This window comes from Brassica rapa, chromosome A07 (genome assembly GCF_000309985.2).
Source record: "Brassica rapa cultivar Chiifu-401-42 chromosome A07, CAAS_Brap_v3.01, whole genome shotgun sequence".
NCBI classification, from domain to species: Eukaryota; Viridiplantae; Streptophyta; class Magnoliopsida; order Brassicales; family Brassicaceae; genus Brassica; species Brassica rapa.
The window spans coordinates 3714535-3786623 of NC_024801.2; the positions used below are offsets into that span (position 1 = coordinate 3714535).

At 35.2% G+C, this 72089-nt stretch overlaps 6 protein-coding genes, 1 long non-coding RNA gene and 1 other non-coding gene across 25 annotated transcripts in view; 4 read left to right on the top strand and 4 right to left on the bottom strand.

The window, feature by feature from the left end:
- The first annotated feature begins 4383 nt into the window (after nt 1–4383).
- LOC103844327 lies at nt 4384–27599 on the top strand. Of its 17 annotated transcripts, none has more exons than XR_004449499.1 (7): nt 4384–4395; nt 22865–22872; nt 24751–25227; nt 25643–25813; nt 25890–26948; nt 27040–27222; nt 27303–27599. It is a non-coding gene; the product is annotated as an uncharacterized LOC103844327 (long non-coding RNA). The 17 variants fall into 17 exon arrangements; XR_004449513.1 differs by lacking the exons at nt 4384–4395; nt 22865–22872 and having other exon boundaries at nt 24885–25227; nt 25890–26131; nt 26288–26324; nt 26400–26948; XR_004449510.1 differs by lacking the exons at nt 4384–4395; nt 22865–22872 and having other exon boundaries at nt 24886–25227; nt 25890–25984; nt 26074–26131; nt 26288–26948; nt 27303–27553.
- LOC103846248 (WD repeat-containing protein 44) lies at nt 14134–17280 on the bottom strand. Its single transcript, XM_033275626.1, has 4 exons — nt 17078–17280; nt 16846–17003; nt 16723–16774; nt 14134–16627 (listed from the first exon to the last, which is right to left on the bottom strand). The coding sequence occupies exons 1-4, from the start codon at nt 17148–17150 to the stop codon at nt 16482–16484; spliced, it is 429 nt and encodes a 142-aa protein (XP_033131517.1). The 5' UTR covers nt 17151–17280; the 3' UTR covers nt 14134–16481.
- On the top strand, nt 19737–21355 carry LOC103846071 (pentatricopeptide repeat-containing protein At2g15980). Its single transcript, XM_009122990.3, has one exon. It carries the CDS (start codon nt 19795–19797, stop codon nt 21277–21279), a length of 1485 nt encoding a protein of 494 aa, XP_009121238.1. The 5' UTR covers nt 19737–19794; the 3' UTR covers nt 21280–21355.
- On the bottom strand, nt 21309–22472 carry LOC103846070 (cold-regulated 413 plasma membrane protein 1). The gene is made up of 4 exons (XM_009122989.3): nt 22202–22472; nt 21993–22100; nt 21851–21921; nt 21309–21759 (listed from the first exon to the last, which is right to left on the bottom strand). The coding sequence occupies exons 1-4, from the start codon at nt 22369–22371 to the stop codon at nt 21515–21517; spliced, it is 594 nt and encodes a 197-aa protein (XP_009121237.1). The 5' UTR covers nt 22372–22472; the 3' UTR covers nt 21309–21514.
- A 20508-nt stretch (nt 27600–48107) lies between the features above and the next one.
- LOC103844330 lies at nt 48108–48631 on the bottom strand. Of its 2 annotated transcripts, none has more exons than XM_033275628.1 (2): nt 48268–48631; nt 48108–48217 (listed from the first exon to the last, which is right to left on the bottom strand). In XM_033275628.1, exon 1 carries the CDS (start codon nt 48578–48580, stop codon nt 48347–48349), a length of 234 nt encoding a protein of 77 aa, XP_033131519.1. In that variant the 5' UTR covers nt 48581–48631; the 3' UTR covers nt 48108–48217; nt 48268–48346. The 2 variants fall into 2 exon arrangements, with proteins under 2 accessions (XP_033131519.1, XP_033131518.1); XM_033275627.1 differs by having other exon boundaries at nt 48108–48212; nt 48263–48629.
- LOC103844331 (serine/threonine-protein kinase SMG1) lies at nt 48148–63346 on the bottom strand. The gene is made up of 15 exons (XM_009121131.3): nt 62792–63346; nt 57810–62703; nt 57543–57731; nt 57119–57233; nt 55623–56664; nt 54862–55309; nt 54599–54652; nt 51651–54516; nt 51452–51565; nt 51166–51296; nt 50730–50822; nt 50309–50624; nt 50133–50208; nt 49729–50038; nt 48148–49616 (listed from the first exon to the last, which is right to left on the bottom strand). The coding sequence occupies exons 1-14, from the start codon at nt 63166–63168 to the stop codon at nt 49939–49941; spliced, it is 10815 nt and encodes a 3604-aa protein (XP_009119379.1). The 5' UTR covers nt 63169–63346; the 3' UTR covers nt 48148–49616; nt 49729–49938.
- On the top strand, nt 49033–49118 carry TRNAY-GUA. Its single transcript is given in 2 exon segments — nt 49033–49069; nt 49083–49118. It is a non-coding gene; the product is annotated as a tRNA-Tyr (tRNA).
- Nucleotides 63347–69377: 6031 nt separating the features above from the next.
- The window catches only part of LOC108870222, a 2838-nt gene continuing 126 nt past the window's right edge, over nt 69378–72089 (top strand). The window contains exons 1-2 of the mRNA XM_018655569.2: nt 69378–69971; nt 70259–72089. The exon at nt 70259–72089 is cut by the window's right edge and continues 126 nt beyond it. Coding sequence (XP_018511085.1) covers nt 69966–69971; nt 70259–71920 — 1668 coding nt within the window. The 5' untranslated portion in view covers nt 69378–69965 and the 3' untranslated portion in view covers nt 71921–72089. The remainder of the gene's footprint in view (nt 69972–70258) is intronic.

Consider the following 72089-nt stretch of genomic DNA (forward strand, 5'->3'; position numbering starts at 1 on the left):
AACAGTTTTAAGTGATGTAAATTAATGTATAATAAAATTGAATAGTTTTCAACATAGATGAGTGAAAGTAGTTAATCATGATATTCTTTGGTTTAGGGTTTGGCAACATATGTATTCTTAGGGTTAGATTTTGGAAAGTTTAAATGTTTTTTTGAAAAATTAAATTTTTACCTATAAGTGTTTGTTTATATGTATAGTAAACACTTTTTAAGTTTAGTTTGATTTTATGAAGTGTTTAGTTAGTTAATTTAGTTTAGAGGTTATGTTTAGGGTCTAGACGACTAACATTTAAGTCGTCTAGGAAGTCTTCAATTTTAGTTTTTCGCTAAAAATATTTTAATTTTCCGCTAAAAATATTTTAGTTTCCCGCTAAAAATATTTTAGTTTTCCGCTAAAAATATTGAGGTCATCTAGGCGACTTACAAGTAAGTCGTCCAGGAAGTCTTTTGAATCAAAAATATTTAAACTAATTAGATTTTTTGTCTCCCTATATAAAGAAAATTTTACACATTCTCTCTCTTCCTCTCAAATGGCTGCAACAAAAATGTAATGTTCCTCATTATAAAACTCTTCAACCTCTCTCTAATCTCTTTGAACTTATAAACATCAAACTTTATATCAATTTATTGTTTTTGTCTCATGTCTTTCTCACTAATTTATCCTGTTTTTGAAGGTTTTTCATCACATGGTTCTCAACATCCACTCATTTAAAAGTAGATCTATTAATTTTATATATGTGTTTTTGTGTGTTTATAAAGGTAGATCTATCTAATTTTCAACTCATTTTCTTTGTTTTTAAGCCATTTGAAAGTTTTTGGATATGCAGGTTTTTCATATTTGGATTTGGATATGAAGGTTTTTCAGATCTGGAAGACTTCTGGGCTAGAAGACTTTCAGACGACTTCCAGGAAGTCTTTTAACGGAGTCTTCTCCCATGTCTCCCTTTCATAACAGATCTGAGCGTCTTGGTAAGTTTTTTTTTTTTTTTTTTGACGTCAAACGGCCATTCTATTACTCAAACTTGAGGTGGACTGGGTAACCAGACCGGAACAGAACAACCAAGAAAATGTAACTTCCTATGGAAGGATCTAGCAGTCTTAGCTAAAAAATCTGAAAACTGATTGCGCGCTCGTGGAACATGAATGATGTCGAAGTCCGGAAAGCAAATCAGCAGCGTCTCTATCCTTTCCAATTCTGTCGCAAAGCTAGGCCAGGCATGAGGATCCTTTATCATTGCTATCAGCTCCTTGCAATCTGTCCCAAAATTCTGGCAAGTTGAGTGTTGAAGCATGTTCTCCATTGCCCACCGCAGTGCTTCAACTTCCGAATGCAGAGCTGATTCCCGTCGATCGAAATTTCTTGTCCCCAACAATTGAATGTTTCCTCCACTGTCGAACCAGACCCATCCACATCCACTATACTGAGTAGAGGCTGTCCAAGATCCATCTATCAAGCAAATATTACCCAAGCTTATGACTTGGGGCTCCTCAGGAAGGCCTTCTTGTACCACGGTTCGTGCCACTTCATTCGCATTAAACCAGGCTTGACATTCACTCTCTGCATGTCGAACCAGCTCCAAAGGATCTCTGTCTATTCCCCTGAAAAGTTTATCGTTCCTAGCCTTCTAAATGTACCAAATTATCCAGGGATAAGGATCCCTGTCCTGCTCCGGCTCGATAATGCTGTTTTTTCTCCAAAATAGGTAATCCATATTTGCGTAAATACTTGGTACTGGAAATAGACCTGGGCTAGACGGAGTTGATGATAAGGACCAGACTTGTAGAGCTGGCGGACACTCGAAAATAGCATGTGTTACAGATTCTTCTAGCATGCGTCTTGGTAAGTTTTTATGTCTGATATTTCTTCATTTGATAACCTCATGTTACATAAAGTTCATAACTTTTTTCCAAACTAAAACTCTCCAAACCCACTCTAATCTCTTTGACTTGAAAACATTAAACTTTATATGAATTTTTCACTTTTGTCTCATGTCTTTCTCACTAATCTATCTTTTTGTTGCAGGTTTTTTAATCAGATGGTTCTCATCTTCCACTTTGATATGTACTTTGTGTGTTCTATAAAAGTATATATATCTAATTTTCCACTCATTTTCTCTGTTTTAAAGTCATTTGAACGTTTTTTGATATGATATGCATGTTTTACAGATCTGGGTTTGATATACATGTTTTTCAGATCTGGATCAGACTTTGGAAGACTTATGGGAAGTTTTCTCGGAAGTCTTCTAAAATATAATGCGCTAGAAGACTTCTAGAAGACTTCTTCAAAGTCTTCCAGAAGACTTCCTCGAAATTTTTTGACGGAGTCTTCTTCCATATTAAATGGAGTCTAAGGTTATCTTTGTAGAAGAATGATCTATAATAGTTTTGTTTGTGGTTCGTTTTGTGATTTGCATGTGTACTTCTTTAGTTGTGATTTTTTTTGTAAATTTGAAGAGATATTAATGAAAAAATTTGGTAAATATGTTCATTTTCCACAATATTATCTTGCCAAAATTACTTAACATAGTTGAAGTTATTGATACAACTTCAATAGCAAAACACAATAAAACAAAAAATTAATCAAATTTATTACAATTAAGGGAGAAGAATTCTCAAGAAAACTTAGTCAAATTCAAAAAAGATAAAACATTACATAAGTTCAAAGATAAAACACTTTCATTAGATACATAAGTAAAAAGTATATATTATGATCTAAGAAGACACATTAAACCATGTTGCTTGATATTCTTGAAGTTATTTAACACTTTTAAAAATTAAATAAACATACTTTAAGGCTACTTAACATTTCAAAAACTAACGTAGAAGACTTCCTCGAAAGTCTTCTCAACTTGCTAGAAACTTTACTAAGAACGAATGTTGGTAACCTCATAAATATCACCAATTAAGTTATAAATTTTATTCAGAAGCTCCAATATTGACTAATATATATGAACTAACAAAAAAAAATTAAAAAATCTTTATAGTTTTAGAGAAAATGAAAGTTTATTATACATTGACGCATACGACTTCAACAGAGATCGTCTGGTAGACTTCTAGGAAGTCGTCCATTTAGGTTTGTTTTGCAATTTATTTTTAACCTAGACGACTTACATGGAATTTGTCCATCTTTGTTTGTTAAAAAAAAATTCGAGAAGACTTCCATGTAAGTCGTCTAGGGAAAACGGGTTAGTTTTGCATTTGACCAGATTGTGTCAGAAATTTGACTTTTCCTAGACAACTTACACATAAGTCGTCTAGTAGAAAATGAAAAAAATCAGTATTTTGTTACACCTAGACGATTTCCATGTAAGTCTTCTCAGGTTAGTTTTGCAACTGAAAAATAAAACAAAAAAAAATATTATTTTTTTCTAGACGACTTACACGGAAGTCGTCCGTCCGACGACTTACATGGAAGTCGTCCAAGATAAGTAAGGTTTGATAAGAATCTCGGAATAAAATCATGGGCGACTTTCATGTAAGTTGTCTGATGGACGACTCCCGTTTAAGTCGTCTAGACAAAAATAAATTTTTTGTTTTATTTTTCAATTGCAAAACTAACCTGAGATGACTTATATGGAAGTCGTCTAGGTATAATAAAATATTGATCTTTTAATTTTCTACTGGACGACTTACATGCAATTTTCTGACACAATCCGGTCAAATACAAAACTAACATGTTTACCTTATACGACTTACATGGATTTCGTCTCGAATTGTTTTTTAACAAACAAAGATGGACGGCTTCCATGTCAGTCGTCTAAAAAAGCACATTTAAAAGTCAATTGCATAACTAACCTCTGCGTTGACCAGAAGACTTCCATGTAAGTCGTCTACATGCATTGACCTGTAGACGACTTACCCGGAAGTCGTCTGGACGAACAGATTTGAAAGAAAAAAAAAACTAATTTCATAGTTTCAACCAGTGAGATAACTTGTTTAGCACACAAAAGTCTTTTCTAAGCACCCAGAATCTTGAACAAAAGTGACCCACCAAGAATCGTAAGCTTCAATGGCTCTATGAACCATAAAAATTTTAGAATCAAAATCTTGGGTTTTTTGGATGAATATGGAGAGAAAGTGAAACAGATGTTGTTTTTAGTTCATAAGAATTGAGAAATAAGGAGTGTAAATCGACTTGAGGTGCATTAAGAGCTTCAAATTGGTTGTTCATGGTGGTTGGTGTATTGATTGGGTTAACTTTTGACCAGCGGGTTAACTTTTATGTAAACATTGACCAGGTCCATTTTAAACCGTTCGAAGGGCGTTCTGACTCGAATTTTCCCCATGGTTTCAGATTTAGAGTCTAATTGAGCAGCTGGAGTTCATAGATACCACTCCTTCTTCCAGCTAAGGTGAGGGCTTCTCTGTTTAAATCCCGAACTAGTTTAGTACTACCGTTATGGAATGTCAAGTTTCGAAACATGATACGTCTCTGTGAATCGAGTCTGTTTAAGAGTCTTGCTTGTTTATTATTGTTATTGATTGTGAAACTGGAAATATGATAATAGAGGGTTTAACAGTTGATTGAAATACTTGATATTAAGAACTGTTATATCTTTATATATAAAATACACTTTCAATCTCTCCTGGGGGTGACAGCTCGGATTCCACGTCAGAAATAGGAAGTCTACAGCGTTGACACGTCGGATCCGCACCGTTTCACTAAAGCGTTGCTCTGTCCGAACGGGCTTCACGTGGGCTTCGTCATGGGCTTATCAAATTATTTTCGTAGCGAGGCCCGTCCGCATATGTCTTCTACGGGGAACCCTAAACAGAAGCTCCCTTTCTGTTATTCGTTCGTCGCCTATTGCCGCAGCGGCTGTCTGAAACCTGTAACGGTTTTGCTTTCAATCACCTTAAATTGTCTTTAATTCATATCCCACTACGAATCAACCTCTTGTGCCGTTCGTCTGCTAGATCGAGTATAAATATGCTGAGATTTCACAGGTGCACTCTCCACGCTCTCTTAATCTCACGCTTTGCTCATTCTCAGATCTTACTCATCATCTTACTCGATGGCTATGACGAAGGTTTTCTTTTCCGATCTCAAGTCTGGGCGTTGTTCATCCGTTGTTGAGCACGCTTTGTTTTTAATTTGTTATCAAGCTTTTCTGATTATTTTTTTGTTTGCCATATGAACAGGCGACCATGATGCCGGTGACGGTGAATGTAAACCGGTTTGCAACTCACATGCCTAATACATCTCCAGCTTTAACCTATGCAGCCTGCTACAACACGTCATGGATCCTCAGGTTACATGTATGGCAACGAGTAGATAGGGATTAACGAATGATCATAATATGTGACAACCCAGGTCATGTTTTTCTTTTTCAGGTCTCTCTGTTTGTTCTATTACTGTGAATCTGATATAAATTTTGCAATAATCACTCTTTGTTTGGATCTTCTGTTCATAGGTACATCCCTGTTCTACGGAAAACTGAATAAAGCCACAAATTACAAAAGAGGAATAAGAAAGTGATCCAAATCTCCAGAGAGGTGATTCTGGCCATGTAGATGTAACACCTCGAAACCCCCTCTTTTGTAAAGATTATGCGTCAATTTTGCTCAAGTTCATGTTTTCAGATGTTTGGTTTGTGAATCATACTACACCTATAAAATAGGTAAGCCTCATCTCTGAGAATCATCCTCACTAGAAAGTATGTTTTGGGACTTTACTCTTCTGTTTTCATTTATTAGAGATCTGATGGTGATTACTCTCACTCAGTTATGTGCACAAAAGAAATTTGATTTCAAAATTGTTATCTATTTTTAAGTCGCTCGCTTTTCTGAGAATGGATCTATTGATACCTAATTGTTTGTGTTCAAAGTGTAGGCCAAGCACCAAAAAAGTTGGAGACAAGCCACTTCTATCTGTTCCAATATTTGTCCAGGTACTTCTTCTTTGCATTAAAAAGAGTCAGATTAATTAAAGAGTTTGTACTAGAGTTTTCCTAGGGCATAATCTCAAATTTAAATTTAGATTCTTCACCTTTTGTTATCTGATCTCTTGGCGTATGTCATAACATTTTCTCATCTATGTGTCATCTTTTTACAGTTTATTGGGTTTTGTTAGATTTTGGAATGTTGATGTTACTAACCAGTAGGTATAATTTGAAACTTCTAAGTTCAATTGGTTGAGTTTTTTTAATGCAATGAGTCTATTTTGCAGGCAGCCTGGAACAATGTGCTTCTTGCTGTTCCAGCCCTGTTATATGCAATCGAAAACTATATCAGGTTCACGGTGCTATTACTGTAGCCAGTGTAGCTGCATCTGTTGCTGCTATTGCAGCCACCACCACCACGTCTTCTATCTCTAAAAGGGATGAGCAGATGGCTAAAAATTGCCATGGACGTTGCTTCCGCTGCGATCCTTGCGGTTGCTCAGTGTATGGAGGCTGCTGAAGTGAGTAGAGCTGAGAGAGCATTTGGTCTATGTTGTCAGCGCTGCCATCAATGTTCGTTCTGCCGGAGATATCTGACACTCACTGCCGGTGAGCCACAAGTTTAGTAGCTTCAAAAATCTGTATTTTGGTAGTCTTAGGTTTTTTAAAAGAATTATTTTGATCAAGAAATTCAATTCTTTTGATTTTATGTGAGACATGCTTAGTACTGGCAATTTAAATCATCTAACTTCAAACAAAGTTTTAAATCATAATGAATGATAACACTTTTATAGATCTTTAATTATTTTTACATTGGCTTCCCCGCCCGTAGGGCGGGCTTCCCCTAGTATATTATATAAACGAGTCCATGTGAGGAGATTTGCAGGGTGCAGAGATGTTTGTACTAGCAGTCATGTTTGAGGAGATTAGCGGGGTGCAGAGACGTTTGTACTGGCTACCATGTTTGTGGAGATTTACGGAGTGTAGTGTGGACTATTGTACTAGCGACGCATGTAGAGTTATATACGTATATCCTTATGAGGAGAATGCGGGGTGCAGAGAGCATCTATGTACTATCATCGCATTGGTTGTAGCATGTCTAGTGCACTAGACATGTTGATTGTTCTTTGTTGTGTAATAGACACCGTGATTGTCTCATGCTAGAACTAGGCCTACATAGTTGTAGTGGTATAAACTGATTCAGTGGTTTGCGGTTTAGCATCTCATACCTTGCTGGGCAACTCCTATATTGCTCACCCCTCCTTCTTTTCCCCCTTTAAATTGTTGGGCTTTCGGACCTTTGGAATTCAGATGTTTCCGTTTAGTTATACATTTCGGATTTTTTGACTTTGTGTTGTTATTAATATTTCAGAAGTTTATTTTATTTACTAAATTTTCAACGTGTAGGTTGACTTTCAAATATTTATAATTAAAGATTTCAGATATTATTATTTATCGTATTATTTTTGTTATTATCTTAAAGTGACGGATGTCACTTTTTTTTATACAATCACTATAGAAAGCAAGAAAAACTAGCAGAATTGTAAACTATCACTCGAGCCCCACGCACTGTGACGATGCGTCAATGAACGAGATTGTGCACGTTAACTTTCGTTTCTATAAAAACGTTACTATTTGTTGAATTTTTAAGAGAAATTTCCTTTTTTCTTAGTTTCTTTTTATTTATATTTGAGCATAACTCCTAAGAATGGCGAATAACACAACCAATGACGACCAGCACATAATTCACCTTATACTAGAAGATAATCTGCGCACATACATGTGCGGAGTAAATTTTTATAATAATACTTGTTCATTAAATGGTATTAACATTTTACAACCCAACAATATTTATCGATTTTAAAATGACGAATACAAATGTTGGTCTCTTAAATGTATCATCGTTGTAAAAGAGTTAACGTATTACAACTCATTTTAGTTATTTTTAAGATTTCATATGAACAAAAAGAAATTAAGTTTTGCGGCTGACACAAATCATTAAAACCAAATAGGCAACATCGATTGTATAATGACAAAAATAGATTAGGTTTTCTTCTCTCGATTTGTTTACTATTGACTCTCAATAAGTGATTTCATTTTCTACCTCTACAAAATTGTACTTTCATTCTCGTCTATGTTTCATTGATATGAGTTTAGTTTCTTTTTTTTTTAACTTTTTCTATGAATTCGGTAAATTACATAAGTGTCAATTTAAAAAGATAAACATTTGTAAAATTTAGTTCTACTCTGGATACATATCTAAGAATAAAAGTTTTGAAGAAAATCACTGGCAAACTCTGTTAATAGATTAGTGTTCAAATCTAATATATCAAGTTGTTATATAATATAAGTGCAGACTCGAAATATAAATGTCTATCTAGTATATATTCACCAGTTCGGTCTATAAATCATCTAATTCTATAACAACAAAACAAATTACTTATTTTATTAGCTTACACTTTCGAGGTTTAGTTACTTAAGAGTACACAGATAAAATATATATATATATATATATACTTTACCATTCTAGTATATGGAAACTCTGTATAAACTAATAAATGTTTGATTTATTAAATGATAAACCAAAAAAGACTTATAATAAATAGTTCAAATATCTTATTTTTACAATTATAATAGCTAGATAAGGTATTAGGGTGAAATAAATATTAGACGAATAATCAAATCTCTCATTATTCGAACAAACTCAAAAAGAGGTTATATGAATCTTGTCATAATATTTTATTAAAAGCTTTTTAAGAATAAAAATTAAGACTAAATTAGTTAATCTGAATGAAATAATATATATAGTGCTTCCAACATTAAAAATCAAATTTGAAGAATTGTGTTTCTAGGATTGTCAGGATCAAATAAGATATTAGAAACCACATATTTAAAAAATAATTTGTATACATACAAGTATATACATTAAAGTAAGCACATAAATCAAAACTAAAACATTTTGTTAATTTGCAATCACGTTTTTGGTAAATATATCAAAACAATCATTTTATGTTACTTTATATGGTATACATTAAAATTAGTGATATTGACATAGATATATACTATATTTTAATATAAGTATTTATTTTGACATTTCCTATTCATATGATTTTTTAAACATTTGTATATTTGCTGTAACAAATATTTAAACTGTTAATCACAATTTTTTTAATATGAGATATTTCAATACAAATTTCAAAATTAAAATATTAAGATCTCGATAATATTTCACTGAAAATTTTGAAATTAACATATTTATATATTTTTATATAGTATATAATTTATTTCAAATGATATTAATATATATATATATATATATATATATGAATATCTATTAATGAGACTTCATATTCATATGATTTATTAGGACTTGACATTTTATTGGATACCCAAACCTATATCTGAATCCAATCTAAAAATCCGAACCGAAGTAGCAAAATACCCGAACAGTTATTGAACTTGGAGAGATTGAATATCTGAACCCAAATCGATAATATCCGAACCCGAACAGGTAAAATCCAAACCACAACGGATAATATCCAATTAAACCGAATGGATATCTAAAGATAACCAAACATAAGTATACTTAACCCATAATTCTAGTTTACTTCTCTTATTTTATTCAAAATATTTATATTAATGATGCACATTGCTACAAATTAGATAATATACATATAATTAAAGACAAAATTATTTGCTACTCACTTAAAATACATATCAAGCTCTTGTTTCTTTCATTAACAAAAGTTCATCTAAATTTTCAAAACAACAACTAAATTAGTGTCTTTATATTTTTAAAGTTTTATCTCTAAACATATTAATAGTTTAATCTTTTAAAAATAAGAAAACCAGATAAGTTAAAAATATAATTTAAATACAAAAAAAACTTACACAATGAATAATTAATTTTTTCAAACTTTAAATATCTGAACCCGACCCAAAATATCTGAACCCGAATATAAAATACCCGAACCCTGTCCGAAGTGTAGAGGGTCTATACCTTTATACTGAAATACCCAAAATTCCTAAATACCCAATACAAACCCGAACGGGTATCTGAACGTCCACCCCTCTCTTATATGATTATTTGTATCTTATTTGAACAAAACAAATTCAACCATTAATCACAAAATTTTCAATGTGGGTGTTTTACCATTTTTAATAATTTCTAGTCATTTTTTTAATTCAAAATATTACATATAAGAAAAAAATCTAATTTCTTATTATATATTTTAATTTTGTTTTTTAATTTCTTTTAATAATGTAAAATTAAACAAAAAAGAGAGAGGATACAAAAATTGTAATCAAATATGTATCATTCATAATCATTAATTATCATATATACATTAATCATATTATGTAACTCCGTAGCTTTTATTTAATGAAAGAAAAATATTATTTTGTACACTACTAATTAATTTGATAGTTAGTTTTAATAAAAAAACACAGATATGTTTATCTGAACCAATTTATTTGTCAAACATATCTAATAATCATATTCGTGATGACATGTGGCTAAGAAAACATGTTGTAATGCTCCAGGATTAATATATAGGGGATAACTTAAATGTTACATGTGTCATGTGCAAACTTGTTTTAGCTATTTATGTTTTTAATGATAATAATGTGTTAAAAATAATATATTCTGGTTTAATTATAAAATGTAGAAATTTTGATTGTGTTAGGATATGGTCAAGAGGAACAAAAACACTATAAACATAACTAGAACTTGATATGCGTCCCGCGCAGGTGTTTGATTTAATTTGTGTTCAACATAAACTCATAAACCGCTTGTTTTATAAACAAATTCCATGTAATTTGTTTATGTTTTGTAATTTACATATAGAGTAGAATATATTATCTTATAATATAGATGTTTGATAATAATTTTCTTTTTATTTGTATATAATATTATATTAAAAAAATTATAACTTGATGCAATTTGATGCAATATAATAAAATGTTATCTCCTTTTAATACAGGCGATTTAGTTAATATTCGTACAATATTAATAATGGTCAATTTGATGACAAAAAAAAATTAATAATGGTCCATATATGAATATGGATTTGATTAGATAAGTTTTAGAGTTGTAACTTATTTACGTAAATTGATTCCTAATGCAGTGGCATAATCTGTAAATAAAAAAGTATTAAATTTATTGTAGATGCAATGGTTAAATGTGTAAATATTGGTTCATACATTTTAGATGTTTCATAATATAATTAATTGTATTCAAAAGATATGGACCGAATCAGATAATATGGTTATTTTTGGTACAAACATCTGAACCCGTTTCAGATACATTTGTTACTTAGATATTTTTAGGTTCTTATACATCAGAAAACTCATCCAGACCCAGAAAGACCCAACTCAAAATCTATACATAAATTTATATTATTCAAGCGGAGCCTAATTTTAAAACAAAAAAATGATACCCAAAAAGAATAACACGTACCTAAATGAATAGCCAATGTTCATGCCTAACTGATTTTATAAACTAATAAAAGAACTCTCTTTATTTGTTTGGCTAAATTAAGTGAAATATATTTTGTAAAATAATTATATGGAGTGAAAGTTTAGTGACAATTAATGTAATACATTTTTATTATTTTGATTAAGTTATTATTTTATTCACAAAAACATGTCTTTGAATTATGTTTTTGGCTACGTAATTTCCATCGATTGAAACTAAAATTAAAAAAGTTTTAATAAAACAAACTAAACCAAACGTTCAACCATATGCAAAACCCAGTTATTTTACATTTTGATTTTATAATTGGCACAAAATTAATGTTGATTAACTAATAAATAAAATTTTGCATTATTATTATTATGATAATATAGTTAATGATGTGATGTATTGTTAAGGTAATATAATTAATAAAATTATTAAACTAAGTAAAATATAGAAAGGTAATTAATGTAATTAAATGTTATTCATGTTTCCAAATAGTTTTTATTTATATTGTTATCCATGTTTCCAAACAGTATCAATATGTACTTCAGGTTTAATAATATAGATACAATAATAACAAACAAAATAATCTATATTGTATGCCAAGAGTTTTACATATAACAAATTAGATGTTGAAAAATAAGCCGACGAGAAGTAAGCTTTACCGAGATCTACTACTACCGAACATCGACACGTACCCACCATAAATCAACGACGAAACACCAACCCTTGACCACCTGTAGGGACAAACAAGCACAGACAAATTGTTGGAACTATTTTTACAAGCCTATTGGCCTGAGTAAAAATTAAGTATATATGAATAGAATTTTACAAGCCTATTGAGTTAAGTAAAAACAATCTAATCTAATGTGAAGTAATGTTGTACTTTATATGGAGAAAGTCCATCACATTTGCAAGCCCATGGGTTGAGTAAAATGATGGAAAAGCCTTTTACTAAGTTAATGACTAAGCTAAGTATATTTGTGATAAATGGCTTAAGCTAAGTAAACTTGGTGACTAATCTAACTTAATGACCAAGCTATGCAACTTAGTGACAAATGGAAAATGCTAAAGCTAACTTGGTGTCTAACCTTGATGACTTAGTAACAAATGTCAAAAGTTTAGGCAAATTTAATGACACATGTCAAGTTGCTTTATGACTAAACTTTGTGAATTTCTCCTATAAATAGACATCTTGCCTCTCCTTTAAAGACATACTCTCGTACACTTGAGAACACACAAATTCATACATAAGCTTCTACATACAAAAATTCCAGCAATATCTATAGTCTTTCAAAGTAAGTCTCGAGAGTATTGTGTGGTAGTTGGTTCGCAAATTCTGTTTTGGATGAAGCAAAACAGTCTCACGTGGTTTTATCCTGGTACTCAAAATCGTACAGTTACGGGTGATTTATTGAGTTAAGGAAAGTTATCAAATCACGACACCACGCATTCGTCTTTTTTCATATCGATTTCAAATGTTTTTTACCGCTTTATATTATCGTTATCATCACACTTTGTTTCGTAATTTTCAATCTGGATTCTCGTGTCCTAACACAGATCGCATCAGCTAAACCGTACTTTCTATTTGAATTAGATAAATTTATTTACATGTATTTTATTACGATGAAATTTTGATTTTTTCAAATAAGATGATATAAGCTGTATACACAGTAATACTACTAGATTTACAAAATATAAAATAATCAAATAATCCCAAACTACCTTCCTCATATTGTTTTGGTTTCACTTAATGCAAACCTATTTCATAATAAGATGAACTCCATGATGTAGTGGGGAAAAAAATCAAAACTCCATTTATACTAACAAATTGAGCACATTAATAATTAAAACATCAATTGAAACCGGTAAAAATGATTTCTTCCTAATTCAAAATCAAGTTAAATACAATGTTAATACAAAAATTAGATACAAATTAAAATATGATAAGTTTAGCAAATTTAAAATAAACAGTTTCTTCAAAGTATATCACATCAAAAAATACCAATATTTCCCCTCATAGCATGCACACGATATGCTAGTATTTCTGGACGAAATGTGGCGTCGTTCAAATCTTGGATTTCAATGCTTGGTAGTTGGTTTCCACTGTCCAATCAGCAAGGAAAGAACACTAACAACATGAGCCATATCTGGTCTCTGTTTAGGCTTACTGGCACATCATTGATTTGGTAGTTCATACACTTCATAGATGCTCTGTTGTATGGTTGACTTCAATAGTTTTGCAATAGCTTTTAATAAAGAGTCTTCTACACTAGGCATTTTCTTCGTCCAATATATAACGTGGATGTCATTTTTGGATCACATGTAGTCTATAACTTAATGGCCGGTTATGAGCTCCATGAGGGTGACATTGAAGCTGTAAACATCCACTTTTCTTGTATCCATTCTGTTCACTGCACTTATAGATATTTCAATTATTAGCTACAGCATCAATTATGTTCTTATATTCAATAGTAATTTACATATTTGTAATACTATTGTTATATATTCTTCTTTTAAATATTTTTTTGCATATTGATGTGATCTGGAAAATATTAATAAATATAAAAATATTCTTAGTAATAGCATTTATATATGATATTTTTAATTCATCCAAGATTTTAATGTAATAGACCATTATTAGAATTAAAGTAGGAGCGAGACACCTAAAAATCAACTTATCAAATAACATTATATATAAATATATATAATATGTATTGATTTAACATTCAAAACTTGGATGTAATTTATTTATTTACATACATTTTCTTTTTTTCTTATATTTTTCCTGTGCTTATTTTTATTATTTTATTATATAAAGGATTTTAACAAAACAAAAAAAAAATTATGTTCACAAGTTTCTTTCACGACAGAGGTTATATGCTATCGAGAGTGTAGAAAAGAATTTAAAACACCAAAATATGCAAGATCAGCATTGAAGTTTAATATTAATTTTAAATCAAAATTTAAAGATCAATTTAAAAAAATAAAATAAAAATAAAAATATAAAATAATGTAAGAAAACATAGGAAAACTCATTAAAATTAAATTGATATATTCTAACTGTTTTGAAAAACATCTCTCAAAAGTATGTTAAAACATACAAATATCGTATATCAAAAAAATATGTAATTATGAAAAAAAATCTAACCTAATGGAAATGGAAAGAAAATTAACACAAAATATGATGACAAAAAAGTTAACATAAAATATATTATAAATTTGTTTTTTATATCTAAAAGTATTAGTATTGACTATAAAAACCATTTAAATTTACAATAGTTTACAAAAAAAAATTGAAGATAAACTAAAAAGAACCAAGTAACCTGTGAGAGACACATACTGTTAAAAGGGATTATTTATGAATTTCAAACTGTTTTTATCAATCAAAATAAAATATTTACTCATCAAAATTTGAATGTTTAATCAATAGTATTATATTATGGTTTTGCAGAAAAGTATTTTAGTTTATTACAATCAAAACTTTCATAGAAATTAATCAAATATGTTATTACGAAGCAAGTATAATATTGGTGTCGTGTAGTCTACAAGACTTATTAATATTTTGAAATTTTGAAATTTATATTTCTATAAATAATAGAAGTACTTTTATCGAGACAGTTGTATTTATAAATACAAAAAATTATATATATATATATATATATAGATATTTATATATACAAAGTAAATGTTTTAATGCGTACAATTTTATAAAAAGATATAAGTACGATAAACAAAAAATCATATTTCAAATACATTTATACGAAAATAAATTGTATATTAACAATTATAATTTTATTTAAAAATTATTATAAAACTAAATTAAATTATTAATACAGATTTGGCTATTAAAACGAGTATAAAATATTAGTTATATAAACCTAGACTTGGGCATAAACCTGCAATTCGAGATCCAGACAAAAAATGTTCTTTCTTAAAGGAAGATGTAAAATATCTGAATAGATCTATTAGTATTGAAAAATATATTCAAACCCGAAGTGTTATTTATCGAATTCGGATGTATAACTAGAAAACACCAAATTTCAAGTTGTTTATTTTCTCTTTGTTTCATGATTTGATCATTGAAATAACAAGTCCACTTTATGTTGTTATCTATATTGTTATCTATAAAATAATGCATAGTGTCTACAAATGTTATTTGTTTTAATGCTTGATTTAACACTTTTGTTGTTACTATTTTAACGGAAGTAAGTTAAGTGGTCAAGATTTTTCCACATGCTAGTGTTGCACTTACAATGAACCAATTGACCAAATATCTATCTTTAAAGCTATTTTTTTTTGTATTTAAGTGTTTTAGATTTGAAATGTTGTTAATTTGTCAAATAATGTGTGTGATTAATCCCTAATTTCTTTTGAGTTTTGAGTATATATATTTGATTATTTTTGTTTTAATTTTTGGTATATTCAGTCAAACCAATACCTGATATAGCCCAAAGCTATTCATTTATAGATTTTATGATGTTTTAAAGTTATATCTGAACCTGAATTGTCATTACCTGATCATGACGCATACTTATAAAATAATTTGTAGTACTGGTTAATTATGAAAACATTGCATAAACGATATTGCAACCGAAAATTTTATATATTTTACAAGGATTCACGTCTGACAATAATGATACCCAGATTTCACAATATTAAAACATTAATGCCCATGTAAATCATATCTGATCGGATCAAATGACTCTTCGGAAAGACTCAACCCCGACCAACACTTGATTACATCCTTTGGCCATTGACAAAAAAAAAACATTTATGAACATTTGGTCAAACTAATGGAATAAAACAGATTTTACACATCAATAAAATTTTAAAATAGAATCTAGAACGAAAAATATTAAAGCTCAAAAATCTGAAATACATGAACCAAACCTGAATGAATACCCCCAAGCCATTCCTTACAAAGTTGAAACATAACTCAACTGACTTAAGAATGTCAAGTGCAACACTAAAACGGATCCTCCAACGGACCCTAAACCCCAAACCCGACTTGACCCATTTCTCTTCAGTCTCTCTCTTCACCACCGTCTCTTCTCCACTGTCCGATCCCTCAAACCCTACTTCATTTCTCAAAACACTCACTGTCTGGTTCATTCTTAACCTTTAAGCTTGCAGACAACATCATCTCCGAATCTGTGAATCAGCACAGGTGACCATTACTTTGTCCCAGTCACTGGGAAAATATTTAAGACCAGTGATCCTTTTACTTGGAACTTTCTTCTTCCCATGTGACAAGTTAATCTCTCTGTCCATTTGCAGCTGGTTATCTAAAAAAGCACAAAAACGAACAATCAGCTCCTAAATTATCCACATTACATATAACGTTGAATCTCAAATAAACTTTGCAAGGGAGTAAACGTGCCAAGTAGATGGTAAAAGGAACAGTTCCCTGTTATGGAACCTATTACAGCAGCCTGAAAACAATCACTAGTAAGAATTTTCAATCATACCTCGATATAAAACCAATGAAATATTTTTAAAGTACCTTTGCATCTGGACGATAGCACACAGCAGTCACAATGTCTCTTACATCAGTGTAGTCAACAACCCGACAATGGGACACATCCCATATTCGAACTTTCCCATCAATAGATCCGCTTATGAAGTAATTATCATCAACAGGGTTAAATGCCACACAAGTCACTGCGTAAGAAGGTGTAAGTGAGTACACATCATACAAAGAATGAAAATCATCATTGACAAAATAAATAACTCACCAAAATTGGTATGAGAGAAAGTTGCGAGACATTCATCATAATATACTCTCCATAAACGTACACTCTCGTCCATAGAAGATGACAGGAGATACTACAATAAAGTGGTAAAATGTTAAAGATCACAACAAAACAAAAAGCTATGAAGCATATGTAAGGTGTAGATAGCTGGCCTAATCCTCAGATGCCCAGCGCGTGGGGAGACATCAGCTGCTCCGACGTCTTCGTCCATGAAGCCGTCCTCCTCTGGCTCAAAATCAACCGCTTCAACTTCTAAGTTCGACATTACTTCCACCGATGCGATGCCGATCGAATGTAGGGAGATGGAGAGATAAGGGGACATTAACGGTCGACGAAGAATCATGAAGATGAATTAGGAAACCCTAAATCATTAAAGCCAAATGCGAAGCCCAACGAAACATAAATTGTTTACTTTAAAGCCCACTCATTTAAAAAAAATGTGGAGTTCACAATCTACCCACGTGGACAGATTCAAGAGTGAGCAAAGTAGTTTATTATAATATCTAATCTATTAAAAGGAGAGTACAAAATTAGATCATCTCTTAGAGTTTACCATTTATTTACAATGACATGTCATTGAGATACTTATTGAACCTATATTTAAATATGTTTGTCCTTTTCTAATTTAAATTATAGATTTCCTTAATTGAATTTTAACCAAATTGATTTTTCAACAGGTTTTTCTAATATAATTTGTATTCACATATTAAATGTGTTTCGATATCTATTATTAATAAATAATAAAGTAAAAATCACATATCATAATAAATTTATATAATATATAAATAAAATATAAAATGACCTATTCATAAATTATTGGTATAATGTTTATATATATATATATATATATATATGTTCAATTAACTAATATATATGAATTGGACTTATGTATATGAAAACATTATACCAATAATTTATGAAACACTGTGATATAATAAATGATTAAAATAACAAAAATATAATTATTCAAAGTAATAAATAAAATTTTATGTTTTAAAATGTTATACTAACAAATAGTTAATACATTTTAATTTACAAATATATATTATACCATTTAGTACAAAAAAAAATTAAAGTGAAAACAAATATTCAGATGGTCAAAGGTCAAACTCTATGAATAAATAATAACAGTGTGGGATAATATTTTTTAACAAAATTATTTTAATAGAAATTATAATTCCAAATTTTTAAATTTATTTTACTTATTTTAAGGGGTACTAAAATTTTAGAATTAAAAAGATTTATGACCCAACTCTATACTGTTTTATATGAATAACTGAAATTTATATCATATTTTTTATTAAAATTAAAATTTTACTTTTTGTTATAACTGGATAGTTTACTCTTCAATCTAAATTTATGAACATACTGTGCAACTTTATTTAGTGATATGCATTTTTGTTTATGAAAAAATAATTGAAAATATATATTGCAAAGCTTTATGGAGTAAGAACAAACAAATATATAAAAAAGTTTATGAAATTATCTGCAAAAATGATAAAAAAAAATAAAAGAAGAAAAAGACCATAAATATTGACTATAACATTATTATTTTCAAAAAACTATAAACGTTTAAGAATATGGTTAATGTTAAAAATACTTACTATTAACAATGTAAAAAAATTTAAGTATATAAAAACAAAAACAAAAACTCGATTATATGCAAGAGATGTTGGCTAGAGGAGGAAACAGAAGAACACATTTTCTTTACGTGTCCTTATGCAAAGAAAGTTTGTAGGGCTTCAGGTATAAATAATTTGGTTATAGACAGTACAATGTCTACATATGAAGAAAAATTAGAAGCTTGCTTACAAGTCTCAACGGCAATATCTCTGAGTCATTATCAAGATCTGCCTATTTGGATTCTTTGGAGGCTTTGGAAAAGCAGAAACGTGTTAGTATTTCAACAGCGAGATTTTCATTGGAAGAATATTCTGTCTGTTGCTAGGAGTGATGCAAGGGAATGGAGAAATATTGAAACACAAGATAATAATGCTTCAGATGGACATAGAATTTCTCCTACAATCAGAAGTTCACAAAGATGGAAAGCTCCACCAAACCAGTGGTTAAAATGCAATGTGGATGCATCATTTATCGATACAAGAGAACCAAGTTCAGCAGGATGGATTATTAGAGATGAGCACGGAATCTACAAAGGAGCTGTTCAAGTACAGGGCAATATGATATGTTCTCCATTGGAGAGTGAGCTTCAGGCTATTCTAATGGCTGTTCAGTTTTGTTGGACAAAAGGCTACAACAAGATTATCATAGAATCGGATTGCAGGAAAGCTATTGATATTTTAAATGATCTGGTACTTTACTTTGATTCTTTCAACTGGAAAAGAGAAATACGGTGGTGGGCAGAGAAGATTCAGAACATCTCATTTCAGTGGGTCAAAAGGGAAGCTAACAAAGTAGCAGATTCTTTGGCTAGAACTCCGTTACATGATATGTCTTCATATTGTTTTCATAATTATGTTCCTGTATTCTTAACAAATCTTCTACACGAAGATTATGTACAATCAAGGTTTAATTAATAAAATGAAGAAGTTAGAAAAAAAAAAAAACTCGATTGCACGGATGAAGGTCCGGTAGATTTTAAAGTGGAATCTAGAACAAAAAATCTGAAATACTTGAACCAAACTGTACCCCAAAGCCATTCCTTAAAAAGTTAGAAACATAACTCAAGTCACTTGAGAATGTCAAGCTCAACACTAAAACGGATCCTCCACCGGACCCTAAACCCCAAACCCGACTCGACCCATTCCTCTTCAATCTCTCTCTTCACCACCGTCTCTTCTCCACCGTCCGATCCCTCAAACCCTACTTCTCCACCAGATCCACTCGTCACCGACGCCGTCTCAATCCTCACTCACCACCGCTCCAAATCCCGATGGTCCACTCTCCGGTCACTCACCCCTTCCGGCTTCACTCCTTCTCAATTCTCCGACATCGCTCTCCGCCTCCGCAACAACGCTCACCTCTCTCTCCGCTTCTTCCTCTTCACCCGCCGCAACTCTCTCTGCTCTCACGACGTCGATTCCTGCTCAACTCTAATCCACATCCTCTCCCGATCTCGCCTCAAAAGCCACGCTCGCGACGTGCTCCGCCTCGCTCTCCGTATCCCCTCCTCCGAAGATCGCGTCCCGAAAGTGTTCCGCTCGTTGATCAAGAGTTACAATCGATGTGGCTCTGCGCCCTTCGTCTTCGATTTGCTGGTGAAATCGTGTCTCGACTCGAAAGCGATCGATGGTGCTGTGATGGTGATGAGGAAGTTGAAGTCTAGAGGAATCAATTTACAGATTACTACTTGCAATGCTTTGATCTCAGAGGTCTCGAGGCGTAGAGATGCTTCCACTGGGTATAAGCTGTACAGAGAAGTGTTTGGATTAGATGAAGCTAACAAGGTTAAGCCAAATGTTAACACTTTTAACTTGATGATGGTGAGTTTCTACAGAGAAGGTGAAACAGAGATGGTGGAGAGGATTTGGAGAGAAATGGAGGAAGAGGTTGGATGCTTTCCTAATGTTTATAGCTTTAGTGTTTTGATGGAAACGTATTGTTTTCGAGGTATGATGGTCGAAGCAGAGAGGGTGTGGGAAGAGATGAGGTTAAAAGGAGTGGTTCATGATGTTGTGGCTTACAACACTATGATTGGTGGGCTTTGTAGTAACTTAGAGGTTACTAAAGCCAAGAAGCTTTTTGAGGATATGGGGTCCAAGGGACTAGAGTGTACTTCTTTAACTTATGATCATCTCGTTAGAGGGTATTGTAAAGTTAAGGATGTTGATTCGGCTATGGTTGCTTATAGGGAGATGGAAAGTAAGAGTTTTGTAGCAGAGGGTTTAACTATTGAAGCGTTAGTGGAAGGATTGTGTGATGGTAACAAAGAAAGAGTTGTTGAAGCCGCGGAGATCGTGAAGGAAGCGGTGAGGGAATCAGAGTTCTGTCCTAGTCGGAAATGTTATGAGTTGCTGATAAAGAGGTTGTGTGAAGAAGGGAAGATGGATAGAGCGTTGAGCATTCAGGCAGAGATGGTTGGAAGAGGACTTAAACCTAGCCAAGAGACGTATAAAGCTTTTATCGACGGGTATGGAAGAGCAGGTGATGAAGAAACATCTTCATTGTTGGCTATAGAAATGGCTGAATCACTCAAGCTAAGAGATGAGGAAGAAGAAAGCTAGAATTTTGAGCTTTCTATGTATGTTGCAAGTGACAAATCTCAACTCAATTCATACTGAACAAACACATCATTGACCATTCTTATTTCTGAAAGTCTTGACTTGTGAATAGGTCAAGAGGGTAAAACTAAGACAAGATTGGTTGACAAGTTATGAGGAGAGACAGAATCATAAAAATCACTCTTACATAAACACAAATGGGGAAAATAAACAGAGAAGTTGTGAAATGATCTTTTGCTTAAAAGATGATAGCCCAAACGGGGAAGACGACGAGAGCAATAATCCCAAGGGTGTTGGAGATGCCATTAGCTTTAGTGAATGCGTTTTTGAATCCACCAGAAGCTCTAATGTGCTCTTGAAGCAAGTAACCTCCAATTCCTAAGCATATAATCAAGCCAACCAGGTTGCCTCGGAATGTGTAGGCTATTAGATTCGGAGCCACCACAATGAGTAGGATCGCAGCAGCCGGTAACTCAAACCATTCTTATAAACAACAACAACAACAACAACAGAGATAGTCAATCAGCAATGAGCTAGTGAAGAAGAATCAATTTTATTTAGAATGGTAACAAACCTCGGAAGTGTTTAGGAAAGAAGAGTTGTAGAACAACAGCTACAATCGCAATCCATTTACCAATTTCACCTCTATGAAATTTAAGACATTATAAAGTTAAAGACACATCTCAGAATAAATCGAAGTGTTGCATCTGGTTTACCTGAAAAGGCTAAAGATGACAGAAGGAAGGCTGAAGAAGATGTAAGGAATCAAAAGTGATGTGAGCATATTGGTCTTCCAGTTAGTTCGGTCCAAGACCAACAAGTATCTGCATTTCATTACATAACAAGATCAGCATAAAGAAACCAAGCAAGAGAGAGGATAAGTGAGTAAAAGACAGAGAGAGAGAGAGAGAGAGGGAGAGGTTACATGGCGGCGACTGAAGCAATCCATTCGAGGATGGAAGTACCAAAGCCTAAACCAGTGAGCATGAAGGTGTGATTAGCAAGGTTCTTCGCAGCGGTAGCGAGCTCGTTGAGATCTGTTCCAAGCATGTTTTGAAGGGTTCCATGGTCACTCCTCATCGGCGTGAAAGTCATTTACTTCGCCGAAGAATACAGAGGATTTCGAAAAAGTTGGCAACTTTGAAAATTCGAGAGCAGAGAGAGAGAGAAGATGGTTTGTGAAGGACTCGTGATTGGTGTAACAACATAATATAGAAGTGAATAGCTGGATACTTCCTCGCCACGTGGCACGTGAGATCTTTTTAGGAAATATTTTTAACTTATATAAATGTAGTATCGATCTTTTATAGTATTTTTTGGTTCACAGTATTTTATACGTTTATAGTATACTTTACTAACCCAATCGATGACTGAGGACGACAGTTGACACGTGTCGAGTTGTGAATTCTCCCACGTTACGATGGACCTTCTACGAGTGTGTAATTTTGGTGGACGTAAGCAACGCTGGTTCGAGCCAGCTGTAATTTAATTATAGTGGAATATCTTAGCATGGATAAGATTAGGATGGTGAAACATAAGTCTGAGATATTTAATCTAATTTAATTGTAAAATTATATGTTTCGACCAGTTTTAAATGTAGTCAATAGTGAAACAAGAAAAGCGTATTTGCACTTGTGTGGTTTCGATTTCTATTATAATTTCGATTCATAAAAACTGTAACCAGAAAAATTAAAAATATACTTAAATATGCATTAATAAATATATAATAAGATACTAATCCGTAGCCCCGGGAAAAAATAGAACCTCAATTATGAACGGTTGAGGGAAAATCGAAACATAGCGTAGTATAGACTTTCCAGATGGATTAAATTATTTATTTTATATTTATTTATTTAGTATTTGATGTCGGCAGAAGATATTTTTGGTTTTGAACATTATTATTGCCTTGTGCACACTCACCAACTAAAATATGAATCGTTTCTTAGCATTGTGTGTTTGTTGGGATGTATTTAATCCACACATTTTTAGGCCATTCAGACATTGTCGAATAAAATTTATTTTTGCTTTAGTCACAAAGTCAAACTATACACATATCATATGTATGACATATATATTTTTTATTGATAAATTTATTTTTTGTTAGTTCACTAATATACTAATATGTTTAAAGCTACGCGTTCGGTTTCGATTCGGTTCTTTTTAGGGTTTTAGTTCGGTTTTGATTTGATTTTTTTATTTATGATTTTTTTTATTCAAGAAATATATGAACTATTTAGTTTGAGTTTGATTTCAGTTTAGTTGTTTTGTTTTTTAATTTGTTTTAGATACCAATTTTAAAAACCTGTTAAAATCTTGAGTTCAATTCGGTTCTGGTTTGGTTCTCGCTTTAAGGATAATTTTAAATAATTCAGGTAAAAGTCATATTTTATTTTTGGATGAAATATCGGATAATTCAGATAAATTTAAATATCTCTTATAAGAATATTTGAGTGATTCGGTTTTTCCAGTATTAATAATTTATATTTTATTCACATTTTTAAGTGATTCACATTTTTCAGTATTAAGAATATCTATACTGTTGAACAGATGAAAACATTTTTGTTATAGCAGTTTTGCACCTTGCGTGGATATGAAGTATTAACGAACCTATATTGGTTGAACCATTTTATTAAGGGGAATTAGTTGAACCATTTTGTAAATATATTAAGGTAGACAAAATTTCATTGACCATATATTTTATACACCAGTATATGTATTTATTATTTTCAGGATTTAGAGTTTAGGATTATCCTTCCACATATATACACATTTAGGGACACTACTTTAAGGTTGATAAATATATAATTGTAAATCATTTTAATATAAACTCCATGGACTATATACAAATATAAAAATCAATATTGTTAAATTTATGTATTCAGTAGGTCTGATATGTGTATTTTTAGCTTTACTAGTCAAAACTATGTGAAGTCGTGAACCATAAATTATTAAAACCGTAAGTAAATATTTTCTGATTGCAGAGTCTATATGTTATGTGTTTAAATAATGATAATCCACTCGCGAATCTCACAATGTTTTGTTTACATCAAAGAAATGAGTATTATTTATTATTAATTAATATAGCTAATTATCTTTTAGGCTATATTGTAGTTATGATCGGCAAATATATAAGTATCACAGATAGCTTTGATTCATGTCACAAAAATTTAAAATATTTTATTTAAGGTAATCTAGTTATATCACCTATTAAAATTAAATCACTGTTAAAGTAATATATTGTTATTATAAATTTAAGATAATATCAAAATATTAATAATCTAGTTAAAAGGTCTAACAATCTTTTATAAGTAGATTTTTTAAGACTGGTTCACTTTTAATAGTATAGATAAGAATGTTCATGTGGATGTTATGGAACATTTGGACGAACATAATTAAGTTAATCTTTAAAAAAATTTCAATCCGGGAAAATGATATCGGACATGAGCTTCATGAAGTTACATCGTTGGTTCCTAGCTCAATCTTTATATATAAAGTAGTGTTTCTTTCTCTCCTAGAGTGTCCACATAGGATGCCACATAGATAATTCGTTTTATGTTGTAGCGACACGTGTCCGAAGAGAAAAACTCATCGTTTCAATTATGTGTTTTCACGTGATTCAGGCCGAAGATAGAGAGACAGCCGCAAGATTTTCTAGGGTTTGCTGTTCTTCCGCAATTAAAACAATCTTCTCTTTCGATCTCTGATACAGCTATGAGTTTCGATATCTTCAATCCACATGAGAATTGCTTTGTGAATCTTCGACCTGAGGTTATGTCTTCTTCCTTTCTTTCCTTCCCCTTCTGACCTTCGCCTTCTTCATGACTGTCCACGTTTGTTTCTAGGGTTCATCGTCCTCGACAGCAAGCTCTGATACGGTCAACCAACAATGGAGGGGAAAAGGTTGTGTGAGATGAGTGTTAGTGAGGAATCTCTGCATCGATCTCGGTTAATGTCAGATTCATTGCTCAACATGGTCACTCTCTATTCTCTGATTCTGCTTCTGCTTCTGCTTCATATACCTTTAAAAAATCGTTGATTCAAATCGGATTGGTGCATAATCTTTCATATTAAATAGAAATACTTAGTATCTGATTGCCTGGTTTGGATATTGAGTTCTGAATTTTGGAAACCTTATGTAATTGGAATTGCAGCTCCTTCTTCATGTTCTGTATGTTGCTTGCATTCTCAGTACTTTTGTTATTTTTAACCACCAGCACACCATTGTTGTGTTTGAGAGAGTTAGTAAGTGTAATACGTGTCCTAGATTTAATTGCCGCTGCATATGCTATTACTAGCTCTTTCTTCATATTCTTTCTCTTGCTAGAATTCTCTTTACATCCTAACTATTGTTTATGTTATAACATAGAAAGTTCAGATCTTGGATTGTTCGGGACCAACAACCAGCGTAACTGTTCTGTATCTATGGCAGAGAGATTTTAATGTTCAACCTCTAAACATGTTCTTGACTCCTTTAGCCATCTCTACCTCAATGTGTGCGTTGTCTTCTGAGAGGCGGTGTATCTGCGGATATAAAAAGGTATATTTTCATCCTCTCAAAACCATCTTCTATATCTCTCTTAGTATACTTATAGTATTTTTTCTCCGATTTGAAGGCTGGCAGTTGTTTGTGCGGCTGCTCAGATTTGTGAAACGAGTGAAACTGAAGCAGATTGATCTCTTAGTTCCAGTGACATAAGAAACTTTCTCCGTGTAAGAAAACTCCAAAACTATTTGTTACAGAAGCCTTATGTTAATATCTTGAAAACATGTGTAACAAGTCATCATCTTTACTGCAAGAGGGTGGCGCATATCATAGATTCAATCACTATGCTTACCTTGACATGTCGTGGTCTCCGTAAGTCACTAATCTGTATCTTTTGAAATGTTTTTAAGTTTTGAAAGTCGAGCTGTTGTATAACTCCCACAAGCTCATCATCTTCCACCAAATGTTTCTCAACTGTCAACTACTGTATTAACTCTAATGATCTTTTCTAATCATATTCTCTTCCAGTTTCTTCAATTTATGGGATGCAGATCATTGTTTACACGTTAGTATAAACTTTGAAACGTTCTTTATGCGCTTTCATAAGTAAGAACTATCTGAATCTTTTCCTCTTCAGCAGCCATGTGATTTGTGGATGAATTTTGGTGACTGTTACATTCATCTTGAGCGGAACACTCCTTCTGTTACAAAATTATGTCTCATGACAGTTCATTAGCTTCTTCTTTCATTGAAAAAATTTAATGTGCTTCTTTGAGCATTAGTGCAACTACAGACACATATGTAGCCCGGAGTGTATCAGTAGAGAAAACCGCAAGCAACACGGCTCTAGACGAGATCTTGCCTTGCATATACAATTCTACAGCTCAAGCAATTTTGATACGTAGCAAAGAGTTGACGGATCAGCTCGTGGAGCTCATTAGTTGTACCATTGTTCATGAGATGGTTAATTAGGTTGGCTAACAAGAACTGTTACGCCGTTGATTTGATGTTGATCTGTATATAACGATCATGTATCACAGTTTCCCTAAAACGTTGGTTGACTAAGGATGGTGATTATTTATAATGTACCAAGGTCCAACATACCAGGAGTTTGTTAATATTTGCTTAGGAGATGGTCTATGAGAAGTGGCCAGGTCATGGGGTTGATGGGGAGAAATCAGCTGTCCAGGTTGATGATTCTTACTTAAGTTTATGACTGGTGTAGAGTTACAGGTATTGTTGCTACTAATGTTAATGTTAATCCTAAAAATTGGTTGCAGGTATATAGTCATGTCCAAGAATTGGTAAATCTGCTCCTGTCTATCATCATTGGTGATGGAGAAAAATTGAAGCATCAACACCACTACAAAGGAAGCAGAGTCAGCAGAAGCCGAAGCAAAAGCAGCTCAAGCTTATGCTGAGAAGCTTCAAAGACACTGAGAGGACGAAACCTCTGCAAAATGGTAAACACATTCTCCTTATATCACATAACACAATAAAGGAAATACCTTTTCATAGTCGTATTGAAACTCTGATATAACAGATGGTTTGTATGAGAGGTGACGTAGGAGGAAGAAGAATGTGTTGCAGGTGAAGAAGATGAATGTGTTGGAGGTGAACAGAGAGAGAAGCGTAGAAGTAGTGTCTGTTGTTGATTCTCTACTTGGAAACTCTTTTTAATTGTAAACAGTAATCTCAAATGCTAACACTCTTTCTATCTGTAACAAATAATTCTTTAGCTGGAGAATTTTTACAGATTAAAAATGTGTTATATATTGTGAAATTGGAAAGATACGTGGGCAAGTTTTAATGTTATAGCATGTATAAAAAATTTGTTTTATAGTCTGAGAAAGAAATTGATGGAGCCATTAACAAATCACTCTTCGTTATTGTTTTCTAATGTTCTGTTATTTAATTCATGCCTGAAACATTTTTGCACCAAAAGCTATTTTCACTATTATGTAACCTAAAGCGGGTTAAGTCGTGACCAAATATTTTTTTCACATCAAATATTTTTTCTTACAAAAATATTCAAAACAAAAAGATATTTTTCTCTTTATATCAAAAATGAATATTGATACATTATTTTGTAGTAAACTATATCTCAAAGTTTTTAACCAATAGCATCTCGAAAAGACAATTTTTTTTTTTAAAGTTTACATTTTACCAATAAACAATGTATTGAAAATGAAAAAATATATTTTTTTTTGAAATAATGTATATTTTTTTGTTTGCAACGGAAAATTATATATCTATAACATTAAACCAAAAAATAAAAATAAAAATGTCTAAAATTAAAAAAATATGTCAAGAATTCGACAGTCTTTAAACTAAAATCAAAAACTAATATAAAAAAAATTACATAATATAATGTAATTTGACAAAAATAATAAAAACAAAATAAAATAAACATATAAAAAGACTTACACCATTAAGATGAACCTTATAAAAGCATCTTAACAATCCTATTATTAAATTTGGTTTTTGCAATAAAATTTGGGGCTCAATATGATAATATCAAATAATTTCAACCAAAAGGATGTAAAAACGAAGAAATGATATAACTGTTTACACATAATATATAATCATATTCTTAAAAATATAAAAATATAAAATTAAAACTGTTGTTAGATTGCAATATATTTTTTTATGTTTATATTTTAAAAAATGATATAGTAAATAGTAATATTTGCATAGAAGTTTTAGTGTATTTTACTCATACAACAGTTAGAAAAGTTGTTTTATTTACTTTTTTTTATGAAATTTGTTATATGAATAAGATATACTCCATCCGTATCACTTCAAGTGGTGTTTAAAGGAAAAAAAATTGTTTTAAAATAATTGATGTTCTCATTATTCTAGATAAAATTTAATATCATTTAAACTTTGTGACTAATTGCAAAATACTGATTTTTTTTATTGGTTGAATTAATTTTATTTAATGATATTTTATGTAACCAAGATAAATTGTATAGAAGTTTGTATTTTTTTAATCCAAGTGCAAAAATCTTAAAAATTACTTAAAGTGATACAGAGGGAGTATAATTTGGGTTTACTTAAAATAGTGAGTATCTATATTAGCTTTACCTATTACAATTGCAATAAAATATATTATAAACATTAAATAACAATAAGAAAATTAATAAACAAAACAATTTGACATAAATAGTATATATAACAAACTAGAATATATATATAAGCATAAATAAATTTTGATGTATCGATTTTTATAGAAGATATAATTCGTGTAAATTTTATTTTATGTTAAGTTGGGTGTGAGTATGATTATGTTGTCTACACCAAATTCTAATTATATAAATAAAAATGATCGATTCTTAATATTTTTGCTGTTTTGGTTTAGAGTTGTAAAATTTTGTAGTGTTTTACGTATTATAATATGTAAATACATAAAGCAATCGAAATTATTCAAAAGAGAGTGAGTTTTAGTTTTCAAATACCATTGTATCTATTTTTTGTCAGCGTTTATAAAATAGTGGAGAAAGAGGTTTTAATTTAGAGGAACTCTTTGTCGAAGTTATTATAGTTGTTTTGGATAATGTTAGTAATTGCTATTATTAACAACCGTTGTTGTTTTTTTGGCATTTTAAAAAACTATTGACTAAATCACTTTCATTGCAGGAACATCAGCCAATCTGATATCCAACCCTTATGAGATTATACGAAGACATCATTTTCAGAAATACAAATACTAATAGTTTGAGACTCTTGACTCTGTTTTTATTTTAAATTCCATCAACAGACGGCTCTGGCTTATCTTACAATTCTACATTTCCCGTTCTCATGGAAAACATCCTATTAAAACTGACATATTATTCTAATAATTGGTTTCAAATACAGAGTCCCTAATATGTATTTAATGTGTTCCAATGGTTCATTATAGCCATGGAATATATCATATTACCTTATTTACAAAGCAAATAAAATAAATATATTTCAAATAAATCAACACAACTGGTGCGTGACATAACCTCATAAAATATAATCCATACAACATAAACTAATCAAACATACTTATAAACGGAAGAATTTAAACTAATATTAAAAAAAAACAAAAAATAGATTGTACATCCGTAATATTGTTAAGTGGAAATAGTCATTCGTATATTCCGATGGAAAGAAATATATATATTAATAAAAATTAAAAAGGTGCCCAACATGTCGAGATACGATACTTTAGTAATATTATGTTTGGTTTACATGAATAATAATTAACAGACCTAATAATAAATTTTACTCATATATTTACTTAATCTATAATTACAAGTTAGTTTCTTCGCTCACGAGATTCTTTAGATTCATCCAACTCCAAAAAATTACCAAAAATGATGTGATTGCACCATGAAAAAATAAATAAATCAAAACTACTTATCAATATAGCATGGTATATTTAGTCTTCAAATACAATAATACGTACATAATTTAACTAATATGTATATTTTTAAATATAACAATTTATATTAAAATATTTAATCTAACTATTTACATTATTTTTAAATTATCATCCCGCCCGTAGGGCGGGCCGACCCTAGTGAGTATATACAACTAAGTGGAAAGTGAGGGAAATAAACGGAAACCTCCAATAGAAGCTTGGGTTAAATGCAATATTGGGTGGGGTCTGGTTATAAAGTAAAAAAAAATTGAATTGAAAGAGACTATTTAGGTAGTAAGAGACAAAGACTGAGTGGTTGTTCTCCACTGTCGATATTCTCAGTATAGAGAAATGCTTTTGAAGCTCACTTAAAATCATTGTTCAGAAATATGGAGTGTCGGTTAAAGCTCCATGTAAACCGAACGATTGTGCGGAACAGTTCAAAAACTTGGATTTTATTTTTATATTTCGAAGTTCAAAATCAATTAATATAGGATCGATATATAAGTTTAAGGTGTAAACAATAATTAAAAAGCAATAGTTTGAAGGATTCTATGAAAATTTTAATGGTGGCTGCGAAAAAACTGCAAAAACAGTAAACCCTTAAATTGTTCCGAGGAAGACGAAGAGAATATTACCTTGTTGCAACTCGTAAATAAAAGGAGCAAAATGAAATCCCTTTTAGTTTCGAAATTTGAACACAGGACGTGTTGTTGTTTGACCATGTCAGCTTCTACCAGACCACACGCATTCTTTTAAAAAAATTATATAAATAATTAAAATTTTAAAAATGTAACCCAAAAATATGAATAATAGTTTCAATTACAAGACTGGCTCGAACAAAATAGCCCATTTCAAAAAATTTTTATCTAGTTTCGCTCCAGATTTTAAATCTTTGAGAATCGGTTGCCGTTCGAACCTTCAACAAGAACCGTGAGGAGGAGAAGTGCACTTCGTTTCCTCGGTTGTTGGGATCTACTCACATCGTCTCTAAATGTATCTAGTTCCGATAGATTTACTAGTGTTACTATCTAAACTATCACTAAAGCACAAGTGAACACGGAAGACAGAACAACGCTTACCAAGAAGACCTCGATTGCCTCTTTGTAAAATTTCCGCTACATCGCTAAGGCCACACACAAAGAAAGACCACGAGGGCACCTCTGCCAATGCCGTAATGCATAAACACGGACACGAGATGGCATACACTTTTGATCCAGAGATAGCTCCATACCCGCATAAAAAGGATATCTATCAACACTACCATGAGATTCAAGGTGAATCCACGGAACTGGGATGTCATGCTTTGCCTTGAGGTGTCACCGAGGAGACGTAGAGAAAAATGACAAACTGAAACAACTGCAATCCTCGCCACATGCCGACTTCGAGAACCAAAATCATATATCAATATGACGTTTAAAAGTTGAAACCGGTGACATCGATAACCAAGAAAATCAAGAGCTAGAAATACATTGGAAAGAGAGAAAAATAACCTCGCCGGTGAAAGCTGAAACCAAAAGCCGAAAAGTGAAAAATGCAAATGAGAGGAGGAGTCGACAACACCTCAGAGGAGCCATAGACAACTCCAACCGACACTGTATTATCCCTTCACTCCATGTGCCACCACCGATGACACCAACACACGCCAGCGTTGCAAACTAAGCACAATCACGAGCTAAACTGAGCCTCCGAAGCTCCCATGGAAAAAGATGAGGAGACCCACAACCACCGCCACTCATATACATACTGGGAGAAGCAGAGACAACAACTGAGAACCGGATCTGGAGATAAAGTCGAACAAACACCTCCACACAACACCAACCCTCCAACCGGCTTAAGGGACCGATTTCAAAACCCTGAAAAGATGACTTCGCCACGAGAAACCTTACCACACACCACCTTCTAACTATTATATGCAGAAAAAAATTGATGTGATATTGATGGACTCACTCTTGATATCCTCGCGCATGTCAATAATTTTAGGTATCAAAAAGGTTGTATTTTTAAATTAATTTGTTTGGTTGTAATTTTTCAAAATTGTATATGAAATTTGTATTTTAATAATTTTATAATTTTACTTGATGATATTATTTTATTTAAACATACATGACAATTTTATAATACATTTATGATTAAAAACGTTTGTAGGCCAGCGCTCTACTTTATTTACTACTTTTAACATATAATAATAAGTTATTATCAAATAGAAAGAATAATAACAAAAAGTACATTTTTTTTTCAATTTGAATTGGAGTATGCTATCTTACAATATTCCATATGAGTTATCACACATAACATTTTGTAGTTCATGCAATTGATTGTTTTATTAGTTTTGGTTTTACAGTTTTAGATTTAGATTTTTGGTTTGGCTGTGGTTTTTTAGTTTTTCAAAAAATAACTAATAACTTATTTTAAAAGAATACAACAAAAAATAGAAATAAAATATTTAGAAGCTATCACTTAATTTATAAAAATATTCTAGTCATATCAAAATAAAAAATACATTAACATATGTTTACTTATTATATTTTAAAGTATATTATACTAAAATATAATCATAAAATTTCTATAAATAATTTTGAAACAGTTTGTAAAATTTTCTTATTATAAATTATTTTAATTTAAAAAATTCGAATTGGATTTTTTTTTTCTTTTTCAAAATTAATACATAAACGTGTTAATAAAATTATTTTTCAATAATTTTATTTATTTTTATGTGTCTAAGGGCATCTCAAACCTACTCCATTTTCTATTTCAAACATCATTTTAGAGTAAAATCTTCTTCAAACTCACTCTATTTTCAACTTCAAAATGGAGTAAGGGCTAGGTTTACTCCATTTGTGGAGTAATCTTACTCGTTACTCCATTTTGGAGCTGAACGTTTTTTTATTTATCAAATAGTCTTTTAAATCTTTAATGTTTTTACTTAAATAATATTTAAAGATGATACAATAACATGAAAGGAAATAGAATATTCCAGAAATGATTATTTAATAATTTTACATAAAGATGCATAAAATAATTAAAGAAAAAAAAAATAATCATAAATAATATAAAATAAAAATAACATAATATAAATGATTAAATAATCCCGCAAATCGCTTCTGGATCCGTTAAGATCGGTGAAGTATTATCCAAACGGAGAAAAAATGAGAAGGAGCTTGTTGATCTTGTGATTCAGCATTTCACTCTAATATTATTTGTACTTGTTGAGCTTGAATATACACAAGGACATTAAGAATATCAAAGATAAAGAAGCTCATTTTTCATTATGAAATTCATTTGTTGATCATTTGTGGGGAAAATATTCTAATGCTCGTTATTGAACCAAAATATATATATTCATTTTTATGATTTATTTTTCTTTTTAACAATAAATATTTAATTTAAAAAAAAATGTAGTTGAAGGAATTTTCGTAAAAGTAAAATAGTTGGAGTTAATTGGTAAATTTTTATAAGTATAAGATATTATTAACAATTATTAATAAAATAAAAATAGAATCATTTTGAAATATTATGTTTGGACTAACAAAGTTGAGTAATACATAGGAGTAAAACCTAACTTCATTTTGGTGTTGCACTATTTTAGAGTAGAAAATAGAGTAAAACATTGAAGATGTTATAATAATTATTAAAATTATTAAATAAATTTAGTTGTAGAAATTAATAACCAATAGTTTATAATGAATTAATATAATATATAATATCTAAATTTATTTTACAGATAAGAAACAAAAGTTAATTATTTTACATTATTGTTAAATGTTATTTTACTCAAAGAAACTTGTATGGAGATTTTATATTTATAAAAATATTATTTATTTAATTATTAATTTATTAAAATGTAGCACTCTATGAAAAGAAAAGAAAAGAAAATTCTTTGTTTATAAAAAATATCACAAAAGTTGGTAAGTCTCCATGACTCCATGTATGAGTTTCTTCGTTTGGTAACATTTTGTTGTTTAAATTTTATAGATCCATTTAGAATTTTATAGATCCATTTAGACCCATTCAGATCATATTCCTCATTTTATAGATGGCAGTATATTGTATTAGATAGATCTTTGATTAATACAAGACTAATCAAAAGGGTTGGAATAAAATCGTCTATCTCAATTTGGGATGACCCTCGTTCTTAACCCCTCGTCTGAAACCAAGCCAATTATTAATTTACAGTAGTTAATAGTGTCGGATAAGCTTCAAGTTTACTTGTTCGACAAGCTATTGAAGATAAGGATGAATAGCTTAATGTGTTTAGGATAAAGATAAGAATTCCTAGATATACTTGTAATAGGAGAAGTCAAGAAAGTCCTATATATATAGAGGTCTAATGTAAGGTGATCTCTACAACAATTGAAAGAAAGTTAAGAAAGAAATAAAACAGAAGAACTTGTTTTATAATTCCTGTGTCTTTGATCACTTTATTTGGTATCAGAGCCTGAGGTTCAAATCAATCGAAGAACTTAGATACAGAGATTTATGGAGGATTCAAAAGCTTTGGTGAAAGTAAAAGATGGTGTGCCTACCACCGTGGTTTGTCCGATGTTAACAACATCAAACTATACGGTATGGGCGATGAAGATGAGGGTTTTAATGCGCGTTCATAAGGCATGGGAAGCGATCGAACCTGGAGTTGAGGATGAAGAAAAGAACGACATAGCTACGTCGCTCTTGTTTCAATCAATATCTGAAGGATTAGTCTTGCAAGTTGGTGACCTAGGTTCTCCTAAACTTATTTGGGAAGCTATACGATCAAGGAACTTAGGTGCAGAACGAGTCAAATCAGCTCGACTATTAACTCTAATGAATGAGTTTGATCGATTTAAGATGGATGACACAGACTCTATTGACACATTCTCAGGAAAGATATCTGAACTCGCCTCTAGAGATGTCAATTGGGCGGGCCGGGCGGGTTTGGGCGGGCCGGGCGGGTTTGGGCGTGTCCGAATGGGTTTTATTTTTTTGCTGGACATTTTTGGTCGAAGCCCAAATAGAACCATGTCCAAATTGGACCATAACCAAATAAGACCATAATTTGTTGGGCTATCCGTGGACGGCCCATACGCCCACTTAATGTAAATAATAAAATTTCGAATTTTGAAGATGTAAAACACACAAGTTTTCACACAAGTTCATGTTTTAAGCTTAAAGATGTCATAGACCTAACATTCATGTTTTAGACTTCAAGTTTTAAAGATGAAAAGTTAAAAACACTTAAACACAACACAAACGTGAAACTTCAAACAACACAAACGTCAAACAAGTTCACACAACACAAACACTCAGTCAGCTCACCGCTCACTTCTTCTTCTTCTTCTTCTTCTTCTTCTTTCTTCCACCTTCTTCTTCTCCTTCTTCTCCTCCTTCTTCTTCTGGACCTTCTCCTTCTTCTTCATTTTCAGTGTCACCTTCTTTCTCTTCCTCTTCATCTTCGGAATCACCTAACACATCAACAAATAAGAGCTTGAACATCAACAAAGCTACCGCTAACAGATCAATCATCACAAAGCTACCATCACAAAGATACCATCACAAAGCTACCGCTAACAGATCAATCATCAAAAAGCTACCATCACAAAGCTACCGCTAACAGATCAATCATCACAAAGCATTTCACATAACCGAAACAAGTAAAAGATGAGATGAGATGACTTACTCATCGGTTCAAACCCACGGATCCAGTTCCTTGTACAGATGAGAGCTTGTACATTGGATGGTAGTAGTCGGCTTCTGTACTTGGTAAGGACCCGACTTCCAGCACTAAAAGATGACTCTGAAGAAACAGTTGTAATGGGAATGCAAAGGACATCAAACGCCATACGAGACAACTCCTTAAACCGGGCTTTATTGTTTTTCCAGTATTTTAAGACATCTAGTTTCGGAAAGGTAGCCATGTCCATGGGCGGTTCAGCCAAGTAGACTTCTAAAGCTGTTTTCCCTTCTTCTGCATTTTGAGTAATGAATGCGTAAAACCCCTGCATTATAAACATGAAAAAAGTGGTTAAGAGCTATCCAAAGTAGCAAACCCGTAACTAATGAATCATTACAAACATGACTACTTACACCATAACCAGCTGGTAAGCTATTCTCCAATGTGGTTTCTGAAGTTGTTGCTGTAGTGGTCTTAGTAGTCTTCTTATACACTCGAAACAGCTTCTCTATCTTCTTACGGATACGATCTACTTTAGACTTGCTTGTTGATGGGTTTAGAGTGCTATAACAGTATTCTAAGCACTTGAACTTCAACCTTGGATCCAAGACAGCAGCAATTGCAAGTATGTCACTGTAATCCTCCCAATACTTGTCGAATTTTAGCTTCATGATCTTCACCATTTCACGTATTGCCTCATCCTCTGAAGTCGCATGATATATCAACCAAGTTTCTATTTTCCACACATGCATGAAGTACAGGTTGGCAGTAGGGTATGAAGAGCCTGAAACCAGCTTTGTCATCTCAGCAAATGGAGACAAAAACTCATTGATGAGTGCTGCTCTTGACCATTCCAATTCTGAAGGAAAAAACTTGTAGCTTGGCTCAACTTCAGAGAGATTACGCAACGCGTCTTTAAAATTAATAGCTCTAGACAACATCGAGTAGGTCGAGTTCCACCTCGTGGCCACATCCAAAATAAGACCAGCATTGTTCTTATTCAGAATCCCAACAGTTTCCACACAAGCTTCAAACATCTTCTCCCTAGACTCTGAACCTTTTACAAACTTCACACTGTCCCTAATCTTCTCCAGAGCTTCACCAATCATTGACAATCCATCTTGAACAATCAAGTTCAAGATGTGTGCCGCGCATCTTACATGCATAAATTCACCATCACACACCAAATTTCTGCGAAGCTGTCTCTTTATAAATCCTTGCATGTTATCATTTGAAGTAGCGTTGTCCACCGTTATAGTAAACACCTTCTTATCCAAGCCCCATTCCTTCAATATCTCCATTAACTTCATTGCAATGCTTGAACCAGTGTGAGGTGGAGGAAACGCACAAAATGACACTATCTTCGCTTGTAGCTTCCCGTTTGTGTCAAGATAGTGAGCAGTCAAACATAAGTAACCCTCTACTGTGATTGCTCTCCAAAGATCAGTAGTGAAGCTGATCCTACCAGGAACTTCACTCAACACCTTCCTAAGATGGGCTTTCTCCTTCTCAAAAATCCTAAACACATCAGATACAGCCGTGTTTCTACTCCAAAATTCAATACTTGAATTCGCATAAGCAAGAGCATCTCTCACCCTTCTATACTCAACAACTGCGTACGGGAGATTATGCTCTATTATAGCAAGAGCCATCATTTCACGGAAGACAACCATATCTAGCTTCCTATTACTTCCAGGTGTAGATCCAGGAGTCTTTGAGCACCGTCTCGAATGACGCAACATGGTATTAGTTCCATTCCTACTTAGATCTAAGTTATATGGTTGATTGCAATGATTGCACTTAACATTATAAGTTCCATCCGACAACTTATCTCCTACAATACTAAAATTCTTCCAACATATCGAGTGTCTGCGTTTACCTCTCTGAGCAGTGGTTTGAGCAACACTTGTTATAGAATCAGCTTGTGCATTCTGATCATCTTCATTCTCAGCCATTACGTCTTCAACACTCAAATAGTCATCATCGTACAGGTTCAAAGTATCTGCATTCATCTACAAAAAAGAAAACAAATGATTCATCAATCATCAGTTCATCACTATATCAGTAGCAAAGAGTTCACACATACAAGTTCACAAAACGATTCACAAGTCAAAATGATACCCATAAATCGAAATATACATACCACGACTTTAGCTAATCAGTAAATGTACATCCCACACAAACAATCACTATATCAGTAGCAAAGAGTTCACACATACAAGTTCACAAAACGATTCATCAATCATCACTATATCAGCAGCAAAGAGTTACTATCACAAAGAGTTCACACATCACAAAGCTACCATCACAAAACGATTCACACATCACAAAGCTACCATCACAAAACGATTCACACATCACAAAGCTACCATCACAAAACGATTCACACATCACAAAGCTACCTATAGTTCACACATACAATCGAAATGATACCCATAGAACGAAATGTACATACCCTTTTGCAACGGACTTTAGCGAAGCGGAGGAGAGCGAGCTCAACCTTGAGAATTGAGATCCTAAAGCTTCACCGATCCATCTGAATATTTAACACATAACATGAATCAGTAGCTAAAACGTTTTTGACAAAACCCATAACACAAACCCATAACATAACACGAAATCTAACCTTATGCTTCAGAGATGATGAAAGGGAAGATGAATCGAAGAAAGAGAATCAAAGAAGAATCGAAGAAGGGAAGGAGAATCGAAGAAGAATCGAAGAAGGAGAAGGAGAATCAAAGAAGGATCGAAGAAGAATCGAAGGAGAAGGAGAATCGAAGAAATCGCCAAAGGAGAAGGAGAAGTCGATGAAACCGAAGATTTTGCGTTTTTCCCCAAAATTCTAAACCCTAGAAATTTAACTCTATTGGGCCTCTGTTGTCCAAGTGGTAAAGCCCAGCTTAGACCATGGATTGAATTGGGCTAGCCCGTTTGGACAACATTTAATTCTGGTCCAATATGGATCTGACCATTTCGGGCCATATTGATTTGGACACGGGCTGCCCATTAATAGTCGGCCCATTTGACATCTCTACTCGCCTCTAAAGCAAGTTCGTTAGGTCAGAGCATTGAGGGACCAAAGATTGTGAAGAAGTTTCTCAATAGCTTGCCACCTAAATTTATTCATATGACGGCCTCGTTGGAACAGCTATTGGATTTGGAAACTACAAGCTTTGAAGACATAATTGGAAGACTTAAAGCTTATGAAGAGTGAATCAAAGGCTTTGAATCGTATGAACAACAAGGAGCTCTTCTGTATTCAAATTCAGAAAAGTCATATGACAATGGAGGAAGAGGCAGAGGACAGAACAGAGGACGTGGTCGCGGTACCAGAGGAAGAGGACGTGGTAGAGTTAACGATGGCAAGAGGAGTAAAGAGAAAAGAGACTACTCTCAGATCATATGCTACAATTGTAAGAAGAAGGGTCACTTTGCTTCGGTCTGTACCGAGAAGAAAGATAACGAGGAGCTAAACAAAACCGAAACAGAGGTAGCAGAAGCAGCCTTATATATGCATGAAGTAGTATTCCTCAACGAAGAGAAAGTTATACCAAAGAAGCTGGAACTTCCCGAGAAAGAAGAAGGTCTGTGGTATCTTGACAATGGCGCCTCAAATCACATGACAGGAGAGAGGACCTACTTCTCCAAACTAAACGAAAACGTCAAAGGAAAGGTAAAGTTTGGGGACGGATCATTCGTCGAGATAAATGGTAAAGGGTCGATCTTGTTTGAAGCTAAGACAGGGGAGCAGAAGCTGTTACAAGACATCTACTATATCCCAGAGCTAAAGAGTAACATCTTGAGTCTGGGACAAGCAACTGAGCAAGGTTGTGATGTTCGAATGAAAAACAACTTCCTGACGTTAAGAGACCCTGAAGGGAGGTTACTAGTAAAGGTATTGAGAACTGCAAATCGACTATACAAGTTGAAATTGAAAGTAGGAAAAGCGACTTGTTTGCACGCAAAACTCGAGGAAGATTCATGGAGATGGCACGCCAGACTTGGTCATGTAAGCTTCAAGACTGTAAAAGCCATGGCAACTCACAATATGGTGATTGGATTGCCAGAGATAAGAGAAGAAAAACAACTCTGCGATTCATGCTTGGTGGGCAAGCAAGCGAGACAGTCTTTTCCCAAAGCAACGGCGTTTAGATCATCTCAACCACTTGAGCTATTGCACGCAGACCTTTGCGGTCCTATCTCACCAGCGACACTGTCTCTAAACCGCTACATCTTTGTCATAATTGACGACAGCACAAGATTCATGTGGTCGATCTTATTGAAAGAAAAGAGTGATGCGTTCGACAGGTTTAAAGCATTTAAGAAACTTGTCGAGAAAGACTTAAAGAAGGAGATCATGACGCTACGCACAGACAGAGGAGGTGAGTTTACCTCTCATGAGTTCAATACGTTCTGCAATGACAACGGCATAAGGAGGCATCTAACTGCACCTTACACCCCGCAACAGAATGGCGTGGTGGAGCGTAGAAACCGGACCCTCATGGAGATGACTCGCAGCATACTCAAGGCAATGGGTGTGCCTAATTACTTATGGGGAGAGGCAGTGCGTCACGCAACGTACCTGATTAACAGAGTACCTACAAGAGCACTGTCTAATCAAACTCCCTGTGAGTGCTTAAAGGGAAGAAAGCCGAGTGTATCACATATTCGGGTATTTGGCTGCACAGCGTATGCTAAAAAGGATGGAGGACAGTTAAAGAAACTCGATGATAGATCAGAAGCTGCAGTTCATCTTGGCATTGAGCCAGGATCGAAAGCATACAGACTCTACAATCCCACTTCAAAGAAAATTATAGTAAGTAGGGATGTAATTTTTGATGAGAAGGCTCGTTGGAATTGGAAGGGAGATGCTAAGCAAGTCCAAAGTGAGCCTGGTATGTTCCATATGGCATGGGGAGCTATAGAAGACAATGGAAGTGGTCCGTTTGTAGTTGGAGTTACAACTGAAGCAACTGCTACGAATGATGCCGAAGAAGTAGTCGACTCTGAAGCAGAAACAGAGATGATACACTCACCTGAGACTGCAGAGGATCAAAGCCCCGTTCAAGAGTTAAGGCGCTGAACAAGACAAGTAAGCAAACCTGAGTATCTTAAAGACTATGTTCTGTTAGCTGACGTCGAGTGCGAAGTACTACTATTGGCACTGAATGACGAGCCAATGACGATACAAGAAGCACTTAAGGACAAGAGATGGAGAGTTGCATGTAAAGATGAGATTAACTCTATTGATAAGAATGAGACGTGGGTGCTTGTAGAGAAACCACAAGGAGTGAAGCTGATAGGACTCAAGTGGGTCTTCAAGATCAAGCGTAATGCAGACGGTAGCATTAATAAGTTTAAATCAAGGTTGGTCGCAAAAGGATACGTGCAAGAACAAGGTATAGACTTCGATGAAGTCTTTGCTCCCGTGGCTCGTCTTGAAACAATAAGACTCCTGATAGCTCTTGCCGCAGCAGAAAAGTGGGAAATACATCACATGGATGTAAAGACAGCTTTCTTGCATGGCGAGTTGATTGAAGAAGTTTATGTAACGCAGCCGGAGGGATTTGTGAAGAAAAGCGAGGAACACAAAGTCTATAAACTAAAGAAAGCCTTGTACGGTCTGCGACAAGCTCCTAGAGCGTGGAACACGAAGCTGAATCAGATACTGAAGGAGTTAAAATTCGTGAAATGCACTAAGGAGAGCTCAGTCTATCGCAAAGAAGAAAGAAGCGATCTTCTCATCGTGGCTATCTATGTAGATGATCTATTCATCACGGGAAACTCAATGAAAGCAATTAAGAAGTTCAAAGCATCGATGTCTGAGAAGTTCGAGATGTCAGATTTAGGTTTGTTAACTTATTATCTCGGCATAGAGGTGAAACAGAGCAAGGAAGGCATTGTGATCAAGCAAGAAGCATATGCTCGACGCATATTAGAGGAAGCAAATATGAGTGACTGCAACTCGGTATGCATACCAATGGAGTTTGGTGTGCAGCTCTCAAAAGCATTGAATGAACCTGAGATTGACGCAAGCGACTATAGAAGAAAGATAGGTTGCTTAAGATACTTGATGCATACGAGACCTGACATGGCGTTTAGTGTTGGGATATTAAGCAGGTTTATGCATTCACCGAGAGAGTCACATGGAAAGGCGTTGAAGCAAGTTCTGAGATACTTAAAGGGTTCTTGCGGTTACGGTTTAAGGTACAAGCATGGAGGATCACAAGATCTTGTGGGATACAGCGACAGCAGTCACAACACCGATCCAGATGACGGACGAAGCACGACTGGATATCTATTTTGTCTCAACGATACACCAATATCATGGTGCTCGCAGAAACAAGAATTGGTCGCGTTATCTTCTTGTGAGGCCGAATACATGGCTGCAACTGAAGCTACTAAGCAAGCTATATGGCTTCAAGAGTTATTAAGCGAGATCGTAGGAGGAGAAGTCAAAAGAACCTTGATTCGTGTTGATAACAAGTCAGCCATTGCACTTGCCAAGAACCCGGTATTTCATCGACGCAGCAAACACATCCACAAGCGTTTTCACTTCATCAGAGAATGCGTGGAGAAGGAGTTAGTCGACGTGGATCACATTGCAGGAACAGAGCAACGCGCAGACGTGTTAACAAAAGCACTAGCAAGGATCAAGTTCAAAGAGATGGTGGAACTGATCAAAGTACAAGACCTAAGTGAGAGTGGACTGAAACTTAGAAGGGAGAATGTTGGATAAGCTTCAAGTTTACTTGTTCGACAAGCTATTGAAGATAAGGATGAATAGCTTAATGTGTTTAGGATAAAGATAAGAATTCCTAGATATACTTGTAATAGGAGAAGTCAAGAAAGTCCTATATATATAGAGGTCTAATGTAAAGTGATCTCTACAACAATTGAAAGAAAGTTAAGAAAGAAATAAAACAGAAGAACTTGTTTTATAATTCCTGTGTCTTTGATCACTTTAAATAGCTTTTTTTTTTTGAGCAACAGTAGTTAATAGCTACACTGACAAAAATGTGAGATATGCACTCGATACAACACGTTGGATCCTGAGGATATACCCATCATTGCAAGCATTCATGTTAGTCGATTATTTCATCGGATTCTATGGCATGGTCTTTCACGAATACAAGAAAATATACTGTGAAATCAGACTATTATATTGAATGTCAATATCCAGATAAAATCACAAAGGTGACTAGCATGGGGCCAGATATTAATGGATTATGTACAAATATAATTCCTTATATAGGAAATATATTCCATTAGTTTTTATTAAAAATATTAAAATTATTTTTTTTAGTTGATGAATACCTAATTTTCATTGAAAAATAATTGATAAATCATAATATATGTTTTCTATAATTTCTACAACTAGTTACAATAAATCAGTATGTGCAATATTGTTTAAATTATTTAGCAATTATTAGTTAGGATTTAGTGTTTAGGATTTAGAGTTTAGTGTTTTAATTATTTTTAATAAAAACTAATGGAATATATTTCCTATATAAGGAATTATATTTGTACATAATCCATTAATATCTGGCCCCATGCTAGTCACCTTTGTGATTTTATCTGGATATTGACATTCAATATAATAGTCTGATTTCACAGTATATTTTCTTGTATTCGTGAAAGACCATGCCATAGAATCCGATGAAATAATCGACTAACATGAATGCTTGCAATGATGGGTATATCCTCAGGATCCAACGTGTTGTATCGAGTGCATATCTCACATTTTTGTCAGTGTAGCTATTAACTACTGTTGCTCAAAAAAAAAAAGCTATTTAAAGTGATCAAAGACACAGGAATTATAAAACAAGTTCTTCTGTTTTATTTCTTTCTTAACTTTCTTTCAATTGTTGTAGAGATCACTTTACATTAGACCTCTATATATATAGGACTTTCTTGACTTCTCCTATTACAAGTATATCTAGGAATTCTTATCTTTATCCTAAACACATTAAGCTATTCATCCTTATCTTCAATAGCTTGTCGAACAAGTAAACTTGAAGCTTATCCAACATTCTCCCTTCTAAGTTTCAGTCCACTCTCACTTAGGTCTTGTACTTTGATCAGTTCCACCATCTCTTTGAACTTGATCCTTGCTAGTGCTTTTGTTAACACGTCTGCGCGTTGCTCTGTTCCTGCAATGTGATCCACGTCGACTAACTCCTTCTCCACGCATTCTCTGATGAAGTGAAAACGCTTGTGGATGTGTTTGCTGCGTCGATGAAATACCGGGTTCTTGGCAAGTGCAATGGCTGACTTGTTATCAACACGAATCAAGGTTCTTTTGACTTCTCCTCCTACGATCTCGCTTAATAACTCTTGAAGCCATATAGCTTGCTTAGTAGCTTCAGTTGCAGCCATGTATTCGGCCTCACAAGAAGATAACGCGACCAATTCTTGTTTCTGCGAGCACCATGATATTGGTGTATCGTTGAGACAAAATAGATATCCAGTCGTGCTTCGTCCGTCATCTGGATCGGTGTTGTGACTGCTGTCGCTGTATCCCACAAGATCTTGTGATCCTCCATGCTTGTACCTTAAACCGTAACCGCAAGAACCCTTTAAGTATCTCAGAACTTGCTTCAACGCCTTTCCATGTGCCTCTCTCGGTGAATGCATAAACCTGCTTAATATCCCAACACTAAACGCCATGTCAGGTCTCGTATGCATCAAGTATCTCAAGCAACCTATCTTTCTTCTATAGTCGCTTGCGTCAATCTCAGGTTCATTCAATGCTTTTGAGAGCTGCACACCAAACTCCATTGGTATGCATACCGAGTTGCAGTCACTCATATTTGCTTCCTCTAATATGCGTCGAGCATATGCTTCTTGCTTGATCACAATGCCTTCCTTGCTCTGTTTCACCTCTATGCCGAGATAATAAGTTAACAAACCTAAATCTGACATCTCGAACTTCTCAGACATCGATGCTTTGAACTTCTTAATTGCTTTCATTGAGTTTCCCGTGATGAATAGATCATCTACATAGATAGCCACGATGAGAAGATCGCTTCTTTCTTCTTTGCGATAGACTGAGCTCTCCTTAGTGCATTTCACGAATTTTAACTCCTTTAGTATCTGATTCAGCTTCGTGTTCCACGCTCTAGGAGCTTGTCGCAGACCGTACAAGGCTTTCTTTAGTTTATAGACTTTGTGTTCCTCGCTTTTCTTCACAAATCCCTCCGGCTGCGTTACATAAACTTCTTCAATCAACTCGCCATGCAAGAAAGCTGTCTTTACATCCATGTGATGTATTTCCCACTTTTCTGCTGCGGCAAGAGCTATCAGGAGTCTTATTGTTTCAAGACGAGCCACGGGAGCAAAGACTTCATCGAAGTCTATACCTTGTTCTTGCACGTATCCTTTTGCGACCAACCTTGATTTAAACTTATTAATGCTACCGTCTGCATTACGCTTGATCTTGAAGACCCACTTGAGTCCTATCAGCTTCACTCCTTGTGGTTTCTCTACAAGCACCCACGTCTCATTCTTATCAATAGAGTTAATCTCATCTTTACATGCAACTCTCCATCTCTTGTCCTTAAGTGCTTCTTGTATCGTCATTGGCTCGTCATTCAGTGCCAATAGTAGTACTTCGCACTCGACGTCAGCTAACAGAACATAGTCTTTAAGATACTCAGGTTTGCTTACTTGTCTTGTTGAGCGCCTTAACTCTTGAACGGGGCTTTGATCCTCTGCAGTCTCAGGTGAGTGTATCATCTCTGTTTCTGCTTCAGAGTCGACTACTTCTTCGGCATCATTCGTAGCAGTTGCTTCAGTTGTAACTCCAACTACAAACGGACCACTTCCATTGTCTTCTATAGCTCCCCATGCCATATGGAACATACCAGGCTCGCTTTGGACTTGCTTAGCATCTCCCTTCCAATTCCAACGAGCCTTCTCATCAAAAATTACATCCCTACTTACTATAATTTTCTTTGAAGTGGGATTGTAGAGTCTGTATGCTTTCGATCCTGGCTCAATGCCAAGATGAACTGCAGCTTCTGATCTATCATCGAGTTTCTTTAACTGTCCTCCATCCTTTTTAGCATACGCTGTGCAGCCAAATACCCGAATATGTGATACACTCGGCTTTCTTCCCTTTAAGCACTCACAGGGAGTTTGATTAGACAGTGCTCTTGTAGGTACTCTGTTAATCAGGTACGTTGCGTGACGCACTGCCTCTCCCCATAAGTAATTAGGCACACCCATTGCCTTGAGTATGCTGCGAGTCATCTCCATGAGGGTCCGGTTTCTACGCTCCACCACGCCATTCTGTTGCGGGGTGTAAGGTGCAGTTAGATGCCTCCTTATGCCGTTGTCATTGCAGAACGTATTGAACTCATGAGAGGTAAACTCACCTCCTCTGTCTGTGCGTAGCGTCATGATCTCCTTCTTTAAGTCTTTCTCGACAAGTTTCTTAAATGCTTTAAACCTGTCGAACGCATCACTCTTTTCTTTCAATAAGATCGACCACATGAATCTTGTGCTGTCGTCAATTATGACAAAGATGTAGCGGTTTAGAGACAGTGTCGCTGGTGAGATAGGACCGCAAAGGTCTGCGTGCAATAGCTCAAGTGGTTGAGATGATCTAAACGCCGTTGCTTTGGGAAAAGACTGTCTCGCTTGCTTGCCCACCAAGCATGAATCGCAGAGTTGTTTTTCTTCTCTTATCTCTGGCAATCCAATCACCATATTGTGAGTTGCCATGGCTTTTACAGTCTTGAAGCTTACATGACCAAGTCTGGCGTGCCATCTCCATGAATCTTCCTCGAGTTTTGCGTGCAAACAAGTCGCTTTTCCTACTTTCAATTTCAACTTGTATAGTCGATTTGCAGTTCTCAATACCTTTACTAGTAACCTCCCTTCAGGGTCTCTTAACGTCAGGAAGTTGTTTTTCATTCGAACATCACAACCTTGCTCAGTTGCTTGTCCCAGACTCAAGATGTTACTCTTTAGCTCTGGGATATAGTAGATGTCTTGTAACAGCTTCTGCTCCCCTGTCTTAGCTTCAAACAAGATCGACCCTTTACCATTTATCTCGACGAATGATCCGTCCCCAAACTTTACCTTTCCTTTGACGTTTTCGTTTAGTTTGGAGAAGTAGGTCCTCTCTCCTGTCATGTGATTTGAGGCGCCATTGTCAAGATACCACAGACCTTCTTCTTTCTCGGGAAGTTCCAGCTTCTTTGGTATAACTTTCTCTTCGTTGAGGAATACTACTTCATGCATATATAAGGCTGCTTCTGCTACCTCTGTTTCGGTTTTGTTTAGCTCCTCGTTATCTTTCTTCTCGGTACAGACCGAAGCAAAGTGACCCTTCTTCTTACAATTGTAGCATATGATCTGAGAGTAGTCTCTTTTCTCTTTACTCCTCTTGCCATCGTTAACTCTACCACGTCCTCTTCCTCTGGTACCGCGACCACGTCCTCTGTTCTGTCCTCTGCCTCTTCCTCCATTGTCATATGACTTTTCTGAATTTGAATACAGAAGAGCTCCTTGTTGTTCATACGATTCAAAGCCTTTGATTCACTCTTCATAAGCTTTAAGTCTTCCAATTATGTCTTCAAAGCTTGTAGTTTCCAAATCCAATAGCTGTTCCAACGAGGCCGTCATATGAATAAATTTAGGTGGCAAGCTATTGAGAAACTTCCAAAGCTTGTAGTTTGAATGTTTCGGGTTCTATCGGATATCCATTTAGATTCGGGTTCGGTTCGGATAATACCCATAACCCGAAATACCATAAAACAAGATCCATTCGGTATTTACGTCGGGTTCGGATCGGTTCGGATTCGGTTCGGGTTTTCGGGTTCGGTTTATTTGCCCAGCCCTAGTTTTAATGAGAGCTTTAACAAAGTTAAATTTTGTTTTTTTGGAGCTATTAGTATTTTCTTATTTATATCACCTTGATCTCGAACTCTGCTAATTCAACTCGTAATATGTAGAGATGGGCTGCCTGAAGTGACAGGCTTCATTAAGATGGGCCTTGGAGGTGATTTCTCTTCGACGTTTAATGAACAAATGATCACTTTAGACTTCTAGTTTGTTTAGGTATTCATACGGTTTTTTTTTTTTTAATTGGAAATATCGTTTGAATCTGATTGATAATTATGTAATTTGTATATGTTCGACAACAAAATGATCAAATATGATAGGCAAATAATTATGTAGTGTTTTGTGTAAAAAGAACTCTATAATTGTCATCATTTCTTGTTATCTTTTAGAATGATGTGTGTGTCCTATGACTGTTCATATTTTCAGAGTGAATGGAAAGTTCCATCTTCAGATGATTCCTGGTCTAATAATTGAACATTCTTGATTGAACAGATATACAAAATAGATGATTGCTCTTGAACACACATCGCTTTCATAAATTTACAAGGAAATGTAAGAACATGACTGTTGGGATTGTGAAATCCCGTGTCCAACTCTATATTATCCAACAATGACAACTTCTATAGACAAAGATATACATGTAAATCTCGATATGTATAATACACATCATCACCATCTCAAAATAATTGGAGTATCACCATGGAACAAAACGGTCCATGAGAAGACACACAGTGATCTCAGACATGGTTGCAGCTTCATCTTTCTCTCTTACCTTTTGTGTAAGCCTTCTTTCTTCTACTCCTTGCTGTTGTTCAGACACAACAGAAGATGTACTCTTCTTCTTTTGCATCAATGGGTTTCTACTACGGTTTATCTTCTCACCCATCTTTTTCATCTCTCCCACCCAGAACTCCATAGCTTTTGCCATTCTTTTTTTTTTTTTGTTGATACTAATTTGAAAATATGAATGAGAGAGAGAACCCATGTGAGCTTTATGTAGAGAATGAAAGGAGAGGGTTGTTTAGTCATTTTGAGTTAGAAAACCATGGTAAGTTCGATGGGTTTTGATATACTTTGTGTCATTGATGGAGAAAGGAGAAAAGTGGGTACCTTCGTGGTGTGGGGTTTACACTTGGGGACCATCCAATAATACAAGTCAAGAAGAAATGTCTTATTGAGATATTTACAAAGTTTTTCTTCTAATAGCCGGTCAAACCATAAAAAAAAATCTTGCCCGTTGTGCCTTCTTGAATTTTACAAGTTGAACAAATATATGACACGCTTGACGATCAGAAAAGAAAAACAAAACAAAACAAAACCAACGGCTGGTTTAAACAAGGATTTAATACAAATTAGCTATGTGCTTAGAAGCTTCAACAACCGACCTTAGCTCAGTTGGTAGAGCGGAAGACTGTAGTCTGTGACAGCAAATCTTTAGGTCGCTGGTTCGATTCCGGCAGGTCGGATTTCTACTACTTTTTTCTTTCTCAACATTAAATAAGAGTGAGTTGTGACATGTCATATAGTCTGTGCGGATTCCACACTTCTTATCTTATTCAATTGTTAATTATTTTCAAACCCCACTTGGCACTATTTTGCTGAATAGCTTCATCTTTGAATGATTGTAATCCGAGTTGGATTGATATTATCCATTTTTAAGCGATTCCTTCCGTGTTTTAGTTGTTCAAGTTAAGCGTTTGTTTCATCCAAAAGTAGTTTTGAGTGTTCATACGTTATTTTCTCATATGGATTGTGAAAACATACACAAACTTATTTGAATAGTGTACACACACCAGAGGGGATTGGAGTTTAACATCGTGCTGCTGCATCTGGAAGGTTAGGAGCAACAGTACATCTGAGCTCTGTTCAAACAAGCTCCGAAAGTTTAACACGCAGTCTCCTATGAGATGTCTTTCACACTGTTCTGCTGATGATTCCAAGACCTTTAAGCCGCATTTAGTGCGCTGAAAGTGGTAGCAACAGATGAAGATGAGTGAGAAATTCACACCCCAAAATGGAGCTGAGGTAAATTACAAAATGGAATGGATCTGTTTCTTCAGTTTTCAAATAGCTTACCTCGATAACACAGCCACAACGTTCAAGCATAACACCCGTTTGTAGACATGCCTGTTCCAATCACAAAGATAGATCCGCTTTCTAATACCAATGACCGGTTGAGTGCAACATCATGAGATACTAAATGCGTCAGCAATAACATGATGTGGCATCTCTCCGAGACTTGAGGCGACATGTTGGTCAAACTTATGTCTGATTCAAAACACTTGTCTAAATCCACGGAGTCCAACCTTCATACATGTTGCAGAGGTTATCAACACTTGTGGCTTGCTTGATTAGATAATCCACTTGCTCTGGAACACTAACCTCCCTATACAAATCGTTAACAACACTTGCTGATGTGAGTTTTATTTACAGTCTTAATAATAAAGAGTTTATTGGCAAGTTGGATACTTGAAACGTACCTGTTATCAGCAATATTTCGACCATCTATCTTAATCTCCATGGACTTGAGAACCGACAGTGCATAAGCATTTTTACCTGTATTTATCATTGCAAGAAGCCGCCTTAGGTTCTCAATTTTCTTGGGGGAATTTCGGCACATAATTAATTGGAAGCACTTTTGGATTGATAGACTAACCTCTTGTGGTTCGAGTATGTGTCCGTGTTGGAGGAGAAGCAATAACATCACTTTGAACCTCAGACTGTTCACTTGCAATTTGTGCGAGCCTAGTTAACATTGGATATAGACCCTTCACCGAAGATGCAACAGATGGTACCAAAGGTCTAATGTTCTGATAGATCTCTCCAATTTTTTCACCATAAGATTGATATATAGCTTGTCCATGAATGGACGAAACTTCAATGTCTGTCTCGCTTTCCCTGGCCAGTACTTCAGCAATAAGAGCATTATCCTTTGACAAAGTTGAATCTAGCGGAACAAGGATTGCATTTGCCTGTTTATTTATTTAAGAATTATAAGGCATTACGTTTTTTTGAATAGCAAGAAAAATCAAAACATGTCTAAAACCATAAGCAGAGACGTGCAAGATGTAAACCACCTTTGAAAGATCATCCACGAGAGAACGGTGTAAAGTGGCTGCCTCCTTTCCCAAACTATGAACATCATGCAGATCCCCTGTTGTTGCGAGAACCTACAATTTATCACACAATATATCATATACCTAGCATGTATATCAGCGAATACAAAATCGTTGTCACTAAATCCTCTAGTTCTAGAGGCTCACATTAAAGATCTGATACCACATTTAGCTCAAAAACAAAAGAATTGCAGACTATATATAATCAGTCGTATCTGAGTTTTCCAGAGATAGAATGTAAAAAGTTCACCGCATAAGTAATAGAGCTTGGACAGATGGTTCTAATCTCCGACAAGTAGAGTTAAGATTCGAATTTTCAAGTAAAAACTATAATATCCTAGCAACACTTCAGTATGATAAATTTGGAAGTCAGAAAAGCTAACGCTAATAAAAATACCTCTTTGAGCAGTGCACCAGTTTCAGTGGTCAAAGCAGTGTGGCCTCTTGATGCCCGGAGAAAAGAAGCTAATGCAACACTAACTTCATGTGTGCAATCCCTCACTGACAGAATAGTACTTTGCAGATCACCTGTAAAGTTAAATATATAGATATGGAATCATATTTGTTATATGCAGCAACATTGCCTAATCAACAAAACAACGACTAGGGCATGAGATTGTAGTAAACGAAATGCACTTTCTAGAAAGTGGGAATTCTAGGCTAAGAGGATAAAAGAATCTAACCTGACGCAGACTTAGCTTTCACAGAAGCAATAGAAAGCTCATTTGTGGCAGAATATAGACCAGTCGAAGCAGCTTCCAAGGTGCTTTGTGCAAGTTTCCATTCTTGTTCAACATCTAAAATAGTAATTTAGAAACAATGTTACATCTGCAATATGTACGAGCAATTTTTTTTTCCTATCAAAACGATTCAATCACTTACGTGTGAAGGATTGATAAGTAACCTCCAGTCGCGCAACTAAGTTCATATAAGTTTTCTGCCATGCCCTGGAGTCCCCCCTGATTCTCGGATCACCCTCAAGAGCCTCACACGGATTTCTGAAAATTCCATCTCTGGATGCTTCAAACTCCAGAAGAGACATGCAGATTTTGGCAACGTTTGATGCTCTCTCTCTAGCATCCCAAAGCAACTGCCTGCGTCTTGACAAATGGTCATGAAACTCGGTAGGAATACCAGACATCTTGGCCGAAGAATTTCCAGCTGCAACAGAACTAGATCCACCGCAAGCCCACCCAATCGCTCTCTCTAGTTGTCCTTCGGCTGCGATTGAGTTTTTCTCGCAAGCTTGTAGTCTTTCTATCGACCTAGTTATTTGGGGAATAGCAGAACGTATAGTTTCCAGCAACTTAGCTCTGTTGAGGTCTAAGAAACTAGAATAAAATTTATCATCACTGACAAATACTTGTTGCAATGAAGTCCTAATGTTCTGTGAAGGGGTCAATGTAGCGTCGTTCATCCATTCCATTTGAACAATATCAAGGCTTGTCCGACGAAGAGCATCAGTTATGTCCTTAACTTGTTTTTTCTTACGAGACGCTGCTGATTTTGCAGCGATAGTAGTTTCATGAGCATTGCAATATTCCTCGAGCATTGTATGGACTTGTTTCAGATGACTATATTCTGGCTTCACTTGATCCTCTGTAGTACTTCTTTCCTCTGAGAAGTGTTTCAAACGCTCGTTTTCTTTATCCATCTGAGATAAAAACGCAGGAGCAACGCTTCCTGCTAGGTAGCAATCTACCCGTTCTTGAAGTTGGAACTCAAACTTCTTCTTTATAAAGAGAATTAGCTGCTCAAATCCTAATGTCTGATCCACTGACAGGGTAGCATCATGTATGCATGAATCAAGGAATGAATATATGATGCCTACTTTCCAGATGAAGAAGGAATGATCATTAAGTACATTTCTGAAACGCCATATGCTCTCAGCTGGTGACTGCTCACAGCTGAGGAGATTCCCTAGAGCAGGGAGCAAATCTGACATAGAAACAGCTGAGCTGCTTAAGGAGGATAACTTTTTGTCTAGCTGTTCCAATTCCCTGAAAGGCTTAACCAATTCAACCAATATCCCTGAAATTCTGAGATTATTAAGCTTCTTGCATTCATCTGCATTAGTGAGCAGCCGAAACTGTTTCTCAGCTGAGACAAGAGCATTTTTAACCTGCTCTTCTTTCTTTACGAGCAATGATAGTCTCTGGCCCCATGATTGTTTAAGTTGGTCAAGCTGTGTCCGGCAAGCCTCTCCTTGAGAAGCAAATTCCTCAACCTCTTCCCAGGATAGATGTTCCCTGCTTTTCAAAGCTGCTTTTTCAAGAGCTAGCTGCCCCTCAGTGATATGGCCAATCTTTTTCAAGTAGTCTTGCTCAAGTTCAACCAAGGAATCTCTTTCCACCTTTATCTCTACGAGTTGCTCCAGTGCAGTATCTATGGATCCACGGACCTGAGAGATCAATCCAAAGGCATCCATGAGATCTGAATTACTTAACAAGTACGTTTTAAGAACATCAGGTACAACAACGTCTGTCATTTGTGCAATTAAAGTCTTCGATGAAAGCAAGGTTCTGTGGAAGATCAAAGCCCAGTTCTCTTCAACACGGTGAGCAGACCCAGCCAAACTTTCTCCCACACTAGAAATCTCCTGACCAGCATAATGTTTTACCTCGTTAAGAAAGTCCACTACTATCATGCACATCTCTATCTGCGCCTCTAAATTAGTGCTCAGACTCCTAGATTCGGATACAAGGCTTTCATTTAAATCATTTCTTTCCGTCGAAGCATTCAAAATATAGTGTACTTTTTCCTTTGACCGATCATAGAGTGAACTGATGGATGTGTGTAACAAATCCAATGCCTTCAACGTTCTTTCTCCAGAATCTTTAAGCGTTCTTTTTCCAGAGTCCTGAAGATTGACTCTTTTGGCTGCCTCATATTTATCAGATAAACCAGCATTGGTGCTTTCCACAAATCCTGGCGACTGCATATAATTAATCAAACCATAGAAGAGACGATTCTTGGCCTTCGATTCAGGTCCCGTTCCACTTGAGGCTTCCAGTTCTGCATACTCTTCCTCCAACTTCTTTACATCATCTGCATACTTTTCAACTTTACGCCACAGATCATCGTAGCAGTTCCTGACAGATTGAGAGTCATCCCCGTGTACTTTTGCATATTGTTCACCAGCCTGTCTTTTGGCAAGGGACAAGATATCCGTAGACAGAGCACGCGCAGCTAACTGCAAGACTTGCGCCCAATCATATACCTGACTTGTTGTATGGTAGTTCAGAGGTAAAATTCTTTGCAAAGCCAAAGAATATGTTTGAAGTGCAGCCAAAGCAGAGGAGAGGCCGTCACTGAGATCGTTGACTAGAAGAGAAATTTCTTTGTCAATATTGTTGCATTGTGCTTGTGTTGGCTCCGGAACTACAGTCAGTCGAACTCCAGCAACCAGAACAGCAGATGTCAAGGACAAAGAACCCAATATGTCCGTCAACACTGTGGGGGCAGTAATTTCAGGAATCATATCTCTTCGTAAGGCACCAAGGATCTTTCCACGCTGCTCCATCCAAACAGCTGTCTCTTGAGCTTTTTCAGAGACCAAGGCTTTTGCTCGAGAAAATTCTTGAGCTTGAATCTCAAAAGAAGCACGGATGTTTTCTAAATTGCAAGTTGCTTCTGCAACTGTAGTCTTCGCAGACGTCTCGCGAAGACTGAGTTTTGACCTTTCTTGATCAGCTTGAAGAAAAACAGATGATGCGATCTCATATTGATTCAGCACCTTGGAAAACCGCTGGAACAAAAAATTTCACCATCATTAAGCTAGCAAACGGGACCAATATCAATTCATAGACACTGAAAGAAACCATCTTTACCTCCAGAGACAATTCAACAGCAGGCAACGCAGCCAGTAAAAGATCATGATGCTCCTGAAAGGAACAACGTAAAACCAGTATAGTTAAGAGTATGCAAGTAAATCAAGCTAACTATGTCATAGTAAGTGGCATGTAATGCTAATTCTACAGAATTTTAAATTTCACGGAGAAGACACGTACTGTAAAATAAGTGACAAATGAACATAAACGAGAACGGAACAATTATGATGTATTATATCTACTTTGGTGCAATGAATGCTTACCTGCAGCCGAACACGAATTTCTTGCACTCTTGATGAAAACAAACTCAAGCTAACGGCAACCTCCATATCTTTTCTTTCCTCACCACCAATGGCAGCATCATCATGGGAATTTCCTCGGGTCCACTCAACAAGTGGGTCCCAAACAAAAACCTCCATCAACATCAAAAGTGTATCCTTGTTTTGCCTCAGAACACCAAGAACAGCTTCACAATTTGCTCTAAATGTGCCTTCAACACCTGTCAACCCTAACGCAGCTTCCATTGTCTGGGTTAACCGAAATGGTACTATCTCAGGAACTTCAAGCCGTTGCCCTTTATCAAAACAGACATTGTAATCTATATGTACCACATCCCCGCTACAAAAGTCCATGAGGATGTTATCCAAATGTCTGTCCCCAAGGCCGAGCATGTGACCAACTATACTCATAGCTGCGACACTACCAGAGTACCTGTAAATCAGGAATTTCTCAACTTTATTTTCACGCTAACAAAATAACCGAAGTAAATGTGTGATGATGTCTAATATCACAGCAGCATAAGAGATCATGGGACTAAAACAGCAGGTCTGATCTATATAGCCACTTCTAAGGCAATCAGACAACGTTCCCAAACCCAATTAACAATCGCCTTATAGAAAATAGTGATCACTTCGTAATCTTTTAAATGAAGAGAAACTTTTTTGTTAGGGCATGCTGTTTTGTTCGCTAGGGCTTCCTAGAGGTATTAAAGCAGTTGAGTGTTAAAATTATATTTGCTAAGTACCTTTTAAACTTTGTTGCGAAGGCTTTGAACCCTTCACTAGCACACCAAAGTTCCCGGTGCAGTAGTTGTTTTGGCACCTCCTTCATAAGATCCAATTGTACTTGACGCTTAACATCATGAGGCCAGTCTCTTCGTGAAATCACTCTTCTTATACCTTTATCCTTTAGGGCCGGAATCATTTTCCCATAAAACATATCACTTGGTCGAGGAACAGGTGGTAGATCTGGACTTTTTGCACTACCAGGAGCTGATGGTGGCATTTGGGAAAGCTTGGCACGTGTCTGCCAAGACCTGAAAATGCTATATATGCTTATAACATTGTCTACCCACTGGATTAGACCAGCTCTACCACTAATAGGAGTGACAGAATAATAGCGAATGCCAATAGTACCACCATCTGTAGCTCGAGAGGAGCAGAAGAAAGTGTTAATTGCCTGAAGCAATTGCATAATTCTAGCGTCAAGGCGCAAGTCTTCCCTGCCTTTTAAGAGATAAATATATTTCTTTCCATCTGAGCCAATCATAATAAGCTTTTTAGGTCGTGTCTTGGTTGGAAGGATCGTCACATGATCTGAAAGAGAAGAAACAGTGACTATTCCCTGGAGTGAAGTGTCAGATTCAGACAACGTGGGTTGCTTCTCCAGGCCAGGCATTGGAATGTTACAGGATGATAACAAAGACAAACTAGGAGCAACTTCCTTTAGAGATATTGATGACTTCTTTTGATGAGAAGCCAGAGACGTGGCAATACTATCAAAAGGACGCCAGACTTCCCCCAGAGCAGCAGGCGAGGGAGGAGTTTTAAATGTCAATATTGCTGAATTTAGACGTTCTATGTACTCCTCATAGAACCAAACCTCATGAGGTGTTACAGGCTTCCTAGAGGTTGAAGCCAAGCGACGTTCCAGTGCAACAACAATAGGGGCCATCATTGCAGAATATCTTGCAGCATTTATATCATTCTTCTCACTCTGGCTTAGAGTAACATTTTCTGAAACACGAGCAGCCTCTTCTTTCAGCAGGTTTATCCGCCTGATTACATCTGGAAAAAGAAGTGAAAGTTAAATTTACTTACCTCGCTGTCCGAAAAAAGTGATTTCGAAACAACATAGGAAACTGAATGAAAAACAACATCGGACGTTCAAATAATCCAAGAGAAACTCTCTAGAAATATAACATCTTCAGAACTCTATATATTGATGTTCACCAAAAATTCTACACATTATGTTGCGTCCCTATTGCAACCCTGAAACTCTAACCGACTTACAGTAAGTTGATAAGCTGGTACTACAGTTATGATCAAGTATATTCGGCCTATTCTAGATATGATTGGCATATGTTGCACGTGAAGAAGTCAACTATTTGGTTGAATATCGAAGGTCACTTAAATACGAGCTAGGGTTCCATATCAACTGATAAAGAAATGTACAGTAATCAACAGTGAGTTAACTTCCATTGCCCTAATTAAGAATCATAAGCTAGAAATTTAAGGTTACCCATATGGAGATCTTGCAGTGTGCTGAGCCACAGTTCCTCCCAAAGGACAGTCACATTCCCCAGCTCATTAAGCATAAGCTGCACATCTTGGATTAATCTTGGATATAGTTCAGCCTGCATAGGAATATCACAAAGCACATATCAGTTGGTGCAGCCCTACGAAACAAGTCTAAGAAAGAACGAAAAGTTAGACAGAGTTTATGATAGTCAGCTTAGCGAAAATACAAGCAAACATGTAGCTATTAAAAAATTTCCATGACATCAGCAAAGAGCTAAGGATTTGGGAGGTTGAGATTCCTTTTTAGGGGAAGACATTCACCAGGTTTGATATGTGGGTCGCTTTAGCTTGCAATATATGCAGCGTTCTGACATAAAAGTAAGACCAATTTATAATCAGATTGAAGTTTAAGGTATAAATAATACCAGACAGGCCTTTACGTGCAACAGCTCTTCAGATGGCTTCTCGTCACAAGCATTCACGTCGACAAGTGTTGGATACACTATGGACCAAGGGCACAACTTCGCCAGCATTATCAGTAAGCCTTCTATTTCTTTTCGCACCACCTCCTCGGGGTGAGAGCTCAACCGAGCAAAAAGCTGAGGTGTTACTTCCTGTGAATATTGTTACCGGAGAGATTAGAAATTTGCTTTTATCTCAGAGACATAGAAATAAGAGAGAGCGCTTCTCACCTGCCAAGGCTCCAAGGGAACCATCGAAAGAGCATGTCTCAGCGTATCTTTTAACTCCACTCCGTAGTTCAGAAGGATGTGCAAAATATACAGTGTTGATCTTAATGTATGGCTACCAGCTTTTTTGTTCAGTGGATCATAGTCTACGCCTGTAAACTCACTAGTGCGTAGATTTTTTGATGAATAACGAAGGTACTGTGTGAAACCAAGTGCTGAATGCCCAAAGAGGGATACCCGTCTTTTTCTCAGCGACCACCAAACTTCAATCAGCCTTTTAACAATAGGTGCTATATCAGTATCTTCCCCATTTTCCTTTGCGCAGAGCAGTGTATCAGTTAACTGGGAAGCTAGATGAACAGAGAGACTATCCCAATCACAACCTTCTCCACCAGGAGCTGCAGCGGCGTTTTCTATCGTTTCAATGACTTGCTTCTGCAATGCTTTCATCCTTGCTTCGGAATGGTCTGCAGTAGTTGTATGATGGTTTCCATCTTGCCCAATGTTTGTGAGATCCGTGGACTCATCGTTCTGAAGAAACTGCATAACAATAGACTCCACCGATTGAGTCTCATCTTCAGTCAAGCGAAACGTTCCAGGTTGGAGCTCTTGAGCAAGTATTCTTGAAGAGAAGGATGTGTGGATGGTGGACTCATTAGATTTGCTAAAAGACTCTGTTGCCTGACGAAAACACCAAGAAGCATATGAAATCCATGATTTTCCCATCGCAGAACAAAGTTGGGTAGACACTTTTGTAACCGTGCCAATCATCTCCTCACTGATAGCCTTTATGCTTGGTTTTGAGCTCTCGTATACCAAAGGCTCGCTACTTACAGATGAAGGAATCTCAGTTCTGTTAAAATCTGCTGATATCTTAAAGACGACCTTTTCCAAATCCAGAGAACTAGCATCCCCTTTGAGCCAAGTTGCAAGTTTTAGGCATGCTTTTGCCTTTAAGAAGGACACACCAGTATCCAAACATACTGGATGTAACGCAGTTACCTCTGGCTGTACAAACGACCAAAGATCCACAACAGCATCTTGAATTTTGTTTTCCTCATACATCAGCAAGGCTCCCTGGTACTGCAAATTTGATATAAGAAAGTCCCGCAGCTTAACCTCATCACAACTGGATACATGATCATTCAAATAGACTTTAAGATGATTTGCAAGCAAGAAATTTCCTTGTTTGCGAGCAAATCCAAACAAGTCCATGCAAAGCTTTAGAGTAACCCAGGCTGTCGGCGATATTGTCCTATAAGTCCGTAAAACTTTTAACCAAGGGCTGCAATCACGATGAATTCTATTGATCATAGACTGCATTGACCAGACGCAGGAGCTTAACATCAAATTATTGTGTTTCTGCTTAGGTTCACTCTCTCTCATCTGATGACTCTCTTCAAAAGCATAGAGGCAATGCAACTGTGTAGCATATGGCGCTGTCTCGGATAATCCGTCAAATGAAAGAGCCAGTGAGGTTTCATCTAGCATTGATCGGGCCTTCTGTAAAGTATGTGAAACCTTTTGAATACTTCCCTCAGCTTGGAAAAGCATTGCCTGCAGAAGCATCTGTTCACTTCTTTGCAAGGCCAGCTTTGGGTTAAGTGACGGCTCAGCACTAGTTTTAGGCGTTAAATCAAGACACGCCCATGCCCCCTGAATATCGCCTTCATCGAAGCGTGCCAAGGCCCGTATTGCATTCATTTCATTTCCAGTAGCAGTCAAAGAACCTGAAAAGCTTTTTCCCGCATGCCTTGCACGAAGAGCCTGCAACTCTAAAAGCCAGGAATCTAGAGATTTCCAATCAGATAAAGCAGCATAACTCTCAATTATCCGTTCAATTACAAAATGAATGTCATCAGAACCCATAGAGCTGAGACAGTCCTCTTCCTCTAGTAGGTGAGCAAAATATGCAGCCGCTTTCTCATATCGTCCATCTGACTGATAAATCAACCCTGTGATCCATGGAAACAACGTCAATTCATCACTGCGCTTCTGATTGTCACTTTCTTCTGCGACCAAAGGAGCTAAATTCATTGATACCCATTTGTTAACGCCAAGCAGAGCATGTGTATCATGATTCTGACTCAAAGCCAATGACATTTTCCGCAAAATTCCTGAGATGTCCGAAGTTATCTGAGCCTGTACTTTAAACTTTTCTTTCTTCACTAGTATTGCACGACTTTTAAGCTCCTCAAGTCGCAATGTGCAATACTCAACCGTGGCATTGTGAGACTGGAGTGATATACCAGCATTCATCATTGGTTCAGATATTCGAGAAAACCATTCTTCGCAAACTTTACGGTTGGCTCGGAAAAACAGGACACTTTGTTGAGGCGCTGAGGATAAAACAGCAGTCCCCTCATACGCATTGTACACGTTTTTTTTCAACGCCTCTACAAAATCCAACAGTAACCTCATTGGTAAGAGATGGGCACCAGATGAGCCAACAACATTTTGCTCGCTATCAACCTGCAGCACAGTTGTGATGTCCAAAAGCATTCGCTCTAGGACTGCAAAAGTTTGAGTAGGGCCACCAAAGTTAGTACGGAGACGTGTGCTAACACAAAACCTAGCAGCTTCATGCACAGCCCACCAAGCGCCTGCCAGGTTATTCGCCAAGCAGATTCCCTCAATCGAGCCTTTCTCAGCTTTTATCGCCAACCACCCATTCTTGATAAGGTTTTCATCAGGATGCCCATCATCCGTATCCTTTGTTCCCTGAAAAGCATTAATAAGCCCTTGGATCCAAGAAGAAAAAGGAACTTTCCATCTCTGGGAAACATAATTCAAGACAGAGACAAGTTGCTGCGACTGAAAATGATGGTCAGGTTGCTTAAGTGCAAAGACTTGCTTCCAATGCAAGTAACCGTTTCCTAGCATAAGAACTTCGGGCCTAAGAGCCATATGTTCGACCTCACTGTGCATGCCACAAACATACTGGGTAGCTGGCAAGAGATGAGATAGCAACTTAATGAATGCATTCTTTATACTCGTATCTGGATCTCCAATCTTTTCAAGGAGGATCTCAGCAAGGGAGTAAAATGAAATTGGGTGTATCAGCTTTACCACTAGAAGCAGCTCTAAAACCTTTGCAGACAAACTCCTCACTTTCGGTTCACTATCAAATGCAGCATCTAAAACCGCCATTATTATATCTCTAACTGCACCAGCATACGGAAATGTTTCACAGAAGTAAGCACCCATATTCAGATTCTTCGATATTGCCATTAGGTTCTCACAGAATTTCTGAATCCATTCAAGCGACGCTAGCTTTACATCAAGAGGGGATGAAAAACGAAGAGCTTTAACCATCGTTAAGCTGTATTTCCTTAGATGCTCAACTACCATGGTAAAAAATGTATGCTTAACTGGTGTCTTCCCATAATTCGTTTCTTTAAGAAGCTTGCTGCCCGGCTGAATTAGCACGGAACAGTTGCTAAGGAGCTCAACTGCAGCTAAACACTCTAACATCCTCATAATGCTGACTTGCAACTCCGAACACGCATCAACATATGACTCAAAAGGATTCAGCTTTTCGAAAACAAAGGAAATTAACTTCTCTGACCTCTTAAGATACAAGGCAGCAATTTTCGGTACGTCACTCAGACTTTTTCTCCCTCCAAGAGAAACACAGGAAAGAAGGACCTTCATATCAAAGTTAATCATCGCCAACAGCTCGTTTTTAGAGAAGGCTTCATAGGCTGTAACATCAAAAGTCTTGTTTTCGCTTCCCGACGAGTCCACAAGTACAGTCTTCAACAACTCAAGTTCATTCATCAATAACTCCATCGCCTGTTGAATAATTTCTTCACTCTCATGTTGAAGCAAGAATATGTATGTGTCAGAAGAGCCTGCGGTAACTAAACGATTTTGGTGCAATCGCAGCCGAGATAGTGGAGATTCGAAGCAGAGCAACTTCGGCACACATGAAGAGAGGAGGCCTTGCTTCTGTAGGGACAGTAGCTGAAGATTAGTTTTCAAGGTCCCATGGATCTGAGAAGTTGTCATCTTGCCATGAACAGCAACATTCACATTATCATTTTGCTCTAAGCTCTTGAATAACATTTCAAGAGAAGGAAAATAGTATGTCGAAAACTTCTCGCGCAATATTTCAGCCAGAAGAGTCAAACACTTCCATAGATCTTCAATCCATTTTGCCCATCCAAACCGCTGCCCCATAGTAGATAAGAAACCCAACAGCCGAGGAATCATTTGGCTCAGAGGTTCGTCCATCTTATAAAGCAGATTGTTCTCTAGTAACCCAGAAGCAGTGGAGCGCAAGATCGCTAAGAAACAAGAAAGCAAAGCAAGCAGCCTGTGAAACTGTTCCGGGGTTCCTTCACTACCATCACTAAGTAATACATCCATGTCACCAAGAAACTTAGATAACAATCCAACCGAGAAGTCTAAATTACCCACCCAATGTTTCTGAAACTGCAAGAAGCTATCGAGGACAATCTGCCTATCAGAGTCGGGTTGGTCTTGTAATAACGCCCAACCAAGCAACATATCAACAATGTCAAGAAAGTGAGGATGGAACAAAATAAAAAACTTGGAAGAGATCAAGAAAAGAACACCCAGAGCCTGATTCAACAAAGGAATAGAAGTTCTCTCATCTTCAAGAAGAGACTTGCATGCGTCAAGGATGGGCAAAGCATACCTATCTATCACATGAACATCCCCAACGGAAAGAAACTCCCTGACACTCTCAAGTGCAAGAACAGTGCTCCCATCTTGAACACTAACATCCCTAATCAATGGCAATGCCCAATCAATGAAGCTATCAACCAGCATCAAAAGGCTCTGTCTTCCAATGAATTCTATAGGAATAGAGCAGACAATAGCACAAAGAGCTCCGTATGCAGAAACACTAGCTTGCCTCACATCATAAGACCTGCAGAGATTCAAAAAAGAAATTGAGAGGGGATAACGAATCACACTCTGAAAGGAAGATAGGGTTAGAGAAGGAGCGAATGATTTACTTGTCAGAGAGAAGTTGCCAGAGACCAGAGCAAAGATAGGAAGCAGAATTAGCGATGAGGATGGAGTTGGGAGGGTAAGTAATAGCTCTGTGGAGAGACTTCAAGGCGGCGAGACGAGCCGAATCGAGGTTCCTCTCCGGTTTGCTATCTCTTGGCCCCAAAGGAGCTGAAGCAATCTTCTTTTTGGTCTTTTTAGGTTTCTTGCTTTTGAAGGGAGATGAAGCATTGGTACTAGCAGCAGCAGCAGCAGCAGCAGCAGAGGTTGATGGAGGAGCGACGGGGTCCGAGGAAGAGGAAGAGGGGTTATTAGTTGGTAAAGCTGCCGAGAGAAGAGAAATCAGCTGCTGTTGCTGCTGATGGTGGAAGCCTTGCATCATATCAAGTCAATTGAAGCTTCGAACACGGTGGCGATTGCAACGGCGAAGACGATGCCGGTGCTCGATTTTGCATCTCTTTCTTTTCTGAAAATTATTGGGTTTGTTTTTATTTCTCAAGTCTAAGGAAGAAAAACACACACAAAACTATACGGACAAAGTTATCAATATGTTAATATTAGGGTTAATTTCGAAAACAAAACTTTTAAATGGTAGTTTAAAAGTTAATTAATGTTTTTTTTGGACAAAGAAAGTTAATTAATGTTAAATAAACGAAAATGGAAGAATGGGAATTGCCACTAATACCACTTTGTTAATACCACTTTTCAACTTTACACTTTTCAACTTTACCACTAAAATTTTAATAGACCAAATACAATTATACCCTTGAATAATTAAACCTAAATTACTCTCTTTCTCCCCCAATTCTAAATCTGAGAGTTCCCAGATTGATTTCGAATTCGACGGTGATCAAATCCGACGACACTGACGAGTTCTTCGTACGGCGCTGGCGAGTTCTCCGGCGGATTTTACGGCGCTGACGAATTCTCCGACGAAGCTGAAAAACTCTATAAGCTCAGGTGAACAAGTCGATTTGTCACTTTTTCCTTCGTTGAGGAATAATGACGATGGCGACGAGCGTTGATTCGCTTTTGGAGAAGCTCAAACAGGAGGAGCTTTACCTTTCCACCAAGTAATTGGGAGTCCTTACATTCTCAGAGCCGCCAATTTCCTCCTCCAACTCGTGTTTCTCCTTTATCTTCTTCCTTTGTCTCTGTAAGTTCACCATTTACGCTTTTCATGTTTGTATGCGTGGAAACATGAGCTTTGCATTTTGCTTGAGTGGCTAGGATCGGAAACCTAATAAGGAATGATTTGGGGAAAAAGAAGTATCAATTTTTTTTATTTGAGTTTAGTACTCGATGTACTGTATTGAGTTACAGTAAAATCATTATCTTTGGGAAGATTACGATGTGATGTTCTCAGATTTCTATTCTTAATAATTAATTACAGAACAATGGAATATCTTTAGTGCTTAGATGAAAGACGTATATTGAGACACTTATACTTTTGGCTACATTCTCTGACAATTTTGTTGCTTTTTAATAGGAATTAAGCTTGGATAAGTTGGTGTTGAATGTCCTGCAAGGTGTTGAGTTTTCTCTTATTAGCATACATAAGCTCTCTTATGTATTATGCTCTGAGCCAGTTGATAGGACAACCCACCAAAGTCTGAGCTTGTGGCATCGGTTATCAAGCACTGACGCCTTGGGACAGATTCTTTGAAACATATGATGCTTTGGTTCTTTGGTCTTTCTTCTCCATAACTTCGTAGGCCCATTTCATAAACTTCAAGTTGGAAGTTGAGGGACAGGGGGGAGCTGTAAAGTAGGTGAAAATGAAGAAGCCAATAACAAGAGCTGCTATACTCTTGTTAATCAGGCTTTTGCTATTGCTGTGAAAAAGGTCCTAGAAGGCTATATATCTGGTCTGGATACATTATGTGCATCTGCAGAACTGAGACGTTCATCTAACATTGTGGTTTTGTAAACCCATTATAAATTTTTATAAACCATTATAAATTCAGAAACCCCAAGTATCTTTCAATGAATCATCTCAACACTCAATTATATCTTTTTATAAGGCCTTATAAACGAAACTGTAAAAGAATGATGTTCTTTAATAAGCAAAGAAATGGTGGAAAGTTGGTTAATTTGGTGATTTATAAACTCTTATAAATAGATTTATAAACCTTGTAAATTAATTTATGAACACTTATAAATAAATGTAAAAACTCTTATAAATAGCTTATAGGTTCTTGTAAATAGTTTTATAAACTCTTTTAAATAGCTTTATAAATATTTATATATGTTTTAAAAACTTTATAGATGGTTGATACAAGGTTTTATAAGCTCTTATAAAATTTATAAGTGATTTTATAAAGGTAACCCGCTTGAGGTATTTATTACAATTTTTATACTTATAAGACCTTATAAAAGGTCGTAACACTTCAAAATACCACTAACCTGATTCTTCTGATATGTTTTTTTGGCTGAATAGATATTTCTCTAACAGCTTAAAAAGACTCTCTAAACTATTTATAAATCTTCTGATAAAGTCTTATAAAACCTTTATATTTTTTTGTAAACCATATACAAACTCTTCAAAACCCATTAAAATCTTTTATAAACCCTTATAAATCTTTTTTTTTGTCAACATTCTTTTCATTTAAGCCTCATGGGCTGAAATTATGAGCACAAGTCTTTCGGCTTAGAGCCCAACACTTTGATACACAAGATTAAATTCATAAAAATAAAGAACACGTGCATGTTTTATAAAGAGATGATGATACGTGACAGATTCTGAGGCACATGCGGACAGCAAACAATGCTCCACCGCTTCAGCTCCACGAACGAAGAAACCTCCTTTGTCGGACTTACAAATCTTATATGTCTTTATAAATGGTTTATAGACTCCTACAAATAATTTTACATACCCTTATAAATTATTTTATAATGGTGTATCAATTTTATAAATTATTTTTATAAACCCTTATAAAATATTTATATACCTTTATAACCCCTTATAAACTATTATACAAACCATTATAAGTTGTTTTATAAAGCTTTCTAAATGGTTATAGACTCTTTTAGTTGATTTATAAACCTATACAACTCTTATAATACTCCTTATAAATTGAATATATGCTTTCATAACATTTTTATAAACTTTTATAAATAGTTTATAAATTGCTTTTATAAACCCTTATAAATTATTTACATTCATCAATAATCATATATCTACCCCCATTGGTTGATCTGAGAAAGTGAACCATAGATCTTAGAGACTCTTACAAATAATTTATAAACATTTATAAATCGCTTATAAACTTACAAAAATGTTTTATAAACTTTTGTAAGTGATTTATAAACTCTTATTTGCCCTTTAAATTTCTTTTCTCTTCACTTTTATCTTCTTTCATGCGTTATTGCTCTATATCATATACTGCAAAAAGTAAATCCACAAAATTTTGTTTCCATTAACTTTTCTTCTTTTTATATCCTTATTGAACTAATTGTACAACACTGTCAAAATCTATGTCATTAAGATCTGGATGCGTTGGGGTCACCAAATGTTTGTATTCCTTAGAGAATCCAAACATTGTATTAACCAAAAGATGTAACAAATAATAAACAGTTTTATAAGTCTCCCAAATCTCTAATTTACAAATTTATAAACCCATATAAAACTACATTTATAATCTTTTATAAAATGCTTCACATTATTGACCAAGACACCGATTGGATAATCACTTTTGGATTGTCTAGTGGATCTGTTCCATCTTCATAAATCCTCAGAGGAATCACGAAGATGTGCAAAATTCATTGCTATCTAACTGCCTGACGAAATAAAAAGATAATGTTAACTTTTAATCGTGTAAAGATACCTTATCCAAGCATAATGTTCATGTATTTTGGTAACAGTATTACAAAGAATATAGGATAACACAACACAAAACTTCTCATGTTCACACGTTTATATATTGTTCTATAGATATATACGATGAACTCTTGTTTAAGAACTTCTTTTATAACACCTTGTAAATCGTTGAGATGTATTATCAGCAATATCCTAAAACCCATATTTATAAGGGGTTATAATTCCTTAATATGCAGTGTACTATTGGAAAATACCTCTCTTAAATCGATATGTTCAAATGAGAAGTCTGAAGCATCAATGATATGAACTTAATAAAACGATGATATGAACTTCTAATCATGGTCTAAGATGGATAAGCATAGTGTTCATGTATTTCGACAAAAGTCTTACAAATAATATAGGATAACACAACAAAAGGCTTCTTGAGTTCACACATTTATATGTATAGACATATACAACTCTTGTTAAAAATATTTTTTTTAGAACCCTGTAAATCGTTGAGTTGCATTATCAACAATAACCTAAAATCTAGGTTTATAAGGGGTTATAATTCTTTAATATGCAGTGTTTACTATCGATAATCTCTCTCTTAGCCAGAACCCTTCAGATGTCAAATCCAAATTAACTGTATTCTATTTTTGGATAACAGAAAGGAGAAAACCCTAAAATTACTTAAAACCCAGATTTATAAATGGTTCTAAGTTGCCAAACTCAATATTCACTATCAAAATTGTTTCTTTTAGATCAACATGTTCAAATAAGAAGTCTAAAGCAATCTTGTTTGATTGTTTCATTGGAAACTTTTCCAGAAATTATAAGGAACCAAGATAGACAGAACTGTCACTAATCAGCCAAAAAAAAAAAACTAAATCAACATATTTGGAGGAAAGAGAGAAGCTAATTTAAAAAGTCTTACTTTCATAATTCATCGTAGAAAGAGCAATTGATACTAAAACACAAACTCGTTAAAGACATACACACTGAATTTCATGAATACGACGACGGCGGGGCTCGATGAAGAAGATGACGAACTCGTTAAAGACAGACACGGTGAAGCTCATAAATACAGCAACAACATGTTTGAGGAAGACGAAAGAGAAGCTTGACGAAGAAGACGACGAACTCGTTAAAGACGGACACCGTGAAACTCATGAATACGGCGACGGCGGATCTCCACGAGAGAGAAGATAGATCTGAAAAAAGGCGTTTATGGTTGAAGATAAGGAAAGGTTAATTTAGTCTTTTGCCATTTAGTGAAGAAGGTATTTTTGAAAATGTCCATTTAGTGGTGGTAAAAGTGAAAAGTGGTACACCACAAAGTGTATAATTGAAATTTCCCCAATGGAAGAAGTATCTGTTGTTAGCCAAATCCGAAAATGGAAGAAGTATAGAAAAAAAAAACAAAAAAAAGCTTGTCTAACGAAATTGAAACCCTAAAATATGGGCTACTAGGTGATTTTCTATAAATATTTCTAAAATAAATATATTATAATAATTGATTGCTACTTACTTTTAATTTTAAATTAATTTATAATTTATATGCATCATTTATATTAATAATATTGTATTACTTTAATTATAATATTTCTAAAATAAGTATATTATAATATAGTATTACTTTAATTATACATATGATTTTATATATGTTATATCTAATCGATATTATTGTTTCTCGGTCGATTTAGTTATCATTTGGGTAAATTGGATTGTATCTATGAATTCAACTGTAATATTTTTTATTCTATATATTAAAATTTTGATTGATTTCTTATTTGCATTTAGGTGGTTGTTGTCTTAGATATGTAAATATATTTTATGAAGATTATATATAACTTAAGATATATTGTGCTTAGAATGAAATAAAAAATAAACTATACTGCATGATTCCAAATTACGTAAATTAATATAAAAATGATAATATTCTGAAGTCTGATGCATATATATAAATTTTACAAAATAACAGAATTGTAACTTCCTTACGTATATGTTATATACATTACTAGGTTAAGAACCAAGCTTTGCGCGGAACGCATATTCTATATACAAATGTTTTTACTTAGATTATTATTTATTTTACATTTTTACATCTTATAAAATAATAAATATATATTAAATAATTAAGAAACAAGTAACTATATATTACATATATAATTAAATTGACACGAACACATTAATAAAAATAATTACTCTTTTTATTTAGTCTTTTTATGATAAATAAATCAAAACCATCATATTTACCTATTTTCTATGGTATATAGTTAAATTTAAATCATATTAACACACTTATATAATACATTATTAATATGGCTATCTATTAAATAAGACTTTGTAGTTATGAGATATTATGATCATTTGTATGTTTTATTACAAAAGTTTTAAACTGCTGAAAATAAAATTTCAATATAGACTTTTAATAAGTTTAATAATTTATAATCCTATTTAAAAATACATTGCAAATTAAAAAATTAAAGTATTAAGTTATCAATACTTGTTCAATGCAAATTTAAGAAATAAAATATTTATTTTTATATGGTATATAATTTAATTTAAACAGTATTAAAATATATACTTTTGATATGTATATCTATTAAATGATAATTTATATTCATATAATTTTATGATCATTTGTATCTTGCTACAACAAAAATAATCCATTGAGCACAAAATTTTAAATGTGAGACTTGTAACAATTTTAGTAATTTAAAATCATTTTTAAAAATTCAAAAATATAACATATAAGAAAAAAATCTAAACTGTTAAATTGTATGTGATATGATTGTTTTGTTTATTTTAATAATATAAATTAAACAAAAATGATAAAGAATATTAAAATAATTACCAAATATTTATTATCCATAATCATTAATTGCAATATATACTTTAACCATATTAGATAATTCCATAGATTTTATTTATGAAAACAATATCATTTTGTATATTAATAATTAATTTATGAATAGTTTAATAAAAAGTATATATGTTTAGATGGACCAACTTAACTATCTAATTATTCTTAACAAAATGTTTTATTGCTCATCTTTTAATATATAAAGGATATTATATTTTCAAAATTTCAAAATATTATTATATGGATATTAAATTAGATGAAATAACGATGTAAATGGAGATCTAGGGTTCGATGATTTCGCGACGATGGGAGCCGGGGATTGGTGCAGGAGATTGGATCGGTACGTTCAGGAATGATCAAGATTGTGATATGGCGAATCAGGGTTGCATCTCGGGTCGATGGGGATTCGATTTCGGTTTTAGGAAGGGGATAGGCGGAATTTTAAGGAAACTAAAGATTGGGATCGAAGGGCGATGGATTTCGGTTACCACTACGACAGATTTATCAATCAATGCAGGTTGTATAATGGATTACGATCCTTTCGTCTCTTGCTTTTATTTAATTGGGAGTGATCTCAATTATCAATGGAGGATATGGGGTTTACGGTTTTTGGAGAAAGTAAGATTGGCTGATATCAATTTACAGGGATACGGGATCGTGGGATTTTATTGTAGGAATGTGAATATGGAAAATTGGGAACAATATAATAAGATGGAAGGCACCTTTCGTTGGAATATCATTCTTCTTTCATCTTGTTATAGTAAAGTTCTAAAGGCCTTTCTTTGTGGTGTTTTTATGGCGCAGAGTAATTTGTTGAGTCATGGTGAGGAGCAGAGGAACGGTGACGGCAAGCGGAAAAGGTTGAAGATTTCTGTGGCGCATTTCGACAACTCTGCGCTTATCAAGACCTATTCCAAAACTCTGATTGGAAGGTGCATGAATCCCGTGGAACAAGAGATGAAGGCTTTGTTTACAAATCTCCCAAAGATTTGGAAATTGGAAGAAAGGGTTACGGGTAGTGACTTGGGCTTTGGCAAGTTTCAGTTTGACTTTATGACGGAGGAGGAGCTTGAAGCTGTGTTGAGGCATCAACCATATCATTTCGACTACTGGATGCTGGCATTGGCGAAGTGGCAACCAAAGCAACTCAAGGATTTCCCTTCGGAGATCCCGTTTTGGATCAGAGTTTTTGGTCTTCCCCTTGAATTTAGGACCGCTCCTACTTTGGAGAGTATTGGTGGTGCTTTGGGGAGAGTGGTGGATGTAGATGTGGTCCAAAACCGAGTTCAAGTTGTGATTGACGCTTTCAAAGAATTATGCTTTGAAACGTCGATAGATTTCAAAGGAGGAGAATTCTACGAGGAAGAGGAGGTGGCGGTATCTCTGCGCTACGAGAAGCTCTTCGGTTATTGCAAGGGCTGTGGGAGTCTTTGTCACAAGGAGGAGATATGCCCTCTTGATGAGAAGAACACAAAGGCGGAACCAGAGAGAAGGAGGGAGAATAGAGAAGGAAATGGGGGATGGACTGATGGCGCTAAACATGAAGAGCGAGCTCGGAGCTATAAGGGCGTGGTCATTAACGGCAGTACGGGCCAACAGAACAGAGAAAGAGATAGTAAGGAGTATTATGGAAAGGGCAAGGGTAAGATGGGGGAGGCACCTGATTCTAAGTGGGTGAAGGTGCCTGAGCGGGGTAACAGGAGATCTTATAACCATCACGGAAACTACAGAGGTAATGGGGAAGGTTCACGGGTTAAAACTACATACCGAGAAGCTGTTCCAGTTGTGGGCTCTGGTACTCAAGGGGTGTCGTATAAGACATATCCACTGCAACGAAGAGAGGATCAGGGGCAGCAACAGGATATACATCCGGCACGTGAAGAAGGTGAGATCACGATGAATGAAGATGCTGATGCCGCGTTGCCGTCTGCAGAATTTCAAATGGAACTTGCTAAAACTCAGGCGGAAGGTTCGGAGGTGGTCGTGGAGGCTATGGAGGAGGAGAGGAGTTTACTTGCAGTGCAAGGAATGATGGAGAAACATGATGAGCCTTTTGACGATATTGAGATGGAAATTGATGCTATTAATGCGGCGATGATGGCGAGTGGTGTTGATTTGGAGGCAGAGGAAGAGTTTCAAACTCTTTCAGAAGAGGAGTTTGAGCAAGATTCTGAGGCTCAGATAGAGAATGCTCTTCTTCAGAATGCGGAAGAACCGGTGGCTGGTGATGCGAACATCAATAAGGAGTTGGAGGCAGGGGAAATGGCGATGAGACAGGGTCATCGTAAGAGGTTATTTAAACCTAACAGCAGCACTGCGGGCAGTACTAAAATGAGAATGGCGTCTGCGCTTCTTTCACCAAGGAAGAAAATTGCAGCTAAGGTCGGGACTCGTCATGGAGACAATACCAAACCACCGGAGAGCAAGGGACCTTCAATCCCGAAGCCGGTTAACTTAAAGTTCTAAGGTTTATGGATCAAACCTCATTTACAATGAGAGTACGAATAAAGGATTGGGTTTATGGGGGTGGAGCTTTCATTATATCATTAATGTTACTTTTCTTTGAAGTTTTATTTAGTTTCATGGGTTTGGGGGTAGTAGTCATTGCTCTGTTTCTCTTGTTTCTCATTGAGTA

Excerpts from the sequence above, each read along its gene's own strand:
- LOC103846070 (XM_009122989.3), bottom strand. The coding sequence starts at position 22,371 with ATGACTTTCACGCCGATGAGGAGTGACCATGGAACCCTTCAAAACATG. Across the intron at positions 21,922-21,992 it reads GTCATCTTTAGCCTTTTCAG|AGGTGAAATTGGTAAATGGA; the intron begins GTAAACCAGATG and ends TAAATTTCATAG. Across the intron at positions 21,760-21,850 it reads CTTTCCTAAACACTTCCGAG|AATGGTTTGAGTTACCGGCT; the intron begins GTTTGTTACCAT and ends GTTGTTTATAAG.
- LOC103846248 (XM_033275626.1), bottom strand. The coding sequence starts at position 17,150 with ATGGACGAGAGTGTACGTTTATGGAGAGTATATTATGATGAATGTCTC. Across the intron at positions 16,775-16,845 it reads GCTATCGTCCAGATGCAAAG|GCTGCTGTAATAGGTTCCAT; the intron begins GTACTTTAAAAA and ends GATTGTTTTCAG. Across the intron at positions 16,628-16,722 it reads TTCCTTTTACCATCTACTTG|ATAACCAGCTGCAAATGGAC; the intron begins GCACGTTTACTC and ends GTGCTTTTTTAG.
- LOC103846071 (XM_009122990.3), top strand. The coding sequence starts at position 19,795 with ATGTCAAGCTCAACACTAAAACGGATCCTCCACCGGACCCTAAACCCC.
- LOC103844331 (XM_009121131.3), bottom strand. The coding sequence starts at position 63,168 with ATGATGCAAGGCTTCCACCATCAGCAGCAACAGCAGCTGATTTCTCTT. Across the intron at positions 55,310-55,622 it reads TTCGCAACAAAGTTTAAAAG|GTACTCTGGTAGTGTCGCAG; the intron begins GTACTTAGCAAA and ends CCTGATTTACAG. Across the intron at positions 54,653-54,861 it reads AAATTCGTGTTCGGCTGCAG|GAGCATCATGATCTTTTACT; the intron begins GTAAGCATTCAT and ends TGTTCCTTTCAG.
- LOC103844330 (XM_033275628.1), bottom strand. The coding sequence starts at position 48,580 with ATGGCAAAAGCTATGGAGTTCTGGGTGGGAGAGATGAAAAAGATGGGT.